Source organism: Hibiscus syriacus, unplaced genomic scaffold (assembly GCF_006381635.1).
Source record: "Hibiscus syriacus cultivar Baekdansim isolate YM2019G1 unplaced genomic scaffold, ASM638163v2 tig00110114_pilon, whole genome shotgun sequence".
In the NCBI taxonomy this organism is placed as follows: Eukaryota; Viridiplantae; Streptophyta; class Magnoliopsida; order Malvales; family Malvaceae; genus Hibiscus; species Hibiscus syriacus.
The window spans coordinates 4,520,787-4,581,734 of record NW_024062594.1 but is presented as its reverse complement, the minus strand read 5'-3'; the positions used below and the strand labels follow the sequence as shown (position 1 = coordinate 4,581,734).

The following is a 60,948-nucleotide window of genomic DNA, read 5'->3' as shown; positions in this document are numbered from 1 at the left end:
TCATTTCCACAACCGGAACACGAAACCAGCAAACTGCAGCGGAACCCTCCTTCAACCTAAGACACATCACGTCACCGACAACACGGAAATCACCGTTGCACCACCGGTCGGAGTGCCAACAAGGACCACACAATGAAATACACAAAACACATGAGCGAGCAGTGAACAACATCAAATATCAATACCCAAGAACATTCAAATCAAGTTAAAAGACAATGAAAGGTAACAACGACAACGAACACCAACCTTGCTGCTGAAAAGAAAACTTATTAAAAAGAAAAAAAAACAACAAAGAAAAAGAAAAGAAACGGCGGCCAGCAACCAGCCTTGAGGGCTGGTCGTCACCACCGCCTAATGATAGTTAACTTCAGAACATGTTTGACTAATATAGAAGAAAATACATAAAATTTAAAACTTTCAAATGTTTACTTTCCATTATCATTTGACAACATCTGTTAGTTGTCTAAAGCTATATACATTTACATATCATACATTCTACAAGGAAACAAAAGAATCTAATTAACTAAACATCTAAAATCTACAGGCAAGTGAGATCTATAAAGATACGTTCATCACACGGAATTGTAAGACCGTCCATCGGGTGATCAAAGTCAAACTCCTCCTCAAACCGTTCAAGCAAATCCAGAAAGGAAGGTTGGTTCAAGTAGGAAATCGGAACGACGAATCTCGTCTTGTGGAATTTTCCAACATAAACTGCAATGTGGCATTTCGGCACATCCATCTGGTGCCTTGACTACAGCTTGAGAACTTGCTTGGCATGAAGAATCACATAAGGTAGATGGATACCCATTTATGAACTCGAACCGAATTAAGAAGAAAAGTGTATTAATTTTTGGAGGTCGATGAAAGTGGATTGTAGTTGGAAGGGCTATTATCATCCGAGTTGTGATTTACCCTTTACTTTTTCTAAGCGATGAAAGCAGCGTTACTCTTCAAATCTTTCGAACACTTGTTTATTAGCTTTTTTCTTCCCTTCTCCCCTCGAGGCCAAGAATTTAAAGATCAATCGTTTATTTTATTACTCTTGGGCTTACATAGACATTTAATGACTAAAGCCTTGAAAACGGTGTCATATAGCATAGAACACTATTCTAATGCATTTATTCTACTACAATGATAACACTCATTGTTTATTCAAGTCGTCATTTGATACCAAAAGCTACATTGAGTCCACCAGTCTAAATCCATAAGGCCTCATGTTATAACAGTCAAGTTTGTGGCCATAGGTAACTCCAAGCATATCACAATACCTTTTATAGAACCCAATGCGATCCTCTACTCTTGTATCTGAACCAGGAAAACCACATTCCAACCCACCATTGATAATATTTATGGTCATATCGAGCCTCGAAATTCTCCCCATCGTGATGTCTGCTGGTGAAGGCGATCATCCTCCTGTCATAACGTCATAGCAAGAAGGCTTTGGTGACTGTGGAGTCATCCAGAACCAGAAAGCATACTCGAAGGACAACGTGGCATTGGTTTTTAAGATGGCAAGGTTTTGTAAAAGCTCATCCTTACGCCCTATGCTTTCTCTAAATTGGCTATAGTTATAGTTCTTGTGGCATCAAATTTAAAGGGCTCAATACCCTAGGCCCACGGTTTGGAGCAGGTGGACGAGCCCAACCTTGAGTAGGCATGGGACAAGGAGGAGCAACCCATTGAGGCCAACCCCAATTAAGAAATGGAGCTCATCCCCAATTTAAAGCTCGCTACTGCTGGTCGTGCGAGCCACCCTTGACAGGCCGACCACCATAGCCGCCTTTATTCTGCTTGCCTCCACCGTGGCCACGGCCACCTGAATTTTTCCAGCGTTGATTGTTCTGCTTTTGGCCAGATTGTTGCTGCCCTTTCCCTTGTCCCATAGGTGGAGGAACAAAGGAGGAATCATCGTCCTTATTTGATGCAGCTACCGTGGCATATTCAGAAGCCATAATTACGTCTTTGGCTAACCCAGACTCTTCAAGAGTAAGCATTAAACGAGCTTGATAAAACGGAGGAAGTGGATTACTTTGTAGGATCATCTTACCCACACCACGGTACGAAGCAGTAAGACCCGAGACAAGTTGGAGTACAAGACGATTGTCAGATACTTTTTCAATTGATCGACCAGAGACTTTAGCCGTTGGCAATATGCCGAGGCATTGGGAAAGTGTTCCATCTTAGTGGTAGAGAAATCATGCTCAAGAGTGACCGCACGGGAATGCTTATTATCTTAGAATATGTCCCGCAGACGATTCCAAGCTTCCATTGCTGTAGTATCTGGTTCAAGAATGGTGTGCAAGAGATCGTTAGAAATTGTGGCGTAGATCCATGATAAGACCGTGGCTAATAAGACGAAATCTGAATTTTAAATACATATGGTATTTTCATTAAATTCAATTTGGTCATATAATAAAGTCATTCTGGTATTCGTGGTTGATTTGTCTATTGAATATCCATTTCTTAATACCGAATGCGCTGTAAAGTTGAGCTGAGCTAAGTACTTACAGAATTATCATTGATCCAAACTTGAGAAGACTAACACGCATTCAATTGATATCTATGTCATTCAAGTACTGACATAGCACTAACGTTGGTCAGCTCACTTAAGCTGAGTTCTATAACTTGTAAGAGTAGTACAATACCCATGCTTATTTGGATCCTTAATTCAAAGATATTTACTCAGTCTAATACATAAAGGTATTTTGGTCATTTTGGTGCTCAATGTTTTTTTCATTCATTTCAAAGCTTGAGGATAACCATTCATTCCTGGTTTGGTGATATTCTTGGGCCATTTTCATTCTAGGGGTATTTTAATCATTTTATAGATTCAAGGTATTTAAATCATTTCATTCTATATGATCTTAGTATTTTACTCAAACGTATACTTTTTTCCAGACCTTTTGAACAATTCTAATAAAAAAACACCCTCAATAAACTATTCTCCAAGTATTTACTCATAACTTGAAGATTTACGAAATATCAGGAATTTTCTGTATAAACTTATAACTTAACGATCAAACTAGTAATTCATCGGTTTAGGCATGACTTCTTTAGTACTTTTTCATTCGGGGTCAATTCGACTACTTTTCTCTCTCAAGGGTAATTTCATAATTTTACCTAATCGAAGTATTCTCATAATTTATCATCCAAGTACCTTTAATGAGAAAAATTATAATTTACATATTCAGGGCTAATTCTTTTATTACTCAATCACAAAACTTATAATTTCATAGAGACTTAACTAATTTATCACTTAAACCGTATTCAGTTCGAATCCATCCATAATCAAACAGGCATGATAGACCAATCATATAAATATTTATATCCATGCATTTATCCATTATCAACATGTTCCATAAAGTATAAAGAGGTAGTAATGTATTACCTCGATTTCTGTGCCATACTAATCGACCATAAAAATTCCATTCAAACGCCCTCAATCTTGAAATCAACTTCCAATAATTCCTCATATACATATTAACAATTTTTTTTATCAAAAACGAAACTTAATTCCGAAAAACAGATCGAATCGGGTGATTAATCAGTGAAAAACAACTTACCAAGTTTGAATTTGGCGAAACGGCCTCAAAATCGAAACATCAACAAAACCCAAAATATTAGTCTTAAATTCTAGCTCAACAACTTGATTTCCAGCTTCCAATCTTTTTCTCACGAACACGGACCATCCACCGTACAAATACAATTTCAAATAATTTTCCTTGTCATAAAAATAACTTATTATAATTGAAATAATATATTAAAATCTAAATAATAATTTATGGGCCTAATTTAATATTTAGCTAACAAGGCTAGGGACTAAATTAATCTTATTGAAACTATTAAGACATAAACATTACTACATGGAAACTAGAAAACAAGGTTAAGTTCTTACCATTCTTGGATGACTAACTTGGTGATTTCCCTTTTTTTTATCCATTCTTTCCCAGTTCTTTCCTTTCCTTATTATAACTTTTCTTTGAGGCCCGTCACCAACCCGATCGTAGGAATTGCAATGGTATTGGAGGGAAGGAAAATCTAGAGGGAATAAGAAAATTTATATACTGAAAAATGGATAGAAACTGGAAACCCCCCCTTGGAGTGGATGCAAATTCGTCACCAGTTCCAATTCCAGGTTTGAGTTCGGGTGTTTCACTATATGCTACCTCATGATGGACTGAATCAATGGTATAAACTCTGTCACTCGTTTCATCTCCATATTGATAGTTGGTCGAACTATTCTCATAAGAAAATCGACCAAATCCTGTTTCTTGCTACTCCTGAGGATGATGATAGTTCACATTTGATGTACTCAAGTTATGGTCTTGAAGCATCGACCTGAAACTAGTCTCACGCGTCTCCCCACGGAGCAAAGCTTGGTTACAATCCATGACTTGAAGCTTATCATTCTCCTGGAAAACAATCGAACTACCCGAAACCGATGAGACCGAATCCATTGAAGACCTTGCTGCAGCTGCTGTTTTGATATCAGCCATTTTAGTCACCCAACCGAAGCTTCCCAAACTATTGTTTAACCCAGAAGATAAAGAAGATGGACCGGCTGTCCTCGATGAATCCCACCAATTTGTTCATGTGTTAAACTCATCTGCCATAGCAAAAAAAAAAACTAAGCTGTTGTTGCCTTATGGTTGAATAAAAGAATAATAAAAGAATCATTTATTTTCTACCCTTTCTTTCAATCATTCACCCCTCCATCACTTCATATTATTTTATTATATGAATGGAGATTATTGTTGAAGAATAACAAATCAATACATTTCTTTAATTGATTTCAAACTTTGGTGGACATAAAAACTGACCGAAAATGAGCTGAAAATATTGGATTTCAACCATAGTTGTTTTATCCTTACTTAAAAAAAAATATATCTCTTATGGAGTGGTCCTTAATTATTTAATAAAATAATAGTAGAATACAACAATTATTTGCCAACTAAACTTTATATCATTTCACATATTTTAAACTAAAATAAATCTAACCCCATATTGGGGTGTGACAATGTTTATTATTTTTAATTTAATAATAATATATACTGTAACATAAAATAAATCACACGTATAATTACTAAATAATATCTTAAAACATAACTTTAAATTAATGATTTACAGTGAAATATATACCTATTACATAAACTACCTACCGTATATGTTGAAAGTATCGATTCCATTTAAATAAGTATCGGCACTTTTGAAATTTAAAAGAAAAGCAATAATAGCGCCTATAAAGTATCGATACTTTATAAAAATGTATCGATATTTTACAATATAACAAGTAAAAATATGACAAAACCAATTTCATATGAGAAAAAACCGATAAAATTTACCTAATATGTTGAAAGTATCGATCCTTTTTATAAAAAGGATCAATACTTTACAATATAACATGTAAAAATACGGTAAAACCAGTTTCATTATGAAAAACGGTTAAAATTTACCTGATATGTTGAAAGCATCGTCCTTTTATAAAAATAATAGATACTTTACAATAACAGGTAAAAATATGACAAAATCAGTTTCATTATGACAAAAACGGTAAAACTTACCTAATAAGTTGAAAGTATCGATCCTTTTATAAAAATGATAGATACTTTACAATATAACAGGTAAAAATATGACAAAACCAGTTTCATTATGACAAAACCGGTAAAATTTACCTGATATGTTGAAAGTATAAATACTTTTTATAAAAAGGATTGATATTTTTTTTTGAAAGTTTTGTAATTTATGTTTCAAAATTTTTTATTAGTGTTTCATGTTTCCACCTACAATATTAATTTAATAATTTTATTTACACAAAAAATATTGATTGTTTTGATATTTTATAAAATATTATTTAGAATTTAAATTTAACAATTTTAACCAAAGACAATAATAAATATGTAATATCTATGTTTATTGTTTTTAATTTAATAATAATATATACCGTAACATAAAAAATAAATCATTAGGCGCGTATAATTACTAAATTAATATCTTAAATCTCACTCAAAATATAACCTTAAATTAATGTTTTTCACAGTAAAATATCTACCTATTACATTAAACCTATTGGATATTGAAAGTATCGATTCCATTTAAATAAGTATCAAAACTTTTGGAATTTAAAAGAAAAACAATAATAGCGCCTATAAAGTATCGATACTTTACAAAAATGTATCGATATTTTACAATATAACAAGTAAAATATGACAAAACCAGTTTCGTTATGACAAAAATGGTAAAATTTATCTGATATGTTGAAAGTATCGATCCTTTTATAAAATGATAGATATTTTACATAAATGTAAAAATATGAAAAACAGTTTCATTATACAAAAAAGGGTAAAATTTACTGATATGTTGAAAGTATCGATCATTTTATAAAAAATATCGATATTTTACAATATAACAAGTATAAATATGACCAAATCAGTTTCATTATGACAAAACTGATAAAATTTATTTAATATGTTGAAAGTATAGATACTTTTTATAAAAATGATCGATACTTTTTTGAAAGTTATGTAATTTATGTTTCGAATTTTTTTAATAGTGTTTCATGTTTTCCACCTATAATATTAATTTAATAATTTCATTTTAACAAAAAATTATTTGATTGTTTTGATATTTTATAAATATTATTTAGATTTAAATTTAACAATTTTAACCAAAGATAATAATAAATATGTAATATCTATGTTTATTATTTTTAATTTAATAATAATATATATCGTAACATAAAAATAAATTATTAGACGCGTATAATTATTAAATTAATATCTTAAAACTCACTCAAATATAACCTTAAATTAATGTTTTCCACAGTGAAATAAGTATGGACACTTATATATATGTATCGATACTTACCGATAACCAAGTTTACCGGTTACCAAATTTTTAATAGTTTTTCATGTTTTCTACCTAAAACATTATTAGTCTGTCAACATAATAGGTAACACTAAACCGAATTTATTAAATATCTTTTAATGTATCCGATAATGCTATATATTAATCGTATATTAATCGTATTTCCTTAGATAATCCCATGCAGAAGTGAAAAATACAGAAATGAAATTCAGAGTACCCAACCATATTTATTTCTTCATATCAAGTCTTCAATTAATGTTATAACGGTACAAATCATACTTGCCAAGAAAGAATCAAGAGTTGATCTCTCTGGTAGCTTTTCCTCATAATAGTATAAAATCACCCCATACAATTAGAATACCTCCAAAACAAGAAAAAGAAATTCCCTCTTATTTTCATAACTTCCCAATTTACCTCACTATTCCATAGCCTGGCTGTCAATACCCTTCAGCCATCGTTGTACTCTCTTTCTATCTTTTTCTTTTCTTTTTCTTTCTTTTCAATTTCTTTTTGATTAATTTGATGCATTTGGAGTTTCTTGAGGTTTCTTCATCTCTCTTCAATTTTGATCTTTATGGATTCTTCTGCTTCTGATATAGTTATTCTTGAAATTTTCATAATCACTCTTTTTTTAGCAACAAGAAGATGAGGAAATGCTTGTGCCACTATATGATTTGACCGAAAATGATCAGCCCATGAAAGGTACTCTTTCTTGGAAAATAATTATTTTGAGAGGTTTATTTCTTGAATACTTCACGTCAATGCAAGTTCTCAAAATATTGTTCTTATTTCTTGTGGGCATCACTGGAAGAAGTGTTTAAATTTTTTGCGATTGTTGTGATTTTACGCCTCAATTGTTGTTGTATCTCAAGTCGAGACTGCAAATACTGTGGAAAATCAACCAGTGGAGGTTCCTCCTTCATTAAGATTCACTTGGGAGATTGATAACTTCTGTAGGTTACCCACAAGCAAGCACTATTCAGATGATTTTATCGTTGATAGTTTTAAATGGCACATTGCTCATTCCTATGTTGATAGTACTTACTTTTTTTTTCCTATGATTTTTTTGTCAATAGTAGGTTAAGTATTCACATTCTTGGTTTTGAAATTCATAGGCGAATATTGATATTTCCAAAGGGTAACAACGTGGATTATTTGTCTATGTATTTGGATGTTGTTGACTCTGACAGTTTACCCTACGGATGGAGTAGATATGCACAGTTTACTTTGGCGGTAAATAATCAAATTCATAATAAATATTCAATCAGAAAGGTATCACCTTTTACCTTGCTGTTCATACACTTACTGTTTAAGTACTCTTTTTGGGTATTAAAGCATACTAAGTTTGTTTCTGGGATTAGATAGTTTGTAAAATGATTGCTGAAAAAAATGATGATTTGATCTTGTATACGGAGTTGCATGAGCATCAGTTTTTTCCCCAATATAAGAACATCACTTATTGGCGATTTTGTTCTATAATGTCAAAGAGTATGCTTTTGTTACACTCTGTTGAACAGATAAATATGGACTTTATGCAACTAAAGGCAGGTTATATCTGATTAATTTTGCACATATCTGACTCGCATCTTGCACATATCTGACTCGCATCTTGCACACACACATCATCAATTTAATGCAAGAGAAAATAACTGGGGTTTTACATCCTTTATGCCCCTTGGTGAGTTATATGATCCTTTCAAAGGGTATATTGTGAACGATACTTTGATTATAGAAGCAGAGATTGTTGTCCGCAAAATTGCTTAAATTCTGAATTTATCACATTCCTTACTTCAGGAAGGTAATTGATTATGCTCTATATTTTGTTGAACTGATGTGTTTTTAGTTTAATATTGCCAATGTTTTGGATGTTACATTTCAGACAGATTAACATATGCCTACGACTGAGAATGATACGCCATCTGGAAGCATTCCTCTTGCTCTGCGGAGTTAACTCCAGTTCAGTGACAACGGTGCTGCAACGGAAAAGCTGACTAAATCTTTTGGATGGGGCACATATGACTCTTTCACACAGCATGATGTTCAAGAACTTAATAGGGTTCTATGTGAAAAACTTGAAGATAAAATGAAGGTGAACAACTTCAATAATTTTTCATTCCAAGTTTATTCTAATGTGAAATCAAAGTTAAAATTTTGATCACTTCTCCCATGCCACCGGGAACTGTTGTGAAAGGCACCATACAGAAATTGTTTGCAGGGAACATTATGAACTACATTGAATGCATTAATGTGGATTATAAATCTACCAGGAAGGAGTCATTTTATGGTATTTTTTTTCTTGTGAAATGATTGGTTGGGGTTTAATGTATCTTGTTCACCACGTGATGCTAATTTATTTTTGCCTGTACCAAACCTTCAACTTGATGTTAAAGGCTGTCAAGATGTATATGTTTCTTTTGACAAGTATGTAGAAGTTGAACGTCTTGATGGTGATAATAAGTATCATGCTGAGCAATATGAATTGCAGGTAATCTTTTGTTGTAAGCTTCTAAGAGAATACTAGTAGAATGGTTTGAGCATTCACTAGAAATAAGTTGATTACTGACAACTTTCCTTTCAGTTAGATTAGTGTTCCTTAGTACAAGAGCTGCATAAGCTATTTTGCCAGCATGAACATAATGTTTGGTTGTTCATTGAAGCAAAATATTGTATTTTGTAGTATATAAATGGCTTTAACAGTTTCTGTTGACCCAAACATTAATTTGTTTTCTCTTTTTGTATTGTGTTCGGCATTGTATTTGATTACACGTGACATCTTTTCCCATTTAAATGACTTTATTTTGATTTTGGATGATGTTATTTCAGTATGCTAAGAAGGGCGTGTTGTTCATTGATTTCCCTCCAGTCCTTCAACTTCAGCTTAAACGATTGAATATGATTTTATGCGAGACACCATGGTCAAGGTTAGTAATAACATCTTAGCTTTATGTGGTTTTATTTAATCTACGAGTCATTTGCAGTCCAAGAGCCTCTATTATTAGTGCTTAATGCACATTTTAAATACATTTAAATTATTTTCTTTTCAGAGTATAGAAGCCATTAGTTCATCTTCTTGTTTAACTCCACATACCCAAATGAATGTTACAAATGATAATTGGTATCTTGAGTTCTAAAATTGGTTGGCATGTTCTGTTATAGTTTTAGCTTTTAAATGATCTACTTTTGGTAAGGGCATGGTTGTCCAAACCATTGTAGTCAGTATCATTCTGGTTTTCTCATAAAACGAGATGATCTCGGTATCATTCCATTTTTATTTTTCTATTGGTCTTACTATTCATACCTGCATGTCGGCGGTTGGTATAGAAAATAATAAAAAAAGAATAGTTTCCCTTTTTTCCTTAAAAAAATCATGGATCAAGATAATCACTACCATATTAATGGCATATTGATTTGAACTGAAGCTTTCCATTGAACTTGACCGAGATGATGAAAAGTACTTATCACCTAAGTTGATAGGATGTCGGAATCTTTAAATGCTTCATAGGTTCCTATAACTATAAGCATTCATCCTGTCTTCTGTGTTCTTTCCCTTCAATGTTTTGATAATCGTTAGGTAGACTAGTTGCTGACGCAGAATTTTATGGGCCGTAGATATTACTTTTTGTTTTTATACTTGTAATTATGTTTAACACTCACATCTTTGAGTTTGTTTACGCTGTCCTCGTTCATAGTGGTGGTGTGCATGGAGGACATTATTATGCATATATCAGGCCGACTCTTTTTGATCAGTGGTAAGGATAATCTTTGGAAGCATCTTAGGGCTTATTTATATGTTTGTCCATTGAGATTCTTCAGATAATTTTAGCAGAAATTTCACATTTTGAAATTTTATAAATGGCTAAATATGTACAAGTGGCCCTGATGGGCAAAGCCTATGTGTAGCCAATTTGTGATGATGTTTTGAAGTCTTTCTTGGTGGACCAACAATTGATAGATTTGGTGGTAGTAGTCAAGTATTGTAGTATAATTCACATGAAATTTTTACCAACTGCTTCAGTCAAATTGATGCTTAATGTTCTTCTAAGCAAAAAAAATGTTAGATAGGTTTTTAATTTGGAAAGAACAAAAACAAAACATGAGAAAGATAGCAAGAAAAAGAACAGAAAAAGAAAGAGAAGGCAGAGGCACACCTTTACCCTATAATAAAGGTTGTTGCATGAGGCATTAATTTAGATAACAGTTTTAGCATTGTTGAGTGTACTTCTTATAGCTATATAACTGTTCTAGGTTGCACGAGATGGTGATCTCGCTGAGCAGATTTACAGGGATATATATTTTGATCTTGTGGACCTTGATAAAGTCAAGAGCATTCATTCATATTCAGAAGCAGACGACTTTTAATGTCTTTAAGGTACGACAAAAGAGAAAAATATTTTCTTTTCTTTTGCTTTAATTGATGCTTATGGTTCTATATATATATATATATATATATATTTGCCTTTTGGAAAATTGATTTCTTCATCAAATTGATACTCTCCTTTTCCTGTTTTCCTCTTGGTTACTACCTTTTTAATGATGTTTCGTTAACCATTTCAAGTTGAATTTTATCTTCTTTTTCTTTTTTTGTATGATAAAAATTATGGTTCTGTTTAGCTGTCCGCATTATGATTTTGCTCCTGATTTACCATGTTTCAATGTGCAGGAAGAGGTTGCTCGAGAATTTGGTGTACCAGTGCAATTCCAATGGTTCTGGCTGTGGACCAAGCTTCAAAACCATACTTACCGTCCGAACCGACCATTGGCACCTTTGGAGGAAGCACAATCTACAATATTTCTCAATAATTATACCATGGTTCAAAAGTCTTGTTTGAGGAGTATTTGTTTCTAGAGTTTGCTTCAGCCTTGTTCTGCATAGTTTTGAATTTAACTGTCTGCCTTTGAAAATTGCAGAATAAGAAAAATATGCTCTTTTTTAAGTTCAACAAGGATCTAACTCCTTGCCTAATTGTCTCTTCCTCACTGTAGGTTGGAACCTTGTGGGTGGTCTCTAATAAGCTTCCGAATGCAGAACTAAAGTTATTCCTGGAAGTTGAGCTTCGAATGGTAATCTAGTTTAGCTTTTTTTAAGCAACATGTTTCTTCTTTGATGCTTGAACTCGCTGTCCAATGATGTTTTCATTCATGAGATTCATTTGCACACCCAAAACTAATATTAATAGATCCCAACATACATGCCTAATTTGGTTCTAAAAGCTTTCTAGTGCAAAAAGTTCTATTGTTTTAGTAGGAATAAATAGAAGTCAGGGATAGACCTTGAGGAGTTAAGCTTCACAATTATACATAGTAGAATAGCTTATCTTCCCTTGACATTGATAATAGTGAGGTTTGAAATTGGCTATTTTTACTCGATTCTTTAGGCAAGTTCTGGTTATGAATCTTTATAACGCCAGACCTTTTGTTAAAGTTTTGCCCCTTTCCCCTGGATAAATGTTTGGGGTTCTCTTTTATTTGAAACCTGATGTTAAACATAATTGTTCAAGATTCATGACCGATAGCTCCACCATACAAGACAAAGGAAGATAATTGACTTTTCTTCAAGCAGTATGATATTTAGAAAGAAAAGATTCGGTAGGTTGTCTCATGTTGTCTATTCCGCCTTGTCTTTTGGACAATAACGTGAAATCTTATTTGGGTTATCTTTCTGATCTATTACCTATATTGGAGGGTTGTTTCAGATATTTTTACTGGTTATATTGATAATTAAAGCTATTTTATAAGTTATACCTTGTTTTACAGTATTTTGTGGGTTTAACTCTGACATGATATTATTTGCCATCTGATTAATTTTCCTAACTTTTTGCTCTACTTTTGGAATTTTTGAGGGATGATACTCTGGTTCTGCTTTAATTTCCAGGAAATTAAGTTTGAGCCCAGTGTTATTTTGAGAGGTACCTTACTCTATGCAAGTTCCCAAAATATGTTCTTGTTTGTTATGGGCATCAGTGTTTTATTTTTTTGCGGTTGTATGTCTCAATTTGTTAGTTGTCTCTCAAACCGGGACTGTAAATACTGTGGAACATCAACCAGTGGAGTTTCCTCCATCAAAATTCACTTGGAAGATTGATAACTTCTCTAGGTTACGCACAAGGAAGTACTGTTCAGATGATTTTATTGTTGATGGTTTTAAATAGTACATTGCTCATTTCCTTGTTGATAGTACTTACCTTTTTCCCTTTTATTTTTTGGTCGATAGTAGTTTAGTATTCATACTCTTGGTTTTCAATTCCATAGGCGAATATTGATATTTCCAAAGGGTAACAACGTGGATCATTTGTCTGTATATTTGGATGTTCCCTACTCAGAAAGTTTACCCGACGGATGGAGTAGATATGCACAGTTTACTTTGGTAGTAAATAATCAAAATCATAATAAATATTCAATCAGAAAAGGTATCACTTTTACCCTTCTGTCCATACGCTTAATGTTTAAGTAATCTTTTTGGATATTAAAGCATATTGCGTTGTTTATGGGTTTAGATAGTTTGTAAAATGGTTGTTGAAAAAATGATGATTTGATCTTGTATACGAAGTTGCATTAGCATCAGTTTTGTTCTAATACAAGAACATCACTTAGTGGTGATTTTGTTCTATCATGTAAAAGAGTATGCATTTGTTACCCTCTGTTGAACAGATTAATATGGACTTTATGCAACTAACGGCAGGTCATATATGATTAATTTTGCACATATTTGACTTGCATCTTGCACACACACATCACCAATTAATGCAAGAGAAAATGACTGGGTTTTACATCCTTTATGCCCGGTGAATTATATGATCCTTGCAAAGGGTATCTTGTGAGCGACACTTTGATGATTGAAGCAGAGATTGTTGTCCAAATTCTGAATTTATCACATTCCTTAATTCAGGGGAAGGTAATTGCTTATGATCTATATTTTGTTGAACTGATGTGTTTTTAGTTTAAAACTGCTAATGTTTTGGATGTTACATTTCAGGCAGTTTATCATATGCCTACAACTGAGAATGATACGCCATCTGGAAGCATTCCTCTTGCTTTGCGGAGTTTGTTTTACAAACTTCAGTACAGTGAAAGCAGTGCTGCAACGGAAAAGCTGACTAAATCTTTTGGATGGGACACATATGACTCTTTCACACAGCATGATGTTCAAGAACTTAATAAATTTCTATGTGAAAAACTTGAAGATAAAATGAAGGTGAACAACTTCAATAATTTTCCATTCCAAATTTATTCTAATGTGAAACCAAAGTTAAAATTTTGATCACTTCTCCTATGCCACAAGGGAACTGTTGTGAAAGGCGCCATACAGAAATTGTTTGCAGGGAACATTATGAACTACATTTAGTGCATTAATGTGTATTATAAATCTACCAGGGAGGAGTCATTTTACGTTATTTTTCTTGTGAAATGATTGGATGGGGTTTAAAGAATCTTGTTCACCATGTGATGCTAATTTTTTTTGCCTATACTAGACCTTCAACTTGATGTTAAAGGCTGTCGAGACGTATATGCTTCTTTTGAAAAGTATGTAGAAGTTGAACGTATTGAAGGTGATCTCTCTATGATAGCTTCTCCTCAAAGTAGTATAAAATCAACCCCATACAATTAAAATCCCTCCAAAACAAGGAAAAAGAGATCTTCCCTCTTATTTTCATATTTTCCCAATTTATCTCTCAATTCCGTAGCTTCTTAATACTCATCGATGTACACTCTTTCTATCTTTCTCTTTTCTTTTCAATTGTTTTTTTACTAATTTGATACATTTGGAGTTTGTTTAAGGTTTCTTTCATTTTCTTCAATTTTGATTTCTTCATGGAATCAACTGCTTCTGATTTAGTTATTCTTGAAATTTTTTTACTATTCTTTTTTTTTCAGTGACTAGAAGATGAGGAAATGCTTGTGCCACTATATGATTTGACCAACAATGACCAGTCCATGGAATGTACTCTTTTCTTGGAAATAATTATTTGAGAGGTTTACTTTTTTGAATACCTTACGTTAGTGCAAGTTTTCAAAATATTGTTTTTGTTTTTTGTGGGCATCACTGGAAGAAGTGTTTTATTCTTTTGTGATTGTTGTGATTTGAAGTCTTAATTTGTTAATTGTATCTCAAACAAGTACTGCAAATACTGTGGAAAATCAACCAGTGGAGGTTCCTCCGTAATCAAGATTCACTTGGAAGATTGATAACTTCTCTAGGTTATACACAAGGAAGCACTGTTCAAATAATTTTATCGCTGATGGTTTTAAATGGTACATTGCTCACTCCCTTGTTGATAGTAGTTACCCTTTTCTCCCCCTTGATTTTTATTTTGGTGATAGTAGTTGAGTATTCATACTCTTGGTTTTGATTTTCATAGGCGAATATTGATATTTCCAAAGGGTAAAGACGTGGATCATTTGTTTATGTATTTCTGCCAAAGTGAATTGTGCATATCTACTTCATCCGAATGGTGCTTCACCCATTGATGTACTCTCTTTTTATCTTTCACTTTTCTTTTCAATTGTTTTCTTTTTGACTAATTTGATGCATTTGGAGTTTCTTTTAAGGTTTCTTTTCTTTATCTTCAATTTTGATTTCATGTATCAATATAATCACTACCGTACTAAGGGTATACTGTTTTGAACTGAAACTTTCCATTGACCTTGACCGAGATGATGGAAAATACTTATCACCAGAAGCTGATAGGAGTGTTTGGAATCTTTACATGCTTCACAAGTTCCTATAACAATAAGCATTCATCATGTCTTCTCTGTTCTTTCCCTTCAATGTTGTGATAATCGTTAGGTAGACAAGTTGCTGACGCACAATTTTATGGGCCGCAAATATTACTTTATGTTTTTTATACTTATTATTATGTCTGGCACTCACATCTTTGAATTTGTTTACAGTGTCCTCGTTCATAGTGGTGGTGTGCATGGAGGACATTATTATGCATATATCAGGTCGACTCTTTTTGATTAGTGGTATGGATCATCTTCTTAAGCATCTTAGGGCGTGTTTGTATGCTCGTTCATTGAGAGTCTACGGATAGGTTTTTAACTGCAGAGAAGATCGGAAAAGATATATAATTTGATATGGTCAACAATGATAAAGTAAAAAAAATTCATATTCATAAGCAAATGACTTTCAACGTGTTTAAGGTGCTTTAATAGCGACAAAAATTTCATTTTCCTTTGTGTCAATTGATGCTTATGGTTATATATATATATATCGTTTTGGGATCATTGGTCTCTTCATCAAATTGGTACTCTCCTTTTAATGATTTCCTCTTGATTATGTTTTTAATGATGTTTCATTAATCATTTCAAGTCGAACCTTAAGTTCTTCTTGTTTTTTTATATGTTACATTGTGATCTTGTTTTGTTGTCCATGTTATGATTTTGTTCCTAATTTACCATGTTCCAATATGTAGGAAGAGGTTGTTAGAGTTTTGTATACCATTGCGATTTCAGCGATTCTGGTTGTGGGCCAAGCTTCCAAACCATACCTACCGTCCAAACTGACCCTTGACACTTTGGAGGAAACAAAATATGTAATATTTTCATTATAAATTATTATACCATGGTTCAAAATTCTTGTTTGTGAAGTATTTGTTTCTAAATTTTGCTTATGACCTTGTTCAGTATAGTTTTGGATTTAACTGTCTTTGAAAATGCATAATAAGGAAAATGTGACATTTTTTTAGTTTGACAAGGATATAATTATGTGCCTAATTGTCTCTTACTCATTGTAGGTTGGAGGCTTGAATGATGTATCAGATAAGGTTCACAATGCAGACCTAATGTTGTTCTTAGAAGTGGAGCTTGGACTGGTAATCTAGTTTAGGTTTTATAAGCAACGTGTTTCTTCTTTGATGCTTGAACTCTCTGAAGAATGATATTTTCATTCAGGATCTTTCATCCTCACCCCCGAAAACTAAAATTAATTGATCCAAACATAAAGGCCTAATTTGTTCTGAAAGCTTTCCAGTGCAAAAAGTTCTGTTATTAGAGTAGGAAGAAATGGATGTTAGGGATAGTCCTTGAGGTGTTTAGCTTCATAATTATACATAGTAGAACTTCTTATTTGCCCTTGAAAATGTTTGTTAGTGAGGTTTGAAATTGATTGCATTTTACTAGATTCTTTAGGCAAGTTTTGGTTATGAATCTTGCCAAAGTCGGGCCTTTTGTTTCAGTTCCACCCCTTCCCCCTTCATAAATGTTTGGGGCCTTCTTTAATTTGCATCTTGATGTTAAACATAATTTTTCAAGATTTACGACCGATAATTCCACCGTAGAAGATGAAGGAAGGTATTTTACTTTTCTTCAAACACTATGATATTGAGAAAGAGAAGTTTCGGTAGTTTGTCTCATGTTGTCTATTTCCTTTTGCCTTTTGAAACAAAAGGCCCAACTTTGGCAAGTTTTGGTTATGAATCTTGCCAAAGTCGGGCCTTTTGTTTCAGTTCGGTCCCTTCCCCCTTCATAAATGTTAGGGGTCTTCTTTAATTTGCATCCTGATGTTAAACATAATTTTTCAAGATTTATAATCGATAATTCCACCGTAGAAGACTAAGGAAGGTATTTTACATTTCTTCAAGCACTATGATATTGAGAAAGAAAATTTCAATAGTTTGTCTCATGTTGTCTATTTCCCCTTTTCTTTTGGATAATTACTTGAAATATTATTTGGGTTATCTTTTTTATCTATTAGTTATATTGGGGTTGTGAAAAGTGCAAGGAAGCCAATAGAAATTTTGTCGAAATTAAACAAAATGACAGGGTATGCTCCTGATGAAGAGACCAATCTTTATGAGGTTAGCTTCTAGCAGTATCTTTTATTAGTAGAGCAATTTCAGTTCTTAGTTATTTTTCTTTCTTATTCTTGCATTTTAGGAGGAAAGTATTCTGCTCATTATCTTTTTTCCTTTTTCTGTTTTAGATATTTTAGGAGGAAACTATTGTACCTTGTTTTACAGTAGTTTTGTGGGTTTGACTATGACTTGGTATCATTTGCCATCTGATTAATTTTTCTTAGTAACCATCTCAAAAAATGAGTGAGAGTGATAGAGACGGAGAGAGAAAAGTTGAAAGATCAATCGTTCTCTGGAGAAGCTTGGTCCAATTTCATCGATAATCTAAGTAAGAGAGTTTCAAGACGAACGTTAAGGGAATTGTTTCTCTTCCAAGGCCCGGTAGTGAGAGTTTTCATTCTAAGTGAAACGAAAAATCCAAAACACAAATCCTCCACATTCGCTTTTGTGCAGTTTAACAATGAGGTAGGTTTGATGAATGCAATAGATTATAAACGGATCCTGGATAGATGGGAGGAAAGTATCAATAGGAGTCGCAAAATATTAGGAAGCTCGATCAAGGATAGTGGGAACAGAACGACCACTGACTAAGACTCCGAGGCATAATATAGAAGAGATTTCAAGGTTTAAGGAGAAAGATGAACTTCCGAAGAGTATAAGGGATGAGAGATCATATAAGGATGTTTTGTTGACGAACAGAGGGAAAATGAGTGTTTCTGAATACAAGGAGATTAGGAAAGACAATCTAGACAGGGTGAAAGGAAAGAAGAATATTTGGGAGATGCATATACCTTTCGAAAGTTCAAGCTGGGTGAAAAGGTCACTTACGGGGATTGTCAAATACTCTTTCGAGCTGGAGTTGGTTCAGAAAGCTTTGACTAATAAAGGTTATGAAGTTCAGATAGCTAGTTGGGGTTACGTTTGGAATTCTTGTGTTGTCACCTTTAAATCGACTGATGAGATGATAGAGGCATGGACAAAGAAGAGGGAGAAGCTTTATTTTGGTTCGACTGGTTGGCACCTTTGCCAAATGAAGGTGGCGTGCTAATGGCTTATTGCCTAGTCGAGTTATACGGTGTTCGTCTTTTATGCTGGAATGATTAGCTAGGAGGTGAGGGTGGTAGAAGGAATTCAAGATTCGACAAGAAACAGGGAAGACCTCTCGACCTTGAAAATTCTGATTAAGGTGGCGAGCCCGTTTGACGTCCCAGAGGTGATCACTCTAGGGTCGTATGGAAGGTCCTTCAAGGTTAGTATTAAACTGGGTTCGGCGTCTAATACTTTGATTTTTTTCTAAGCAAAACGCTGGTGAATGTTTCCGATAAAATATACTTTGACGAAAAGCTGTCGGAGGAGGAAGTTTACAATTGAAACACAACTGACGAGGAAGGCTTTGACGGTTAGAAGATGATGCACACCAAAAGGTAAACACGTGGATTAAACAAGGTGTTCATCCGGATTTGTTGGAGTTGATGGAAGTCAACAGTTTCCAATGACAAGCAGGGATGAGAAATGCATTAATAGCGGGCTGTTAGATCATCTCAGTTTTGGGAGAATCAAAGTTGGGGAGCATGCGGGCCTGGACATTAGGAATATAGAAGAATTTTCAATTGGCATTCAGGCCCAATAAGAGGGAAACAGTGAGCCAGATTCCCCTGTCATGAAAATTATCCCTTTTGGTCCAACAATAAATTTAAATGGGCTTCGGAATATAGGTCAGAACTAGAATTTGGTTGTCTTGTAATAAAGGGGATGAAGTTAATTATGGGAATCCTCCCTATTGCTTAGGAGCAGGGGTCAGATCAGAAGTTCCAGAAGAAAATTTAGAGAATGTTGGGTCTGCTACAGATTGTGTTGAGAATTATTCAAGGGGAAGATCATCTTACTGTTCTAAAAGCACACTATCCATGAAGAGTGCCCCTGTAACATCCCAAATATCGGGTCAATAACCAAATCGTAAGGAATTAAAAATTTAATGGTTTAAGTGGAATAATTGATTAATTCAATGACTAATTTTGGAAATTTTGATTAGGATTTGTTATCAAATATGAAATATTAAAGGGGCATTAAGGTCTTTTTGAAGAAAATAAATTTTAATTCCCTTTTAAGAGTTATATACACGTGGAGTTTGGGAGAGGAAAGGAAAAGTCTGGAACTTCTTCTTCTTCTTTCTCTTCCCGTGAGCTCCATTCAAGGTGAGTTGATTTTAAGTTGTTTGTTCTTTGAATTTTTAAGTTGGTTCTTATTCTTTGGGTGATTTATAAGCTTAAGGGAGGCCTTAGGGAGATTAAAACTAAAAGATGATTGAGTTAGTGATGATTTTGTAAAGTGGGGTTTTAAAGGAATTGTTGATATGGTTTAGTTTTTGGACTTTTATTGGTAAATTTGACTTGTCAAGGGTCTAACTAAAGAGTTAGGAGTATTAGGAATATTTAAAACATATTTGAAAATATTTTATGATTTTTAGATTCAAGAGTGCTAGTGAGATTTTGGATATTGAGGAGTTTTAAAGTGAGATAAGTTGGTTTGGGCAAGTTAAGTTAAGTTTTAAGGCATAAAAGGAGATAAAAGTAGGCGATTTGGGTGAGTTTTGGTTAAAATTCGAAATGGAAATGGTAATTTCTGGGCAAGGGTATCAGTATTGGAAGAACAATACCTATATTTCAAGATAAAACTGGTTTGAGTTTGAGGATCATTATCGGTACTAATTAAGCGAGGTATCGATAGTGAAATAGGGGTATCGATACCAAGAGTAAGGTATCGATACCATTACCAAGTTTGAAATTCCAAAATGCCAAAATGGTATCGATACCAAAGTGGATATCGATACCATAAAAAGGAAGTATCGGTATTGTAGGAGGAGTATTGATACTAGTGCGTCTGTAATTATAAATTAGGTGTTTCTTTCAGCTTAAGTTATCATGATTGGTTAATAAGTAATATGAATTCTAATACTCATTTTGATTGTATTATTGTGTAGACATTGAACGAAGACAAATTCTTGACGATTCAACGTTATAAGTTATCGATCAATAGTGATAAGGATTCGTCTAGGACTTCAGTGGGGCAAAAGTGAGTGCAACTTATTTATTTTATATTAGATTCGAGGGTTGCTTGTGATAAGTCAACCTCAGAGTTTTCGATCGAAAACCTTTCAATTTCTTTATTGCTATATTTTTCAATGTTTTATTCAAGTTATATTACTTAAGCTATGTTTTGATGTTTATGTATATATGATTATACGAATGTGATATGTGAATATGTGTATACGAAAATACTCTATGTGAAAGTGCCTATGTGAACATGACACACTATGAATAAAGAAATGAGAAATAATTATGTGATTAAAAGTCCAAGGTATATGTATGAGGATTAGAGGTATAGTTGGCATGCTAAGAGTCGAGGGTTCTATGTGGTCCTTCGGGACAAACCTATGTGGTCATTCGGGGCAAAACTATGTGGCACTTCGGTGCAATTATGTGAGTTGTGGTGACAACATTAGTACACAACCTCAAGGTACTCAAATACCTAGAGTTCACAGTAATATACATTGGGAATTTGAAATTAAGGTTATATAATCCGAACAAGGTATAAAATTATACACTCTTGTTATGAAAAGTTAATTGAATCCCTTATGAAATGTGTTTCTATGAAATGAATAAGAAGCTATTATATAATGCTTTTTTATAGGAATAGGAGACCTCATTAAAACCCTCTCTTAGTTGACTCTAAAAAATAACAAGTAGCGGAAGGAGGAAAAGAATGCCTCAATTTATTATATATAAAACAAGTACATTAAATTACACCAATACACTTAGGGTAGCAAATTAAACAAAAAACATTAAAGCTCCCTAGAAAAATACCTTATAATCAACTGATCCCCTCCTTAGCTAATTTATCAGCCTCCCAATTACAACCCCTAGGAATTAATCTAATAATAACCGCCCTCTCTAAAGCTAAGGACACAATATCCAAAACAGGAGAACTGAAGAAAGTAGGAGCAGAATTAGGCAACAAAATCCAGTCTATTGTAGATTTACAGTCACTCTCTAAAATCAGTCTTCCCTTCAAAGCCCAATCAGATGATAGAAAAATGTCAATGCCTGTTATATAATGCTTTATTTGACCCGTACTTGCCTCAATAAGTCAACGACTTAGCATGTGATTATTTCACACGTAGGTTTGAAGAAAACAGAAGATTGAGGATAGGCGAGGACAACATACTCCTGCAAAGATCAGATCAGAACAATATAAATGTAAGTTTCTTGTAAATTTGTAACTGTTAGCATGTACTACGAGTTTAAATTGAAATGCTCTGATCTATTTTGTAAACTTATACTTTTGAATTTATGTAAATTATTATTGGCTTATTTAAGTATGAATGCAAGTTTTATTAATTACTTTAATTCAAGGGTTCCACCTTCTTAATAAGAATAAAAGTTTAAATTTTCCTTGTTATTAGTTAATGATTTGAAAAGTCAATGTGAAACCTCGAACTCGTATCCGGGTTGGGTACGGGTTATGGGTGTTACATCCCCAGTTGGGAGAAAAAGGATCGATAGCTTTAAAAGAGTATATAAAAGGTCTAGGAAAAGAAATTCTGGTATACAAAGGAGCAGGGTTTATTTTCTGAAATGAGGGAGATATAGGTAAACAAAGGGAGAGGCCACTAGTATTATGTTCGGGTCAGTATGTAAACTCGGATATAGAGATGGCTAGAGAGGGTTGTGTGGACTCTTTTTCTAAGGGACAAACAGAGGTCAGAGGTATTGACAGTGATGATGAAGGATGGTTTTCGGAAGCTGACAGTTCTGGCTCCATAAAGAAGAAAATCAGTATAAAAGTTAAAAGATTTCTGATAAGGGATACCTTAGATCAGGTTAGCAATTCTACAATATCCTCATCGGCATTTTTGGTAATATTGGAGGAAGCTTTGACTATTTGGGAAATAAGCAAGCTATTGCGAGTATCATTTAAGGAAGGGAAAAAATCCTTTCTGGAAAAATCATAAGTTTGGAGAAAGGCAATAGTTGGCTAGGTGAGGGGGTTGGTTATTGGGGAAAGGTTAGGGTCCTTGATTTTTTTTATTATGATGCCAAAGTTAACTATTGTTTCATGGAATGTTAGGGGTTTGGGAAAAAAGAAGACACAACGTGCTGTTCAAAAAATTATTTCTAAGATCAATCCTTCATTCGTTTTTCTACAAGAAACCAAAGTTGAGAAGTGGGTTGAACAGTCTTCCAGGGTTTGTTAAATCACCAGCTGTACGCTCTTCAGGAGGTATTTTAAGCTGTTGGGATGACAATATTTTTTAAATGAATGATAATCATATCAACAGAAGATTCATTGCTATTTTTGGGAAATTTCAAACTAATCAATTAAAGTGTGGATTCATTAATGTTTATGGGCCTTCAGTGGAGGAATAGAAGGCTAGTTTTTTGTAGGAGCTATGTTTGTTTCTTAATTGTCATAGTTTACCTTTATGTGTGGGAGGGGACTTTAACGTCTATATATCAGAAGAAGAGAAGAAAGACAAAGCTCAAAACTGGAACTCTATGGAGATATTTAGACATTTATTCAACAGGCCGGTCTAATTGATCTACCTTTATTTAGAACAATGTTTACTTGGTCTAACAATCGAGAATTCCTTTTATTAGACTGGACAAATTTTTGGTAGATGTTAATTTCATGTCAATATTTATCGAAATTATCCAATCTCTACTTCCTAAATCTGTTTCTAATCCTAATGTAATTATCCTTGAGAATGATGGAGTAAATTGGGGCAAAAAACCTTTCAAGCATTTCAATTATTTGATGAATGAGGATGGTTTCGAGGAAATGGTCTTATCATCGATCAAAGATTGCAATAAAAGTAGAAAAGAGTTGGGATTTTGAGTATTCTAAGAAGTTCGAAAACTGCTATTAAAAATTAGTCTAGAAATAGAGAACAATTTCCAGGTGCTTTGATTTTTGACCTAAAAGGAAAAATTGATAAGTTAGAGAAGGATATTTAGCAGAGGCAAGATTCGAGGGGAAGCGGAAATACAACATATTTGTTTTTTTAGGACAGAATTATGGAAGTTTTATAAAATCGAAGAGTAAATTTGGTTCCAAAAATCAAGAGCAAAATGGGTGAAAAATGGTGATCATAATTCAAGATTTTTCCATACATGCGCTTCCATTAGGAAGAAGATGAATTCCTTGAATGCTCTTATTGTAAAAGGTGAGATCATCAATAATCTGATTCTTATCAAGGCAAGTGTCCGATACCACTTTTTTGAAATTATTATTATCGTTCAACTTTGGAATTGGAAGATTTTAAGCTGAATTTTTCTAGAATTTCCTTATAGCAACGCCTACTTTTAGAAAATGAGTTTTCGGAGGAAAAAATTTTGGAGGCTTTAAACTCGTGTGATAGCAATAAAGCTCTTGAGCCTGATGGGTTGAATATGGAGTTTTTCAAAAGATTTTGGCCAGTCCTAAAAGAAGATATTCTGAAATTTTTCTATAGTTTTTCCTTGGGGAAAGATTGGGAGCATGGAATTAATCATACTTTCTTAACTCTCATCCCAAAGGGTTCCAATATTGGTGGCATAGATGACTACAGACCATCAGCTTAGTAGGAGGGATGCATAAGATTATTTCGAAGTGTCTTTCGAGGAGATTGAGATGTTGCATCAATGATATCATCAACTCTTCGCAATTTGCTTTCATTCATGGTCGTCAAATCCTGAATTATTCTCTTATTACTAATGAAGGAATTGACTTTTGGAGGAAAAAATGACTAAACGGTTGTGTGTTCAAGGTGGATTTCAGGAAAGCCTATGACACGGTGGATTGGCCTATTCTCTTTAAAGTGATGGAGAATATAGGTTTCAGAAGTAAATGGTGTAGTTGGATTAGATAATGTGTTACAACTTCCTTGGTATCAATCTTGGTTAATGAGGTTCCGTCTGAGGAATTTCCTATGGAAAAGGTTCTTAGACAGGGTTGCTCCCTCTCCCCACTGTTGTTTAACTTGATTGGGGAACTTCTAAACTTATTGCTTTTTAAGGTAGTTTCTTCAGGTCTGTTCAGTGGTTTGGTTTTTGGCCGAAATGAGGATTCTTTTAACTTATCGCATCTGCAATTTGCAGATGATCTTATCATTTTCTGTAATACCTCGAAGATGCAGATTTTAAATGTTAAGAGAATTTTAAGAATTTTTGAAGTCATGTATGGTCTTCTACTGAATCTCAAGAAAAACATATTATTTGGCATAAACACTAGCGAATAGGAGGTAAAGGAGTAGGCGAGGGCTATTGGTTGCTCTGTTGGAAGTTTCCCTTCTGATTACCTTGGGTTTCCACTTGGTGCAAACAGAAATTCCTCGACCCTATGGGATCCGGTTGTCCAGAATTTCTACAAGAAACTTGCAAGTTGGAAGGCTTCAACCCTTTCCTTAGCTGGGAGATTGGTCATGTTAAAGTCGGTATTATGTTCGCTTCCAACTTATTATCTGTCCTTATTTAAGATTCATTCTTTAGTATATAAAAAACTTAACTCCATTATGGCAAAGTTCTTATGGGGCGGTGGAATAGAGAAGAATAAAATTCATTGGGTTAATTGGTCGATAGTGTGTAAAACCAAGAATAATAATGGTCTGGGTGTGTTGGACATCAATATTATGATATAGTTCTCTTAGGAAAATGGTATTGGGGGTTCGCTAATGATAAGGACTCCGTTTGGAGGAAAATGATTTGCAGCAAATACAATCTCGACTCGACCTTATTATTGTTCAATAGTAAGATTCCAGCTCAAGCTTCTTGGATTTGGAAATCGATGGTTAATAATCATTTCAATGAAGATTTTTTTGGTTCCAAATTTCACAGCCTATTTAAAGTCCAAGTGGGCAATGATGAGAATATTTGTTTTTGGCAGGACAATTGGGTGTTAGATTCACCTCTCAAAGTTATTTTTCCTAGACTGTTTACCCTTTCTACAAAAAAGAATGACAAGTTAATTGAGTTTGTTGAGTTCGATCTACAGGTTGGTTTTGGCATGTACAGTTGAGGAGAAGCTTGAGTGACTGGGAACTGGAACAGTGGTCAAATTTGTTGTGAGAACTGGAACAGTTTCGAGAAATGGTCTGATCTAGAAAAGAAATGGGATTGGTGTCTACTCTGTCAACTCTTGTGTTAAGTCGTTGATCGCTTGTAAGTGCATATGCTAAGGCAAGCAAATCTGTGCAAGTGTACACAATCAATGCAAGTAATATAATAGTGAGTGAGTATCGTCTCCACAGGGATTGGAGGGCTTTTAAAAGATTGCTACAGCTACGAATATGTGTCACTAACTAATCCTAAGTATATAAGTCTAATGATATAAACAAGGAAAATATGCAATGGCAAATGGTATAAACAGATGGAAAAAAGTATGACAGAGGCAAGAATAATTATAAAGTGAAGTGAGCAGAAAAGTTTTGTCGAGGTAAGAAAAATATGCAAAGGTAAACAAATAAAAGTTGCCAAGGCTAAAGTTATTAAAACTCTATAAATAAAATAGAAACCTCACACAATCAGACTTCTAACAGGGCACTTAGGTTGGTTTTGCTATGGCGAGAAGTTATTTCATGCTAAGAATGATTTGGTATGCTATGATTAGGCTGCCTGCCAGGATTACTGAGTATTCTTATACGGTTGCTGTAACACCCCCAACATGTATCCTACCAGGATACGAGTCTGAAGTGTCACATTGACTTTTCGAAAATTTATTTGTATAAAATAGTGAGTAATTTAAAAACTTTTATAACATTTAAATTATTCAAAACATTTACAAAATTATTCAAAGCTTATACAATATATTCTTTTGATTACATGCCAACTAGAACTTTATATACAAAAATACATATTATTCACCTCTCTTCTGATCTGACATTCGGTAAGGAGAACTGACCTGTCTTGTTCCTCTTTACTTTTCTTTTCGCTTTCCAAACCTACGTGTGAAACAATCACACGCTAAGTCGATGACTTAGTGAGGCATATAAAACATATAATATTTCATATAACATAAAGCATACATAAACCTATACCATCATTATCATTAAGAAACACACATAACATCATATGGTTCATGTAACACATTTCAAACCACTTACCTTTGATAACCATTAATAAACCCATCGTATACATATCACATTCAGTATGCTTGTTTAATTACTTTATTAGCCCATGTACACTAGTGAGAACTTAAGGTATGTGAGTACATTGAGGTTGTGCACACATATGTTGTCACCACAGCTCGATCAATGTCCCGAAGGACCAGTCCATAGATTCCGAAGAACCTAGGTAATCAGTCCATATGTCCCAAAGAACATAGGTAAACAGTCCATATGTCCCGAAGAACATAGGTAAACAGTCCATATGTCTCGAAGAACATAGGTAAACAGTCCATATGTCCCGAAGAACATAGGTAAACCCTCGACCCTTGGCATGTCAACTATACCCCTAGCTCTCATATCACATAACATGGGCATTATCATTTATAACAGTTCACATTACTTATTCATATTCTTTCTCTTATAAACACATATCTTTTCTTTTCAGTCACGTATCACATGTACGTGTAATCATTGATCTCATAATCACATGTTCCTTATCTTCTGTCACATACCACATGTATGTGTAAACATATATCTAATATCATATGTTGCATGTAATCACATAGATCGTATCATATAGCTTCTTTCACATATACATGTAATCACTTAGTCTATTTTCATGTAATTCTTTTCACTTCTCATATGATTTTATATTCATATCTCACATAGCTCATATCACCTTGCATTGTTTCATATAAACATAGATGTCATATCTTGTTCGTATATATTTTCTATATAACTCATATATCTCATAGTTCTTTCACATAGCTCACTATCATATTTTCATATCATATATCTTATAATAGATTCTTATATCATCATTTGTTTCCTTTCTACCTATTCATAATCACATAATATATACAAAGCATATCATTATCTTTAGTCATGCATACATACAATCAATGTAATACAGATAATCACATATAATTATAACAACACATAATCATGTCCATGACTTCATGCATATTACTCTAGGAAATAGACTCATCGCAAGTCTTATTTCCATTAAACACTACATATCACTAGTATGCACTCACCTTGGTCTCACTAGTCAATTCCAATCTCTTATCTTTCCCTTGATCGATCTTACTTGTCAAATGTTCTGGAATTGCTTTATGCGTAGAATCTCCATAAATGTATATTTTGAGGCAATCATTAGATACCTACACCTTGTAATTGGATACTAGCAACTTAAACAAACTTATTAAACCAATATTCACATTTTTCCTTTAGGGGGAATCGATTCCCTCCTGTGGGGGAATCGGTTCCCCTATGAGATTCTGGAATTTCTGGTTCGCTTGAGGGGTATCGATTCCCCATTGAATGGGTACCGATTCCCTTGAATGGGTATCGATTCCCCTGTCCCAGAAATCATATTTTCAGCATGAAATTTACTTCATTTCATCTTAAACACTTCATATTTCAACCTCTCCTATATACTAAACTCAAACACACATACTTAAGCCCATTTGTACTCATTTAATCCATATTAATTCTCAAAATCCTCTCCTCTTAATGAAATTCGAGAATTATACTCAATTTTCAACATGTTCTAAATTCCTTTCTATCACTCCAAATCTCTTAATTCAACTATTGACAAGTCAAATTCAACTTATCAACTTTATTTCAAGATTTCATTAAAATCTCAAAATCTTTAATCTCTCATATACCTTTCATCTTGTTGTTTTATAACCAATTAAGCTTTCCTTAAGCTTAATTACTATCCAATGAACAACACCCAACCTTTAGTTGAACAAATAATCAACTAATGAAGAAACTTACCTTTGCCCTTGAGCTCTTACGGGAGGAGAAAGAAGAAAGAAAGAAGATATGAAATGTTTTCATCTTCCACGTTTCAATCTCCTATTAAAGAGGATAAAAATATCTTTATTGTCAAATTACCATTTTGCCCTTTACTACATTGGATAATTACTAAAAACTTCCAGGGATTATCTCCACATAAATCATTGAACTTTTCAACTTTTCCACTTTAATCACCAAATTCTGAAATTTTACAATTTAGTCACTAACCTATAATTTGGGATGTTACAAATCTCCCCTCCTTTAAAGAAAATTCGTCCTCGAATTTTCACTGCACACCTTGATAAGAACATGCCTGTTAATGTTCTCATGTTGTTTCTTTTACTTAATCTTTCTTTCCCTTAGTTCTTCAACTACCCTCTTTTTTTTCTTTTTTTTTTACAACCTTATCATGTCACTTATCATATAACCAATAGCATCAGTTCTTATCACTCAAAATCATTAATCAATCAAATTCCTTATCAATCTTTAATTACCTTGCAGTAATAACCAACCTTTATTCCATCATCGCTTAATTACTTCTTACACTTTCTTAATACATATAAATTATTCTTTATTCCTCTGACTAAATCTGCTTGACCAAGAAACATAATCTTTATTTATTCAAAATCAAAATCTCCTTATACATAAATCATATATTTCTTTCATGCTCACATACTCTTTTCCTCTCACTTGTACTCATCTCTGATTACTAATCTTTATCATCTCTTCATCACTTTGATAATTAATACTCCTTGCACATACCTTATTCTTCGTAAAGCCCTTATTCAAATCATAATACACATATACTTGACTTCCTTCAAACATATTAATCCTTTACTCTTTCCGGTCGAAACTAACTCAGCATTAATTTATTTGACTCATTCAACTCATATTCTTACTCATTCACAATGCAATTTTCCTGGGTTCAAACTCAGGCATTACAATTTCCTTTATCTTATAAATCAATCATCAATGCACCTATTCTTAAACCCTTGCAAAACAGTACCTATATCACTTGATCCTTTTAAAATAATTTTGCTTTACCTATTTTCTAGCAGAACTTTTAATCCAATCCATTACTTTCCCTTCTAACTTAACTTCATATTCATTCTTAACTCCTTATTTAATCTTCCAGTACCAGACTCTACTATTCAAGCGTATCTGTCTTTCATCAAGTTTTGATCCTTTGTTATGGAATACAACTAATTCAAATCGAGTCTGTAATTGACAATCATAATCTATGTCTCTCTTCGATAATATCGATTTTTATGAGATACGAATTCTCTTAATTCTTCTGAGATCTCTCTAGATCTTTAATACAATTCATCACTTCTTGAAAAGAACAAATTTTTTTTTTAAATATCAATAATATTCTTTTCGTCTAGGCACAAACCCTCTATACCTCACTTACATACATCATTTTTCGTTCAAATAACTTAACAACAATTTCTTCAACTTATCCAACTATATTCATATCCCTACACGTTACGATTCCTCTGTTTTCAAAATCAAGCATTCTAACTTTCTCTGTCTTATAAACTGATTGTTGATATATTGATTCTTAAACTTTTCTATTACTTTATAACTTTCCTTAACCATATGAATCCTTATCTCCTTCACTACATCACATTTACATGGTCGAGATACACAACTATATCCATATTCGTTTCATATTCGGTTAACTTATCCTAATAATATCTTCAAATCCTTTAATTTCAATACACTTTTCGTCACATAAACGGGTTAGCCAACGCTAACTCTTTTCATCTAGAATGCAAACCCTTATAATATCCACATTTTGCTTATACCCAGTATTATCTCTTTGTTTCAAATTTATCACACTAATTGCATTTATCTTATAAACTGGTCACTGATTCACTTATTCTTGAACTCTTCTACAATTCTAGCCACATCTTTAGATCTTTTAACTTTCTTATGGTGACACTTTCATTCACCATATTTTTATCTTATCTACGTAGTAACGAAACTTCTCAATTTAATTTCTCATCTTTAGAGAAATAAACACCTTATAGCATTATCTTCATATCATTTATCCAAAGGTCTGTAACAATAGAACCTTTCTCAAATTCACCCTTGAACTCGGGTGCACTTAACTCTATTCGATACATTTATTCTATGAGTTAACAAAGTATACAATTTAAAACACATCGGAATATCATTCAACATCATGAATCATTCTCTAATCTTATACAGGCATTCCCTGAGGTTTTCGCTCTTCTCCCTGCCTGGCCAGGGCAGGTGAATGCTATTACCTTCAGGCCTATCGTCTTGTATTTCACTTTAGAAACTCTCATATCATTTCTTCTATCACATATCACGTGTGCATATGATCATCCAATGCATATCATATAACATGTCATTTGCATATGTTCACATATCATCTATCATATCATATAAACATATATATATCTCATAAATCATTCTCAGTATTCACTTATCTTATATAACATAACAATTTAACTCTATTAACAAGACAACACACTCCTTACCCTATCAGATCAGAAAATTTTTCACTTTGTGTTGGCATGTACACTTTTTAAAACACTTTCGACTTCGTTTTTAGCCTAGAATCGGCTAAACCGTCGCTCTGATACCATTAAATGTAACACCCCCAACCCGTATCCGACCAGGATACGAGTCTGAAGTGTCACATTGACTTTTCAAAAATTTATTCGTATAAAATAGTGAGTAATTTAAAAACTTTTATAACATTTAAATTATTCAAAATATTTACAAAATTATTCAGAGCTTATACAATATATTCTTTTGATTACATGCCAACTAGAACTTTATATACAAAAATACATATTATTCACCTCTCTTCTGATTTGACATTCGGTAAGGAGAACTGACCTGTCTTTGTTCCTCTTTACTTTTCTTTTCGCTTTACAAACCTACGTGTGAAACAATCACACGCTAAGTCGATGACTTAGTGAGGCATATAAAACATATAATATTTCATATAACATAAAGCATACATAAACCTATACCATCATTATCATTAAGAAACACACATAACATCATATGGTTCATGTAACACATTTCAAACCACTTACCTTTGATAACCATTAATAAACCCATCGTATACATATCACATTCAGTATGCTTGTTTAATCACTTTATTAGCCCATGTACACTAGTGAGAACTTAAGGTATGTGAGTACATTGAGGTTGTGCACACATATGTTGTCACCACAGCTCGATCAATATCCCGAAAGACCAGTCCATAGATTCCGAAGAACCTAGGTAATCAGTCCATATGTCCCGAAGAACATAGGTAAACAGTCCATATGTCCCGAAGAACATAGGTAAACAGTCCATATGTCCCGAAGAACATAGGAAACCCTCGACCCTTGGCATGCCAACTATACCCCTAGCTCTCATATCACATAACATGGGCATTATCATTTATAACAGTTCACATTACTTATTCATATTCTTTCTCTTATAAACACATATCTTTTCTTTTCAGTCACGTATCACATGTACGTGTAATCATTGATCTCATAATCACATGTTCCTTCTCTTCTGTCACATACCACATATATGTGTAAACATATATCTAATATCATATGTTGCATGTAATCACATAGATCGTATCATATAGCTTCTTTCACATATACATGTAATCACTTAGTCTATTTTCATGTAATTCTTTTCATTCTCATATGATTTATATTTATATCTCACATAGCACATATCACCTTGCATTGTTTCATATAAACATAGATGTCATATCTTGTTCGCATATTTTCTATATAACTCATATATCTCATAGTTCTTTCACATAGCTCACTATCATATTTTCATATCATATATCTTATAATAGATTCTTATATCATCATTTGTTTCCTTTCTACCTATTCATAATCATAAAACATATACAAAGCATATCATTATCTTTAGTCATGCATACATACAATCAATGTAATACATATAATCACATATAATTATAACAACACATAATCATGTCCATGACTTCATGCATATTACTCTAGGAAATAGACTCATCGCAAGTCTTATTTCCATTAAACACTACATATCACTAGTATGCACTCACCTTGGTCTCACTAGTCAATTCCAATCTCTTATTTTTCCCTTGATCGATCTTACTTATCAAATGTTTTGGAATTGCTTTACGCGTAGAATCTACATAAATGTACATTTTGAGGCAATCATTAGATACCTACACCTTGTAATTGGATACTAGCAACTTAAACAAACTTATTAAACCAATATTCACATTTTTCCTTTAGGGGGAATCGATTCCCTCCTGTGGGGGAATCGGTTCCCCTATGAGATTCTGGAATTTCTGGTTCGCTTGAGGGGTATCGATTCCCCATTGAATGGGTACTGATTCCCTTGAATGGGTACCGATTCCCCTTGTCCAGAAATCATATTTTCAGCACGAAATTTACTTCATTTCATCTTAAACACTTCATATTTCAACCTCTCCTATATACTAAACTCAAACACACATACTTAAGCCCATTTGTACTCATTTAATCCATATTAATCTCAAAATCCTCTCCTCTTAATGAAATTCAAGAATTATACTCAATTTTCAACATGTTCTAAATTCATTTCTATCACTCCAAATCTCTTAATTTAACTATTGACAAGTCAAATTCAACTTAAAATTCAACTTATCAACTTTATTTCAAGATTTCATTCAAAAACTCAAAATCTTTAATCTCTCATATACCTTTCATCTTGTTGTTTTATAACCAATTAAGCTTTCCTTAAGCTTAATTAATATCCAATGAACAACACCAAACCTTTAGTTGAACAAATAATCAACTAATGAAGAAACTTACCTTTGCCCTTGAGCTCTTACGGGAGGAAAAAGAAGAAAGGAAGAAGATATGAAATGTTTTCATCTTTCACGTTTCAATCTCCTATTAAAGGGGATAAAAATATATTTATTGTCAAATGACCATTTTGCCCTTTACTACTTTGGATAATTACTAAAAACTTCCAGGGATTATCTCCACATAAATCATTGAACTTTTCAACTTTTCCACTTTAATCACCAAATTTTGAAATTTTACAATTTAGTCACTAACCTATAATTTGGGATGTTACATATGGCAATACTACTCGACGTGAGCTACAACCTTTAGTTTGTCAGACTGTTGTTGTGGCAATACCCCTCAGCGTTAACTATAGTTGTTGTTTATTCTACTCCAGTGTTTATCTCTTTTAGTCGATTGAAACTCTCTCCTTATCTCTAAGGCAGGTAGGTTATAACATCACCATCCCAGATCTATTCCATTGTTCACGTAGATCTATCTTAATTCTCTCGAATCTAAGAATCTATTTCTAGAAAAACAACAATAACTTGAAAGCTCTTATAAGGTCTAGAAATGTTTCGCCTTGGCACCAGGCAATCTCTCGAAGCTCTTACAGTGTCAAGGCAAAAGGGTAAAACAGTGAACAAAACAACACTTAACAAAAACATACTTAATCATTCATTAACGGTAAAATAAAATATCATCCAAGCATTTTCAACACCAAATAAAACAGTTTATGGTATGGTTAACATCATCCAAAAAATATTCATTAAGTACAAGCCCTTAGAAAAATAAAACATGAAGAACAAGAGGAAGAAAAACTCCCGAAACAGAGCTCTTTCAAGACATCAGAGCACCACCATGACTGCTCCAACGCACCAGCCTCTCTCGAGGGCATGGCCGCTGCCCCAACGAAGCCTGGCTATGAAGGGCACCAAGGACAGACAAATGATGGTGGTGGAAAAAATGACGTCGCGACTGCCTTTTTCCAAACCTAGGGTATTTTCTCTTTATGATTCTTCCCACTGCCTCCTTTTTTTTGCGGCTGTAACTGGGTATTTATTGAGGAAATTTTCCTAGGGTTTCACATCATTAAATATTCCCTAAATACTCGTGTTTTCTTGTCCAAGGTATAAATGGAAAGGTGGCTAGCTGTTGTCAGAATCTTGGGGGCTTGCATGCATATGAGGTCAATCAGACAGCTGGTAGGTGACGTCAATAGTTCGTCAGATCTGCGTCAGACGTGCAAGATAAATCTTGCCTTGGAAAGGAAATATGTTCCTCATTGTCTTAATCTTCTATGTTCCATTGGCCCTAGCAAATTAATTTGTCTTGGCAAATAAATTTTTCCTCAGTCATTTCCTGTATCATCACAATCAACAAACAACCTTTCTCATCAGCAGCATCGGTTTAATCAAATAAACTTTACCTTGGCAAAACTTATCCACCACATGAAAATATGTCTTAAATGCAACTATATGCAGCAAAAATGTTATGTCAATGTCTTTTAGACAATCAATAACTTAAGTAAAAAGACCTAAAATATAGTCTTTTTACAGAGTTATCACACCCCCAAACTTAAGCTATTATTTATCCTCAAGCAATGGATAATAAGTAGTAGAGAAATAAATCTCCATGGCAAAGTAAAAAATTAGGACAATCATGTGGTTTAAAATTTCAGCCTTCAGCAACAAGTTTAGCCTCAACATGGTAGACTGTACGATAAGTCAAGTACCTTTCTTAGGTCATGATTCTTTGTCGGTGTGTGTGTGTGATTGTATAGCAGTCTATGCTTTAACATAGTTAGAAAACTCATAAGTAAGCACTTCTGTTTTGCCAATGCATCAAATTATTCATCAAGCATAGTTTAACTCCTTTTTTTGTTTTATACTTCAAGGGGAGTCATCTTATCACACTACCATCCCACACTCTAAGTGAAAGGGAGCATACCTTCCACCCCCGAGCTAGTCAGGTAGAGTTTTTTTTAAGCATACTTTAAGGAGAGTCAGCTAATCACACAACCATCCCACACTCTAAGTAAAAAGGAGCATACCTTCCACCCCGAGCTAGTCAGGTAGAGTTATCATGTGACTGCTTTCATTCACTCATATGTCGAGGCAACCATTTATTTAAGGGATTTTTCCAAGTCATGCCATCGCACAGAGGAGTGTCCCTCCATAGTTATGTTGAATCATTTATTTGTAATTCAATACAATTCAACACATTAAGGAGTTCAATTTATCCTTTCAAACATTTAATATCACGACGCGCAAAAAGTTATTTCCTAAAAATTTTCTAAGTACCTTAAGCAAAGAAAACATATAATCATGTTCAAAGAGTCACAAAGAATCAAGTCCTAAGGTCGGTTCTAGCCTTCAACAGTCATGTAAAATAATTCTGGCCTAGGCTATAAAATTTTCTTTCATCATTGGGCATCATCAACTTTTTCCAACAACTATCCTAATGAAACTCATGCCATAACAACAAATATTTCAACCAATTATTATTAAAAATAAGAAAACTAAGTATGGAGTACAACACCTCCCCCAAACTTGAGAGATGTATCGTCCTCAATGCATGAAGACTAAACTAAAGATGAAATGTAATGCAAGGTACCTTGACTAACATCTACTTTGATGGTGGTGGGGTTGTTTTGCGCAGATTCCTCAGGTGGAGAGGTTCAAATATGATTTGTTACCCTCTTCAGGTGATGCTTGATTAGAGGTGTTGCAATTCGCTGTGGCATTTGTGCAGATAGGTGGACATCATTAGTAATGTCATCGTTTTTGCCAACACCAATTGAGTATTCTTTCTAAGTGGGTGCAGTATCCACAGGGCTTTACTCTTGTCTACATGCTTGTGAGTATGTTCTTCTAAAAACTAATATTAAAAGTAAATAAAGAAATAAAGCAAAGAAAAACATAAACACAAAAAAATGATTTTTCCATGACTAAAAATAAAATAAAATAAAATAAATAGGGTTGAAGGGATACAAAATGAAAACATCTTGAACTGATATGGCAGTTTTGTCGCATTCGATTGGAGAACCAGTATAGACCAAAATGCCCTACACATATAACAGTTCCACCTTCAAAATATTTTGCCCTGACATTTCATGTCTTCCACATCTGAATTGTATGAAATTTGCAGTAGTCTTCTCTCTTTTAAAGTGCTCTCTGTATGAAGCTGAATCGTAGTGGAATAGGATCTCTTTGTTATGCTTCTTCAACCTTTGAGGGAAAGATGATGGGGGTTTGACTTCATCTACTGCAGATGGGGGTGAAATTTTTATCGTGGCAATAAATTTTCCACCATCAGTAGGATAACTTGTTAACCCTCATCTTTTTCCTTCTCCTTACGCAACTCGTCTTGTTCAACAGTTTCATCTTGACTTTCAGATTCTTCATGTGTAATGCCGTAGCGAGAAATTTCTTGCTTCATCCCCCCAAACTTATATTAAGATTAATTTGGGTGCCATTCCTCAGTGTAAGCACACTGCATTGCTCATTTCCATGAGGCTTAATGACCTCAATATCCCTAAAGAGGCTTCCTTGCGGGTAAGAATGTAATGTCGTGACAATATTATATATATAGTTAATGGCAATAAAAAAAAAAGAAAAAATGACCTAATAAGAGCTCCAACATGGAATAAATGAATAATATGATAATAGGATATATATATATATATATATATATATTCACAAATATTATAACTGATTAACTTAAGCATTAACTTGTTTATATCCCGGTTAGAGTTAAAATTTTATATTTTATTATTTAATCATTATATATTTAAAAAAATTAGGGGAAACTTGATTTTATTGAATTAGTCTATTTTAGTATAGAGTTATTAAAAAGAATAGAATCTGATCGACGTTTTAATATTTTAAAACATAAGATATAATACATTTTAGTTCAATAAAATTAGAATAATTAAGAAAATTTATTAATTTATTTTGAAAATAAACGACTTATTTAAATTAAATGAAACATCTTTTCTTAGACTGTGCCAGCTGTGCATCAGTTTCTATGGGTAAATTAATTGCATTAAACAAAAAAAATCATAACTTTACTAAACTAAAAAACCATTCCCGGCCATTTGTCTCCTTGCTTTCTTATCTTTCTTTCTTTGAACGCACAAATGCTTGGAGTTAAGTCTTGGTTTATCGATCCTTCTACTATGCTCTTCCTTCAATCGGATCTATGGTGAGTCAGTCCACCCTCTGTCCTCAGCTTCCTGCCTCGCCATATTTTCTGGTGCCTCCTCTACCTAGTATGTGTTGCTATCTCCAACAGATTTGTCTATGGCCAACAAATAGGCTGCCTTATTTCTTTCTCTTTGTACGAATCTGTACTCACATAGGTTGAAGCCCTTTATTAGCTATTGGGCTTCCCAAATAAGCACACTTATTTCAGAATAACCGGGTTTGGATGTGGCTAGCTTCTTCATTATCGATCTTGAATCCTCTTCCAAAATCACTCGTATGAAGCCTAAATCGAGTGCTAGTTGGAGCGCATGTCCTGCTGCGGTGGCCTTTTCTGCAAAAGTGGAAGAATTTCAAGGCGTGGGATAAAATGAGAGAGGCTTCATTAGTGGTAAGGGTTGGGGAGAGGGACGAAAGATACTGAGAGAGAACGACGAAAGGATCGGATTCGGATTTGGCTGCAAAAGTGGAAGAATTTCAAGGCGTGGGATAAAATGAGAGAGGCTTCATTAGTGGTAAGGGTTGGGGAGAGGGACGAAAGATACTGAGAGAGAACGACGAAAGGATCGGATTGGGATTTGGTGAGGATGTGTGTCACTTTGCAGATGAGCTAGTGGCGTGGGATTGGGTAGCCGCGAGAGTCGGTGACGATGGTGGGAACGGAGACTTTAGCGGAGAGGGAGTGATTCTTGGCGAAGTTGAGGTTATTTTGGATATATATTTGGTGGCGTAATGGCGGCAGCTACTGGTTATAACTTGTTGGAATCGGCGGTGGTGTTGACGGTGCATCACGGAGGTGTTTTTACTGTGCCACATTTCAATTTTCTCGGCAAAATTTTGGGATGAAATGGTTAAATTGTCACTTAAAAAAATAGGCACACAGGCACACATTTGGTACTTGTATTTTAATAACATGTTTAATGTGATACTTTTATATTTAAAATATTTAATTTAACATATGTATTATTCAAAAAAATATATATAACATATGTCTTAAAAAAAACTAATGATATTTATAACAAAATGATCAATTTGAAATACGCAAAAAGAGAGTTATATTAAATTTTTAAAAGGTACTAAATTATAAATATTTAGTAGTTTAAAATTGTATCATCAAAATATATATATATATATATATATATATATATATAATTTTAAAATTTTCAGGAGATGATATAAACTTTCCAACATCTACTCGATTTAACGTTACATACATATATTTTGATAAAATATTTAATATGATACTTAAAGTGTCATTTTATGTATTATTGTAGTCCTTATCATTTTTATGGATTGATTGATATATACTAACGATGTTAATCTAAGTACCATAATAAAACAAAATTATATTTTAAGTATATCACTTACTATTGATATTAATCTAAATGTTCATATACAAAATGATAATCTAATTATCATATTGGATATTTTGACAAAGTATATATATATCAGATTTTTTTAATACAAGTATTTTATTATATATTTTTAATAGATTGTAATTATCATAATATACATTTTATTATGATAGATACTACATTAAATATTTTAAAAGTATATATATTAAATATAATAATATTCCTTAAAAATATATATTCATATCATATAGTATATATGTCATATAATGTAATAAGTATAAAATAATTTGTTGTATCTTGAGAAGTATAATAAATTAAAATATTTTTATCCCAAATTAATATATATTCCTAAAAAATGTCAAATAAGTTTATCAAATAATTTATTGTAGTTTGAGATGTATAATTTGTTGTATTAAATATCGTTGCACGCACTTAATAACGAATTTAAAAATATTTTTTAGGATAAATATATTAACACAAAAATTTATAATTGTGTGAATACAATAAAATTTTAACAATTAATAAAATCAATAAAATATAGATTTTATAATAAATACTTCTCTACCCTAAACAAAGGGTGGATCCGCCCGTGCCTACACATATACAGTCTACTTTTTTTCTTAATCATAAAAGGAGACCAATATTATGAAGTCTTACGTTACATAGGTCTAGAAATGTCCCTCGTCTGGATTTCCGGAAGAGGCTCGGTTAAGGCGCCATTTTTGAGAAGGTCGCCACTTTGGAGTGCAGCGGATCGGAAAGTTTAGCTAGCTTATCCGCGGCTCGTGGGCTGTTTGCATTCTCTCGTCATCCATTTGAATTCTGTCATCCAACCTCCATTGCAAAGTTTATCTTAGCCCGAACCAATGATACTGTCGAAGAAGAAAGGACGAAACTGCTACTACTAGAACATACTCTTACATTTACCCAGATTCACCAGCTCCATGCTCAATTTCGTGTGTGTTACAGACTAAAAAATAACAGTTCATAAGACTCTGATGTCTAAACAACACAAATGAAGGTAGTGTAGCAAAATAAATAAATCGAGAAACAACGTTACATGCATCAACTCATAGTTTGCATTTTTGCATAAAACTGATTGAAGATGAGTTTTATTTTTGTATTTTATGCCATACAAAAATCAGTACTGAAACTGAGAGGAACCTTGTAACATCTGCTGCTAGGGTCGTCCAGGATAGTGAACGAGGCACATAAATGCTTCATTATTGTTATACTAATATGGATATGGATTCCACTGAAATTTTTTAACTAGTCCAAAGAAAATGTTCCACTGCAATATCTGCAAAATTCGCAAAAACATGATGATAAATTTGTCTTTCCCATGAATACCATACCATAAATCAGATATTCAAGAAGAATGTGTTTCAAACTAATATGGACAATGGTTTTAGTCAACAGTAAACAAGAAATAGGATAAAGGAACTATGTTGCTCCAACTATGTTTTTCTTGAAATACCCGTATCAAATACGATATGAAGATTTGACCTACTAAGGATCCTTCAAAGAAAACTTTTAAGAAAATTAAAAGTACCAGAGTTGGGCGCATGTCCATATCTGACACTTACAGCCAAGCTCAAGTAACGTAGCATCACATTACTTGATAAATCACTATTCAAGACAACTGCATACTTCCCGTAAATGACTAGACGCTTGAAAATATTTCAGGGTTGGCACGAAGAAATTTAAGGTATGAGGAATATGTAAGCATTAAGAGCAGTGGATAGTATGTGATGACAACACTCTTGTAGGAAAGTAATTGCAGAATCACAGCTAAAACCCCTCACCTGTTACTGAATCTCTCAACGGTGTCAGATGCATAGAGGAGAGTTTCATTAGCTTTCTCTAGAACCACATAAAGCTCATTCCCTCCAGTAATACGGGCTATGGCCCAAGCATTATTTTTCGCTCTAATGCACACTTCCAAATCTTTTTCACGACCTGGATTATCCCATTTTGCTCGACTCTTTTCAGCATCTACTTCTTCTCTAAGCCTATTAAAAGCAAGTAAAGATTCCTGCATTATAACACAAAAAAGAGATCCAGTGAAGGCTTTGATGTTTATCTTGATGAATCAGCAGATTGCAACAAGATGTGAGGGAGGGCGGCTTCAAGTTTCTAGATAACATCACAAAGCATCATCAGTAACAGTTTATGATTTCTTCGCAGAGCTGAACTATGTTTGACAAAAGAAAATTATATTTGACCAGAACAAGCTTTATTATGGGGCAGTAAATAGAACTGTAAAGGTTGACTACAGTAAAAATGATATTCAAATCTAACCTTAAATTCAATCACTAAGAAATAACTGAAAAAGAAGCGTAAAATTATGCTTGGTACTCAGTTCCTTGAACTTAGGGCAATTCAATCTTTTCAGAAGGACAAAAATGAAATTCAATTCAGTTCTACCAAGACAACTCCTAAAACCCTGAAGTCTGTAAGAAGCAAAATAGCTAACAAATTTACTTGATTGAGAAGGTGCAACACTAATTTCTAATAAATCAAGATGAGCATCTCTCAACTCGTAACTACTCCCCCATCTACAATATAGCACACATAATATTAAAAGTTAAATTTGAAATCGATTATCACCAAATTATAAGATACATCAAATGCCAACACATTTAGTTAGAAAAAACTTATAACAATGAAATGGTCATAATTCTTTTTCTTGGTCACATTAAGGCAAAAAATGTGGTAACCATATAAAACAACAATAGTGCTTTACCTTTGATAATGTTGTAACCTTTGCTGGGGATGAAGCCCTGGATATGTCTCTGTTACCATCTACTAACAAGTAACGATACCCACTGACATGATAAGCATTCTCTCCGCCCCATCCCTTTGACAACTTTTCTTCAACTTTTAAAATCTTCAATGAGGCCTAGAGATTTTAGCAAATGCAAAAGGTAAAAGAGATTGTCAGCCTAGCTATGTAAACATATCATTTCTAAACTTGGTACAATTTTGCACCCAATGATCAATTTTCTTTGTCTGTTAGGAATTGCTTGGATGCTTAAATCATGTATGTTATGCACACTACAAGAAAATATAACACGCGAACGATGACACACACTAATTTATGACTTACAAAAAATGTGTCATAAAAAAAATGTCATATTTTTTAAAATCTTAACGATTTATGACTTATAATAATGTGTGTCATATTTAATAGTCATAATCTAAAAATTTTGCAAATACACGGAATACACTTTTAATTGTGTATCATCTGTAAAAGTCGTATTTTAATTTCCCCTATTATTTTCATCCTTTCCCGCTTCTCCCCTTGATAATCAGTTCACGCCGTGCTTCCCCTTTTTCTTTTTTTCCCTTTTTCTCTTTGCAGACGAAGGGAGTCAAAATTCAAGGGTTTCCATAGGTATTCCTCGTTCTCTATCCACGACCACCGACTCTATAGGGTAATCGAGCTCGACAATGGTCTCATTGCTTTGCTGGTTCACGATCCCCAGATTTACCCCGACGGATTTCCTGAAGGTTCTCATTTGCTAGATAAGGCTAAGACTGAAGGTGGAACTAAAGACGATGGCGAAGATGAAGATGAAGATGGAAATGGAGATGACGAAGAAGAAGAGGACACTGACGATGAGAAACAAATTGAAGAGAAGGCCGTTTGAAGTTATAGAGCAGATTGGAAGAGGAACTTTTGGAGCTGCTTTTCTTGTTCTCCATAAACTTTAGAAAAAGAAGTGAGTTTTGTTTTCCCCCCTTCAATAATTATAGTTGCTAGATATAAATTTCCATGGGATTGATAATGTTAGTTTGTTCTTCGTTTTGTTATCTGAATAATGAATTTCTGGGATTGGTTAAGCAACAAAGACCATATTCTCAATATGTGGCCTTTATTTCATTACTGTAATACATGTTGTCCTTTAGCAACTAATTATTGAATTTAGCCTCAAGTCTGTATGATTCTCTTTTATTTTTCTTACTCTGTTAGGTATGTGTTGAAGAAGATCCGGTTGGCCAAGCAAACAGACAAGTTTAAGCGTACAGCTCACCAAGAGGTCACTTTTTTAAAACCAAAATTTCACTCTTCACATTTGTTTTATGTAATTAACATGCGAATTGTGATGACTGAAAGTTGCATGGATTATTTCATACTCGATTAGGATTTAAATATTTTCCATCTGATCGTTATCACGGTACACTTGCATAAATTAACCTTTCTTAGTGTTGAACTTCTTGTGCTTGAACAGAAACCGTGACCTTTACAATCTTGATTTATGAGATATTTTGATTACGGGATGTCCATGTTTTGTTCAACAATAACACCTTTTATTTATGATAGCTTCTAGGTTGCACCTCTTTATCTAGCCAAACAGATGCTTTATACCCTGAGACCCGAGTTAATACTGTTTTCTACTCTGTTGCTTCTCTAAAAGTTGTGATCTTGAATTTTTCCTTCTTTTATCTGCTAAGACAAGACTGATATATTTAACATATCCTACCTTAGATGTATTGTTTTTGGTCTTTCTTATAACAAAATATACACGTATGCAAACACGCACATGCTCACAACTCGTCTGAAATCTAAAGACAACCATTGAAATAATCTGAAAATATGTATATGCTGCTACTTATGTTACCTAGACTATTTTTTTCCTTCAAATACTTGTGTTCAACACATACTCAGACATTAATATGAAGTACAATCCTCCAAATATATGAAAAAGCTACTAAAAATCGATTATATGCATACCATATACATACTTATATTCACCCCGAGTCCAAGTAACATATCATACACCTCTGCCATTCATCCCTCCTCCCAACTTCATCTGTTCCTCGAGGAAACCCTGGCATAATGTGTGCTTGGTTTAAGGTTGAGGTAGATAAAATCACTGTTTTGATTGAGAGAATCTTCTACATCGAATGTTAATCTCATATATATCTTTTGATGGGAATAGCCTTTCGACATTGTACATTTTGGGTAAAAAAGATTCCTAGTTGATTAAGAGTTTATATGAGATAAAGACAAAAATGGTTTCACTTATCCAAAAAAATTAGGATGCCCTTTTGCGAACTTGAGAGAATAAAAAGAAATTTTTTAATCGAAATTCTCATTGAAAAGCAAAATACACAAACTGTTTTTACAGGCTATGGATTGCAAGTTATAAATACTACTAAGTTTATTTTCTTCCCAACTTTTATCTCTTAAACCTTATATTATCTGTTAAGAAACATAATCCTAATTGTAAAATATAAATAAACTAAACTTCGTAAAATGAAATTCCCTTAATTCATCTCAAGTCATTGCATGTTTGAGAATTTGTCTTGTGTTCTTTGGCTGTATTGCAGATGGAATTGATTGCAAGACTAAATAATCTGTATATTGTTGACTACAAAAGATGCTTGGGTTGATAAGGTGAAAGAGATACATTACTGTTTGGATTTATGTTTGATATTAAAGAGCTGTTGAGCAATATTATAATTTAGGTTGTTCGGACCATGACTGACTCTTCAGTTATTTGTTACTTTGCTGCCTTGCTTTGCAGGGAAACAACATATGCATTGTAACCAGCTATTATGAAGGAGGGGACATGTAAGTTGAAACAAAAATATTTATCGATATGTTTTCTCAGATTATGATTAAATACTCAAGTTCATTAAAGGTCTTAAGCACGTTCTATATTATGATTAAAAACATTGAATTTTTCTTATCTTCAACCTTTTCTTTTGATGGAAACAGTCAAAGATATGAAAAGAATAATTTCTCAGCTTTGAAGTTAATATGTGGGATTTTATAGTTAGTTATATAATGTGTGTACTATTGGTCAATAGCTTTAATCAAATTATTGCCGAACTAAATAGTCAAAAGAAGATAGCAGGTGTTGTCTAATGCTTTTGATACATGAATGAGTATTTCGAGGTACTTACATCTTTTGTGGAACCAGGGTTGAGGTTATTAAAAAAGCCCGAGGGATGCACTTTCCCGAGGAGGTAATGCGATATTTCCGTGACTGAGCTACTTCTTTGCACATGCTAGAGATGATATTTACCACCTTATTGTTCTCTTTTTTCTCCCTAGAAAATTTGCAAATGGATGACTCAGTTACTCTTGGCTGTGGACTACCTGCACTCGAATAGTGTTCTTCACAGGGATCTGAAAGTACTGCTTCTATCTTTGTCCCTCTTATGAAGAAAATCTATCAAAATGGTAATGTTATGTTCTAACTTGTATTTTGATCTCAGTGTTCGAGCATATTCCTTATGAAGGGCAATGACATTCGGCTTGGTATGACTGGAAAATGATTATCGTAACAGAACCCCTACTTCTGTTGTCAGGTTTGGCCTCTATTTTCTCTGTCTTCTAACATATTTATGTCTTATAATGGATTGTACAGGTGACTTCGGACTTGCAAAATTAAGTAACACAAAGAAAAGGATGCATATGCATATATGAAGAAAATGTGAACGGTCCACATCTTTGATACCTTATAAATGATAAGTGATTCTTGATTAGTCTTTGGAATGTAGATAGTGTTTTTCATTTGCTTCAATTTCCAATGCTTAAACCCTCAAGTTTATTCAATATGCTTAACTACTACTAGTAATACTATTATGCTGATATCAGATTTTAATACCCTGAAATTAATATGATTGCTACTATTCCCTTCTTGCTTAGAATTATATAAGAGATAAACAATGCTTACACAATTGCGTTTCTGGTTTATTCATTGAGAAATTTTTTTGCTGCTTAAACCATGATGTTGTATATGTTTTGTCATGTGTACTAAAGCACAAATGTAATATCTTCTTCTCCCCACTTTTTCCAGAGGGCAAAGGAAGCCTGCATTATTTTCTCAAAGCTAAGGGATGGATAACATCTCTATCTGTAACATCCTCAATACCGGGTTAGTGATCAAATTGAAATGTTTCGGAATTTGGTGATTAAAGTAGAATAATTGAATAGTTCAACGATTTATATGGAAATATTTCCTAGAAGTTGTTAGTAATTATTAAAAGAATTAAAGGGCAAAATGGTCATTTAACAAGGAAAATTTTTATATTCCTTTTATAAGATAAGGGAACCACGTGGGAAATTAGAGAATTCTCTAGAGTTTTCTTTCTTCTTCTTCCTCCTCCCGTATCTCCAAGCTCAAAGGTGAGTTTCTTTGCTTGTTGATTAATTGTTGATTTTAAGGTTGGGTTGTGATCATTAGATGATAATTAAGCTTAAGGAAAGCTTAATTTGTTCTAAAACAACAAGATGAAAGATATAGAAGAGATTAAAGAAAATGAGTTTTTAGATGAATTTCTGAAAAAGAGTTAATAAGTGAAATTTGAGAAGGAATTTGACTTGTCATCACTAAGAATTAGAAATTTATGAAGTTAGAAATGATTAATAACAAAGTTGAAAGTTTAGTATGATTCTTAAAATTAAGAATCATGATGAGTTATGGAAGATAGAGATGGTTTATATGAATACAAGTTGATTTAAGTAATGGTAGTTGAGTTTAATGACATGATAGGGGCTTAAAATAAAAGAATTGAATGAAGAGTTGATGATTTTCCGGTGTAAAATAAGAATTCTGGGTAAAGTGTATCGATGCACATTCAATGTGTACCGATGCACTCTTTAAAGAATAAACATCGAATGCCATCAGTGTATCGATGCACAAGTAGTGCATCGATCATGATGAGATATGGAAGATGAGAGATGGTTTATATGAATACAAGTTGATTTAGTATGGTAGTTGAGTTTAATGACATGATAGGGGCTTAAAATAAAAGAATTGAATGAAGAGTTGATGATTTTCGGGTGTAAAATAAGAATTCTGGGTAAAGTGATCGATGCACATTCAATGTGTACCGATGCACTCTTTAAAGAATAAACATCGAATGACACATGTATCGATGCACAAGTATGCATCGATGCACCCCCTTAAAATACAACATCGAATGATTTATGTACCGATGCACAGATAGTGCATCGATGCACCCGTCAAGGGATGCATCGATACATGGTGTAGTGCATCGATGCATACGTTTATTAAGAGATGAAAATAGCTTTTCTTTTAGCCTAGGAAATGATAGTTTAGAGCATATTAAATAGTATACTGATAAGTATCAATATATTACTATGTAAATACAAAGCCTAAACAAGTTCTGAAACTTGGCAAGTAAGATTGATCAAGGAAAAGATAACATATCGATATTGACTAGTGAGGCCAGGTGAGTGTGTATTATTAGAATATATGTATTGTATATGGAAATTGGACTTGCGACAAGTCTGTTTCCAATATGTTGAATATATGATTGTATGATTAGAAGTATGATTATGTTTGATATTACGTGAATATTCTTAGTTTGTATTACCTGTTATGTGATATGAATTTATATGGTATGTGTTATATGGCAATGATTTGTGTATTATAGGAAAATGGTATATGAGTTATATGAACCTGAGATATAAATTATAGGATCACGAATTATGTAAAATACCAATGACTTTAATAAGAGGAAGTGACTATATAAACATGTAAGATAATTATATGGGAAAGATTTATATTAACTTAATGAATTTAATGATAAGATATATAGTAAATCTATGAAGCCATAGAGATATTATAAGAGCTTTGATGATAATTTATTAGAGACTTGTATATGTGATAAGCTATGTGAAACTGAACTAGGTAATATATGAAATTATTAAATAAATGATGGGATATAAGTAATTATGTAAAACATTGAGTTATATATATATAGACTATATGAAAATGTGTACATGAATACATACATAAGTGATATATGTTTATAGGTTATAATATGTTACAGAATTTATGTGAATATAAAAGTATAAACCATAAGTTATATGATATGAGATAAGTTATTATATGTACATAATGTACGTTATAAAATGTGATCTATGTGGTTATCGGAGAAAGGATAATAGTTATATGAGTATAATTAAGTTTATAGGTTAATGATAGGACATAAGATTTATATAATGTAGATATATGGAGAGTGAACTAAGTTTAATGATGTTGAACCTTATGAGTAGAAGTTATGTGATTATGAGTAATATGATTACATGATCATAAGATATGATACGTGACATGAGATATATGAAAGAGAAAGTATATTTCATATGAAATATTATATAACTATGTGATTATATGAAAAATAATACAATTATTATGTGATAAGCTCTGTGATATGTGAATCATATGAAAATGTTCTACGCGTAAGTGAACCATGTGTTTATATGTATATGTGATTTATATGACAATGAGCTATGTGAAAGAACTATGTGACTAGGTAAATATGTGAATGTGTGATAACATAAATATTAATGCCCATGTTATGTGTCCTGAGAGCTAGAGGTATAGTTCGCATGCCAAGAGTCGAGGGTCTACGCGGTTCTTCGGAACATATATGTATTCCTTAGAACATGTGTGATGTCTTTTGAGACACATACTTGATCCTTTCCATATGTATATGATTCCTAAGGAATTTTCTACGTGGTCCTTAGGGACATTTTATATGGCACTTCGGTGTAATTCTACGCGGCACTTCGATGCATTTATACGAGCTGTGGTGACAGCATTAGTGCACAACCTCTAGAGACTCACATATCAATAGTTCTCACATATGTACATGGGCTAATCAAAATATAATAACAAATATATGTTTTGATATGATAAATTTTATAGCAATGACATGATGAGGTATAGGTATAGTATATGATTAAGAAGGTTAAGTATATGTGTTATGTGATTAAATGATAAGTGACTAATGATGATTTATATGCATGCATGTATTTCTTATTAGATATCTGATATTATTTATATGATGATATCTGTATTGCTTAGTTAATTGAATAATATGTTGAGTAAAAGAATAGATATAAGAGGATATAATTATAAGATATAAATGATAAGAATATTGATAGTTTACTAAGGTTAGAGATTTAAAATAATGTGTAATATGTATATGATATATATAATGTTATATGGTTTTGATGTGACATTATAAGATGATATGTTCATGCATGTGTAAATAGTTAGAGTTTTTTCATAATTTAATGCCTCACTAAGTCGTCGACTTAGCGTGTGAATGTTTCACACGTAGGTTTCGAGAAGAGGAAAAAGGGATCGAAGATGAGCTCATCAAGTCAGGATCTCCTTCCTGAAGTTCAGATCATAAAAATCTTGAATTATATGCATTTTATGAAATGTAGTTGGCATGTAAGATAAAAGATTGGTGTCGGATACGCTCTGATAAGATTTGTAAATCAATATATTTTACACAATAACAATTATTTGGTTTATTGAAAATGTCGAACTGAATTTTTATTTAATTATTTTATTTTTTTCAAAGTAAATGATTTAAAAAGTCAATGTGACACCTCGGACTCGTATATGGGTCGGATATGGGTTAGGGTGTTACACTATCTGTCGGTGTTTCATATGATGGAATGCAACGATCTTCTGTAGCTTATATCTTTAGCATGTCCATTCATCTTACAGATTATGGTTTGGAAAATGTAGCATATATTGTTTCATATTCTAAGCAAAATAAGAGTGTCTAAAACTTTTTTATTGTTTTTCATTTTATGTGGTATTACATATAGTTCCATTCAAATGCGCATGAAAAAATCATCTCAAATTCCTAGAAAGATATTGGTTTTCTTTATCTTCTCATTGTGTTTTTGTAATTGGCAGCTCAATTTTATAATAAAATGTACCTAGTCAGTTACTGCTACTGTGATTGTTTCTGTATTTGTGTTTCTATATTGTATGTGCTTATATTTTTTAAGGTTGCTTTGCGAATTTTGTGTTTTTTATCCACAATTATTAATGGTGGTTCACTTTTTCCTTGCAGATATTTGACATCATTGGTTATCTTTATCAATATCTTAAATTATTGCGTCAACTTTCCCCTCAAGAATGGATATTTAATGTTATTTTTGATAAATATAACTAGGAAGCTATATTTATTTCTAATTTCTGGTATTTACTATTGCATTCCATTAACTATTCCTTTTGTTTCTTTGTTGCAGAAAATTTGCTTGTTTATTCACCAGAACATGTTATCTTTGGAGACTATGTCTATGAGTTATGTGATGAGGAGACAATAAGAAAGATTCTAGGTTTCTTCACTCCTAGAAACATGAGAATTGATGTAGTAACAAAATCCTTCAAGCTAAATGGTACCATGTTATGTTCTATTTAGCCATCATATTCTTATTGTAAAATATTGGACCATGTTTCTATGTTCCAAGAGTCTAAGAACAATGAATCTAATTTGAATCCATATGGCTTTCTTTATGACACAATTATCAGTTGTTGGATTGTCCCTTTTACATTGTAAATTCCCACAATTATCATGTTTCTTATGTTATGTTGATTCTGTTTAACTAAAAGGCGCTTAATTTAATTTATTTATACTGATAATTATGGGAAAGCAACTGAGTGCATATACTGATAAGTTCCCACAAATGTGTGTCATCTTCATTTATGACGATGGCTTCAATGACATGCAATATAAGTCATACATGCGTGTCATTAATTTACGACACACAAATGTGTGTTATCTTTATTTATGACGGGGGCTTCAATGACGCTCAATGCGCCTCATAAATGTGTCATAAATGTGCGTCATAGATTTATGACACACAATTGCGCGTCATATAAGATTCATGTCGGTGGCTTCAACGATAGACATTTGTGTGTCATCCGCACCCATAGATGGCGCGCAATGCGCGTCATTAAAGGGGTTTTTTCTAGTAGTGGCATTTGAATATCCTAAACAATCTATCAAGAAGACCATGTTTTCAAAGGTTTATCTAAACAGTCCTTGTTCATACCATCAATAGATTGAAAAAGGTGGATTCCAATATTTTTTTCATGCAACAAAATGAATGAATTTGAAAGAAAATTCATGTAAAACTCTTAGAAAGAAAGAAAAATAGTTCTAATACCAAATCCAAATAGTGCCATTGGTTTATACAAAAAGATTAAAATAATAATCTCATATGCTTGCATCTAAACTAGCAGAAACCACTTAGGCAGTAAACTATAAGGGAAAAGGCTCTAAGACAAGGAAGATTTTGAAGGATAAGAAGTGGCAAAGACAACTAAATAAGAAATAAATGCATTAGACATGTTGTGAGTCAAACAAGACACATTATGAAAATTGCATAGAAATTGTAAATTAAACGAAAGTATTTGAATGAACTGGTTGATAAATGGAAATGATTATGCCAAGTAATGATATATAGCCATGTAGGAACTAACATTATCAAGAAGTTGTTAATTCACAATTGAAACAGCTTGGTCCCCATCGAGGATAGAAGAAAGAGGAATAAGAAGGATCATTGTAAGGCTTTTGTACTGATAAGCACAAAGATACATCCTCTCCTCTGTTTGTTGTAGCCAAACTGTTAGAGTGGTTACATTCAAGCTACCAATGTCCCCACCCCAAATATCAGTGATGAGAAAACCATCATTCCCTTTGAACCACTTGTCATACTGCAAGGGCCTTATAATACGATACTTATTATCTCCAACGGGAGAAGCATCGTGTGATCCATAAAATTGTTCCGAAACAGATCCAGTGGAGTGCAAGGTAGGTCTAGTAGAAATATGTGATGAAGAATTTCCTTTCCATAATTAAGACCATGACATTGCTCCAGAGGATAGAGCATGCGGGGTTAGCCTTAAAACCGCATATGTGAACAAGTTTATGGTATCCTTCTAACAAGAAGATCATTATAAACATTAGTATTTGGTTTTAATAAAGCCTAACAAGAATATTTTCTATAAGAATTTTGACAAGGAAACTTTATTTGTGTATTAAATATTAATGCCACTTTGGGATAAAAGTTGAGGTAGCTAACAAAAACTAGAAAGATGGTACATAAGCTTTGAAGATCAGACAATACCAGAGAAAGTGTTGTGGACACGAGCAGGTCTTGAAATAAAATGAGCGAGAAGCATGACATGCTGCCAGCAGAAGATTCTAATATTCTGATAAGTGTCTTCCATAACAAAAGGAAACATTAAAACTAGAGAAAAAACAATTGCAAACAACTGCCATATTAAGGTACATATAGTATTATTCGTCTTATATACTTATGGTAGCAGGGAAATAAAAATTTAATTGAGCCGGGAATAAATGATTGATTTTCAATAAGTTTCTAATCTCTTGTTTCAGAATGTTTAAAGTTAGCAGGTTAAAATAGGGAGTAGAATAAAAAATAAAGCAATACAGTATTGTCAGCTCTCGCATCTAGTATAAAAGATCAAATGGGATTATCAAAACTCATTTTTGGAAGAATCAAACAATTATTTAGAAGATCAACCATAAAGAAATTTTCAATTAGATTCACTCATTAATGCTAATCATTATTTTGGTAAAATGAAAGAGTGCTCAGAAGACTCGTGACTATGGACCTTACATGTGAGCATGATTCAGTTAACTTGCCCACTGAAAAGGGAAAAAGTTATTGACCATTCCAGAAACAAATACAAAAGAATATATAACACCACTTTCCTCTAATTATATAGCTAGAACTTAGAAATATATTGAAGGAACAATACATGGAAAAACTTTTACAACTAAGTGAAAAATCAAGGTTTGATGGTTCGGTAGATACAGAGTAACCATGGCACCAGACCTTATACAAGCTACATAACTATGACAAATCTAGAGCACAACAGAATCACTCAAGCATAGAATTTATCTATTTATCAGTATACTACATTCTATCCGGAACTGAGTTTGTGTGTTATTTATTCTTCTCATGCATGTTAGTTTGAGGAGTGTTGTGGTTCTTAAGGTTGTGGAATATATGTTCAGCATTTCCCAATAATCCCAAGGAATTTATATACTCTTCGGCTGATTTAATTTCGAAATCAGAGATTTGGAAATTTATTCTGTATGCTGTAATGTGGTCCGTTTGGAAATATAGGAATCAAATGGTGTTTGAGAATGGAAGATTGGATCAACCTTTTTTATTTTTTCTGACTAGATATAGGGTGGCTTCAAAGAAGTTTGGTTTTCTTATTCCGCTAGACTGTCTTGTTGGTGACCTAACTTTGGCCGATTTGCATATTGGTTCGATGAAGAAAATTCCTCCCTCGACATGTTGGTGTCCCCCCCTTCGGTATCGATGGGTTGCTTAGGGATGCTGAAGGTAAGCAGATAGGGTCCTTCTCGGTTGCGTCTGGACCAGGTCCTCCAATCCTTGCTGAGCTCAAAATAATTCAAGCTGGGTTGAAGTTGTTTTTAGATTCGAAGTGGAAAGATAAGAGGAGTCTCATTTTGGAGAGTGATTCTTTGATTGCTGTGAATTGGATTAAAAATCCTGAAGCAAGTCATGTTGCATTTGGTAATTTGGTAAAGGAAATAGCAAAGAGTGTGTTGGATTTTAACGTGTTCTTAAGGCATGTTCAGAGAAGCATTAATTGGGAAGCTGAAGGTTTAGTTAAGGCAGGTATCGAGTAATGTAGGGTGTGTGTTTTTGTTTGATGTATAGGTTGTTTTTTTAGGGGAGAGGTGTTGTTTTATGGGGAAGGTTGCAATCAAGGGGGGTTTTTAACCAGGTTGTACTCTATGGTCTATAAATAAAATATGGGCACTCTTTTCCTCCTTCCAATGTCTGTCAAGATACTTGTGTAGCTTGATGGTTATGAAGGGGGTTTTAACTATGCCTTTTTCTTATTAAAAAAAGTTACAAGGGAATAAATCTTGAAACTACCAAAATATAAGTTTCTTCATTAACGGTAGGAATTTTAAAGCATCTATTTTTGGAAAAATATGAAGAAAAAAATGGCATTAAAGTACATGTGGCTACTTCCAAACACACACACAATTCTTAACACAAACCTGGACTTTAATCGTAGCCTCTCGACCTACAGTTAGCATCTGTACAGTCCTTCGTTCCATTAAACAGTCACGGAATGATGGCAACTAAAGTTTCTTCCCAACTAGAAAATTTGTCTCAAAATAAAAGTTATACATAAGGCGTGAGATTTATCAAGTAGCTACTTCAGCAAAATTTGGAAGAACAAATCCAATTAAGGCATTTGATACAGTAACTTAAGCATTACCCCAGCATCACGTATCCAAAGGGAGACCACTTTTGACATGCTGACAATTAGTGACTTATAATGAAATATTTTGAATCAAAGACAAAAGAAAAAAATTAGCAAAAATTTGAAGTGGATATAAAATTTCATTACAAATTACCTCTTAGATAATCCGTGATGAAAGGGTATAAAGGAGCACGAGTTAGTCTTCCATCGGGTTCTTTATCAAGCAATGCTCTAATGGATCAATGTAACATGACGAAAAGATAGTGAATTTCCTTAAAAACCTATCTTAATGAATCAATCCGCGATCTGGCTTTCAACTCCTTACTTTTCTCCACTATCTACAAGTATAGCAGATATTCGACTTACATAGAAAAATATCAAGAGACCAGAATTGTACATAATGCACGATATTTTCTCCCATTCCAACAATATGCTGATAATTAAGGAAATTCTTATAAACAATGTTAAAACGGCTTCAAGACAGTCTATAGAGACAATAAAAAGGTATTTCTTACATCTATACATAAAAGTATAATTCAAAAATATAGAAAATTGTTTAATGCTAGAAACTTACAACCACATCCCTACCATAACCATCCAAATATCTGGCTCTGCCTCATAAAAGATATGAGAGTGCCTCTCTGCCTCTATAACCTCGCAAGCAGCCTCCAGAGAAAAAATTCAAAAAAAAATAAATTCTTTGAAATTAACTTGATTAAGGAACTTTTTCTGATTTTAATTTGAACATGTTCGATCACGAAAGGATTTCCTTAAACTAGCTGTAGACACCCGTTTTTGTTCGGGTTTAAAAAATATTATTATTGATTTATTAATATTATTATTATTATTATTAATATATATTTTTTTTGCAAGTTTCTTAACCCCCAATTCCATTGACTTTTTCTCACCCACTCAAACACTACCAAACAACAATTGCTACCCCAACTGTCACCGAAAGAGTCACTTTCCTAGGAGGACTCTGCCACAACCAAATCTTCAAGAAAATTACTAGAGAAAACCACCATATCCTATGAAATAAGGTCCCACTACAGCTCAACCTCCTCTTAATCCCTAAAAATCCAGTGTTTGGTTTCCATCAGATTCTTCTCTAGCATGACCCTATTTAACCCCCTCATCATACCAAGAAAGGGGACATGAAAATTCTGGAAGAAAAAAAAGAAAACATACAATCAGGAATCAACCAGAAGAAAACAGAGTTGAAGGGCGGGGGACTGTTGAAATCGTTGGAGGTAGCCCAGGAACCTACCAAACTCACTGCCCTCCTATCTTCTTCTTCATCACTGACCATCTACCAATCCCCACTATTTCCGTTCCACTTTTCAAACTAACACACAAAGACTGGCTCTCCCCGACCGGAAATTCTCAAAATCTTTGTTAATCTCAAAGATCTAAACTCTATCAATTCGATCCTAAACCAGTACTCACCTAGAAAAGATTATAAACCGACCGAACCACTCTGCACTTTGGTCATCAACAATCTCGCATATGGCCAGGATTCTGTTTCCATCGAAAACATCATGGAAAAGCTCAAATGCGAAAAAACTTGTCGTTTATCCAGCGATTTCTTAAATAATGTGGTTAAAAAGTATGGGCACGTCGAAGGTCGAATCAGACGGGCGATCGAGACCCTTTTTAATATGTCAGAACACATGACTTGGCCTGGTGTAAAGACCTTCAATGTCATATTAAGCTTACTCGTGAATAATAAACTCTTTGATGTTGTTCACGAGGTTTATGTGAAACTCCTGATTTGGGTATTGAAATCGAAGCTTGTACTTTGGATATTCTCATTAAAGGGTTGTGTGAAAATGGGAAACTGGAGTTTGCATTCCAACTGCTCGATGAATTTCCTAAACAAAGGTGTAAGCCGAATGTTAGGAATTATTCGACGTTAGTGCATGGGTTGTGTGAGAAGGGGAAGGTCGAATAAGCAATCTGTTTTTTTAGGTGAGAGCGCAAATGAATGGAAAAGCCACATGGTTTTAAACCTTGGGTAAATTCTCCATATGGTCTTTCAACCATTATGGGTTTTATTTTATTTTATTACTTTTATTGTTTTTTATTTTTTATTTTTTTTATTTTTATGTTATGTTATTTATTTTTTATTTTTTCTCTTTGATTTATTTAATATTTCTTATCTAACATTGTTCATTTCTTCTTTTTTATATTTATTTTTTTCTTTCTCTAACTTTTTTCAGTAGTAATTCCACTCGATTAAAAGTAAACAATTCGAATCGAATGTTTTAAATTTTAATTTTGATTTTTAATTTTCAGAATTAAAGATAACCGACAAATTAATTGGTACCAACAGGTGTCCGATCAGGTAAAATGCAGATCAGGTAAAATGATGTCCGATCCACCTAAATATTTTTAAAATGATCGATGTCAACTCTAACCCAATTATTCAAGTCGAAGCCTAATCCCGGGCCCAACCGAAAAACGACTGCGACAGCTTGGCGACTCCATTGGGACAGGTAAGTGAGTAAGACCATAATTAATTTTCGGTTGTCTTTTTATGCGAAAATAGTAAATTTAAATTTATTTATTCGATTCCAATTATTTACCTTTGATTATTTTTCAAATAAATTGTTGTACTGACATTTTTTCAATGATTTCAGATTTTTGAAAAATTTCTATCTATGGCTCTAAACCCGAGCTCCAAACCCGTTTTTAAGTGGGGGTGAAAGCGACGCTCTCGTGAGAATTTATTCTCCGTATGGGCCTACCAAGTAACCTTCGGGATTCATATACCTTATGCTTTCGTGTGAATTTATTCTCTGTATGGGCATAAGGGAATGTTTCCTCTCGAGTTTACTTAGTCCACACAAGCTTGTAATGGGCTTAGGACTAAAGGTCTGGCAAGCCCAAGGGGCCACCATCAAGGAGAACTCGAGTACCTTTTTTAGAACCTAAACCAGGAGACAACATGAATTAGAGCCTACCTCAAAATCTCATTTCAAACCCTAGGCTATTTTGAATTCATTTCCTGCCTTATTTTATATTAAAAGCATGTGAACTAGAAATCTATGCGGTTATGACTTGTTCAAAATAAACTTGCGGGATAGAGATCATGTCCAGGGTAGGAATAATAAGCATGTGGGGTAAGACCTTTTATTTTTCATGATTGTTTTGTTTATTATCTTTACCTACTAACTCTTTTCATTTTTGTTCTCTTTAATTTTATTTTCATCATTTGCATCATTCAAAAGAGGTGTTGATCCATCAAAAACGTGTTCGTTAAACGTAAATAAGCTGCATTAATAGACAAATGGGTTATAATTCAAGAGATGAAAAGCTCAAAAGTCCAGCTATGGTCAGAAAAAACTCGAAATGGACCGGTTTTACGCCAAGCACGTCAAAAGTCAACTTTTCGAAAACAATATGGCGAAAGTTGCAGGGGCAATACAAGAAAAAGATTACTGACCAGGAGAGTCCTTTCGAAGACTATGAGAACAAGATGGCAAAACCCTAGCTGAGCTGGATGTCATTGCTGACGAATTCAAGAAACAAACAAATGAACTTCAGATAGCTCTTAACGATGGATGGCTTCAATGGCGATTCCGTTAGGGAATGCTCAACAGAGAGTGAAAACTGGAGATGCTATCATTCGAGACTTTTTGGAGCAAGCAGCTCGTCACTTGCATAGTTTAGCCAGAAGAATCCGGAACGATTTGACAGGGCATTCAACCGGTGACAGAAAAAAGACAGAAGTCGAATCATCCTGTCAGAAGTTGTTCGGGGTCTATACCTTTAAAATGTTTTTTGTCTCCTAAGACGTAACACTTTTGTACCCGATAAGGATTATTTATAATAACAGGCACATTTTTGGATTAATGCCTCAAACATTCCATCCATCATGCATTTAGACATATTTTTCATTTTGTTATTTTTATTTCTTTGCATTCGCATTAACTAACATAAAATGTCTCATCAAAAAGAACAAATACAAGATACACCACCTCAAGTATTGGACACACCCCATCCGCATAACACCCGCTTGAAAAAGAAGAAGATGAAAGTAAAAATTGCTCAACTCGAGGAAAATATATTGAAGTTACTAAGAGAGATAGAAGATAAGATAAACTAGAGCAGACTAAGTACTCTGGACACAATCATGAAAAGCCAAGAGTCCTTGGTCGATCAAATTATGGCCAAGTTATCTGGTCTACATCAAGCACCTAGAGCATGTTCGTCCGAGGGGTTAGCTATACCACCGACCCCACATGTGGTTATCTCACCCGAAATATTACCCAGAATGCAAGGGGACTTGTCTGCGGCAAAAGGGAAAGCCTCATCTATTGCAAAGATGTAAACTTCTGCAACCAACCCCAACAATCATCCGATTACAATATCTCAGATTTTGATGATGAGGAAAGGCGAAGAATGTGGAAGAGAAAATTAAAATGCTGGAAGACCAGATGAAAGTGGTCAAAGGGGACCATGATTACTACAGAGTAGATGCAATAGAGCTTAGCTTGGTCCCAGATTTGGTACTTCCACCGAAGTTCAAAGTCCCTAAATTCAAAAATTTGATGGAAACAATTGCTCATCGGCCCACATCACGATATTCTGTCAAAAAATGACGGGGTATGTGGGAAATGATCAACTCATGATTCATTGCTTCCAGGAGAGCTTGTTCGATTTAGCTATCCGGTAGTACAATCAGCTGAACCATCTCATATCAAGACATGGAAAGACTTAGCCAAGTATTTCTTGGAGAAGTACAAGCACATTAATGACATGAGACCTGACCAGGTTATACAGCAAAGCTTGGAGAAGAAGCATAACGAGAGTTTCCGATAATACGCACAGAGATGGAGGGATTTGGCTTTGTAAGTTCATCCACCTTTAGACGAATCAAGCAAAAAGCCTCCCATGAAGAAAGATAGAGAGATCAACAACGTTAACACCTACAGTGCCAACAAAGGTGTTACGATCTCTGGCACAAAAACCACTACAGCTGTACTGTCAGGTACTTCTAAACAAAATCAAAGAGAACCTTAGAAGGAAAGGGAAAGAGAACATTTCGACCCTATTCCCATGACCTACAAAGAACTTTACCAGTAACTTTTTGACACTCACGTGGTGTCACCATATCTGGTGGAACCGATGAAGCCCTCATACTCTCAGTGGTATGATGAGAATGCTCATTGTGAATATCACGACGGTGTCCCGGGACACACTATTGAGAACTGTTACGCATTCAAGAGAATCGTGCAGAAGATGCGTGACAAGAACCAGATCGACTTCAACAACTCGGGGGCATCCAAGTAGGGAGGAAGATCATTTTATCATTTGCAACACTTTGTTTGAATTTGTTTTTCATCATTTCTCAAGCTTTTCTAAGGACATTTAAATAAATTTATGTCACTTTAAAGATGGCAAGAAATAAATCAAATTTGCAGACTTGAAATTCTTTGAATATCAACTTAATTAAAAAACTCTGTAAATGATCGAAGTTACAGATCTTTGACATTGTTACATGATTAAAAGATCATGACCTTTGATTTTACCCCAGAAGGAACACTCAAACGCCATACCCATTCTCTTTTAAGAATCGATATAGCCTTCTCCTTTCATAAGGGAATAAACAAGAGGCTTGGTATTAGGTATGCATAGGAGCGGACAACATGGGGAATCTTTCGCATATGACTTTACTATACTTTTTGTTTAAGACGTTCAATGATGATCATGATCTTTACAAATGGAATAGTTGAGTAGGTGATCTAGTTTAAGTCAGTTGCTTGGAAATTGAGCTCTAAAGATGAAATTTTTGACTTTCAACAAACACCTAAGACTATAACAGGTTCTTCTTCACAATCATAAGAAATTAAATCCATAAAGCTGAGCTATTCCACTAAGGTAATTGGTTATAGAGGAAACTCGAAAGCGCTGGCTTTATGAATAGATTGCGTTCAAACCATGATATTGCTCGGACACTTGGCAACTCGGTGTTTGCTCCACTGCTATTGTCAGGCCAAAGACTTTGTGATGAGATGAACCCTTCAGTTAACCTGATAAAAGTGATTATAATATTAATCTTTCCCTCTAAAGAAATTGGTTAAACGCCCCGCCTTTATGGATTCGGCTAGCCATACAATGGCAGATTAAATCAAATTTATCTAAATAAGAAATTTTCGGTAATGATGGATTAAGAGAATTAAGGAACACCTGTTATAGTCAATTTCACACGAGCACTCAAGAATTTCATTTTTAGACCGATATTTTTGCACTACCTTTGTTAGAGGAGCCCACAAAGCTTGAACAAATGAAAGATTTTAGAGGACCGAAATAGAAGGTCTAGTAATTGATCATGCTAGTTACGACATTTGTCCGCATCCAATTAAAATGCCAAGCCAAGAAAAAGACATGTTGCAATTACCAAGGAAAAGTGACATTTTTTATGGCTGAAACCTTAGAAATTAAGAAGCCAACCTGGAGTCAACTCATCAATTCAGATATTTGTAAAAGAGCTATAAATCTGAAAGTATTAAAAGGGCTATTGAATCCTTTGATATACTTTGAACTCATGTTTATGATTTGATTCGATTGCAAGCCTGAATTAAGGAGCAATGTTTTACAGAATTCTTATATTTTCCCCCTCCTGAAACAAGAGAAAGAAAAAAAAATATTTTCAAACAAGACAGTCTCAAATGTGAAAGGCTACAACCCAAGAAGAAATGGGGCATGCTCGATTCCTAGGACTAATCGGCAGATTGGCAAACAAAGCACGAGACTCAACCCAGGAGATAAAACAAGAGCTAATTCATATTGTATGCATCTTAGACATACTTAAGAGCATCACATTTATCATTTTTAGCATACATAATTTTTTACAGCTTTTAGAGTCAAGTTTTAACTTCAAGAT

General features: G+C 33.6%; 3 pseudogenes; 2 read left to right on the top strand and 1 right to left on the bottom strand.

Annotated features, from left to right (window-relative positions):
- The first annotated feature begins 215 nt into the window (after positions 1-215).
- LOC120215392 lies at positions 216-12,457 on the top strand (annotated as a pseudogene).
- Positions 12,458-12,709: 252 nt separating this feature from the next.
- LOC120215391 lies at positions 12,710-17,702 on the top strand (annotated as a pseudogene).
- Positions 17,703-40,017: 22,315 nt separating this feature from the next.
- LOC120215390 lies at positions 40,018-55,368 on the bottom strand (annotated as a pseudogene).
- Between the last annotated feature and the right edge of the window lie 5,580 nt (positions 55,369-60,948).